At 43.1% G+C, this 72089-nt stretch overlaps 1 protein-coding gene and 1 long non-coding RNA gene across 3 annotated transcripts; one reads left to right on the top strand and one right to left on the bottom strand.

The window, feature by feature from the left end:
* Positions 1 to 31446: 31446 nt before the first annotated feature.
* LOC132646387 (uncharacterized) lies at positions 31447 to 46409 on the top strand. Of its 2 annotated transcripts, XR_009584621.1 has the most exons (4): positions 31447 to 31634; positions 42301 to 42497; positions 44478 to 44582; positions 45562 to 46409. It is a non-coding gene; the product is annotated as an uncharacterized LOC132646387 (long non-coding RNA). The 2 variants fall into 2 exon arrangements; XR_009584622.1 differs by lacking the exon at positions 42301 to 42497.
* Dpt (dermatopontin) lies at positions 40579 to 68652 on the bottom strand. Its single transcript, XM_021639416.2, has 4 exons — positions 68289 to 68652; positions 56715 to 56840; positions 45308 to 45415; positions 40579 to 41695 (listed from the first exon to the last, which is right to left on the bottom strand). Exons 1-4 carry the CDS (start codon positions 68591 to 68593, stop codon positions 41629 to 41631), a joined length of 606 nt encoding a protein of 201 aa, XP_021495091.1. The 5' UTR covers positions 68594 to 68652; the 3' UTR covers positions 40579 to 41628.
* Positions 68653 to 72089: the final 3437 nt, after the last annotated feature.

Genomic DNA, 72089 nt, shown 5'->3' with positions numbered 1-72089 from the left:
TGTGTTCTTAGCCAGCAATGCTCACTGCTGTGAGCTGACTCATGCTCTTGGCTAGAGGTGTGGATGCCAGCTCAGTGCCATAGAAACCCTGTTCTGTTCTCATAAAACTCAGGCCCTGAAAGCTGTGAACATTTATGCTGGTGGGTAGGAAACAGCTATAATGAGAGTTTCTAATATGCTCATCTTACAGCTCCTCTTGCTTTCACATCCAGTATCAGCCCTTTGGTATCCAATACATATTCCATCACTCTAAATCCTGCAAAGATAAGTACTTAAAATCTTAAAATACTGTTTGCATTTTATTTTTGATTTTATGTATATGGGTGTTTTTTGTTTTTGTTTTTGTTTTTTTTTGTTTTGTTTTGTTTTTGTTTTTTTTTTACCTGTGCGTCACATCTGTGTGGTGCCCTTGGAGGCCAGAAGAGAACATTGGATCCCCTGTGGACTAGAATTACAGACAGTTGTGGGCTACAGCATGAATCCTCTGGAAGAGCAGTGCTCTTAATTGCTGAACCTTCTCGCTAATCCAATAAAGATGCGTTAATGTTTGGTGTCTCCCCATAATCAGTGTGCAGTTATTTTTTAATTACACTTTATTCACTTTGTATCCCAGCTGTAGCCCCCTCTCTATCCCCTCCCAATTTCTCCCTCCCTCCATCTTCTCCTCTTATGCCCCTCCCCTGATAGGGGAGGTCCTCCTCCCCTTCTATCTGGCCCTAGCCTATCAGGTCTCATTAGGATTGGTTTCATTGTCTTCCTCTGTGGCCTGGTAAGGCTGCACCTCCTCAGAAGGAGGTGATCAGAGTGCCTGCCACTGAGTTCATGCCAGAGACAACCCCTGATCCCCTTACTAGGGAAGCCACTTAGAGTCTATGGGCTACATCTGAGAAGGGGTTTTAGGTCCTCTCCATGCAAGGTCCTTGGTTGGGGTATCAGTCTCTGCAGAGCCCAGTTTTTTTTTTTTTTACTCTGTTGGTCTCCTTTTGGAGCTCCTGTTCCCTCCAGGTCTTTCTATCTCCTCCTTCTTTCATAAAATTCCATGTACTCTGCCCAAAGTTTGCCTATGAGTCTCAGCTTCTGCTTTGATACCTCGATCAGTAGAGTCTTTCAGAGGCCCTTTGTGGTAGGCTCCTATTTTGTTTTCTCTCTTCTCCTGCTTCCCCTATTTATCACATTTGCCTTTCTGAATGAAGATTGAGCATCTTCCCTAGGGTCTTCCTTGTTGTTTCGTTTCTTTAGGACTATAGATTTTAGTATGTTTATCCAATATTGTATGCCTAATAACCACTTATGAGTGAGTATATACTATGTTTGTCTTTCTGCTTCTGGGTTACCTCACTCAAGATGATCTCTAGTTCCCACCATTTGCCTGCAAATTGCATGATTTCCTTGTTTTTAATTGCTGAGTAGTATTCCATTGTGTAAATGTACCATAATTTCTGTATCCATTCCTCCATTGAGGGACATCTGGGTTATTTCCAGATTCTGGCTATTACTAATAGAGCTACTACGAACATGGTCAAACAAATGTGCTTAGTGTTTAGTTGAGTAAAATTTCAGATCTATGCCTATGATATAGCTGGATGTTGAGGTAGCACTATTCCTAATTTTCTGAGAAAGCACCAGATTGATTTTCAAAGTGGTTGTACAAGCAATGGAGGAGGGTTCCCCTTTTCCACATCCTCTCCTACATGTGTTGTCACTTGAGTTTTTGATCTTAGCCATTCTGATGTGTGTAAGATGAAATCTCAGGGTCATTTTGATTTGTATTTCCCTGATGACTAAGAACGTTGAACATTTCTTTAAGTATTTCCCTGCCATTTGATATTCCTCTATTGAGAATTCTCTGTTTAGCTCTGTGCCCCATTTTTTAACTGGATTACTTTGTTTGTTGATGTTTAGCTTTTTCAGTTCTTTATGTATTCTGGATATTATCTGTCAGATATAAGGTTGATGAAGATCCTTTCCCAATCTGTAGGCTGTCATTTTGTTCTGTTGACAGTGTTCTTTGCTTTACAGAAGCTTTTTAGTTTCATGAGGTCCCATTTATTGATTGTTGATCTTAGAGCTTGTGCTGTTGGTGTTCTGTTCAGGAAGTTGTTTCCTATGCCAATGAGTTCAAGCCTCTTCCTCACTTTTCCTTCTAACAGGTTTAGTGTGTCTGGTTGTGTCGGGGTCTTTGATCCAGTTGGACCTTAGTTTTGTGCAGGGTGATAAATATGTATCTATTTGCATTTTTCTACATGTAGACATCCAGTTAGACCAGCACCATTTGTTGAAGATGCTGTCTTTTTTCCATTGTATGGTTTTGGCTTCTTTGTAAAATATCAAGTATCTGTAGGTGTGTGGGTTTATTTCTGGATCTTCTATTCGATTCCATTGATCCTCCAGACTGTTTTTCTGCCAGTACCTTGCAGTTTTTATTACTGTGGTTCTATAGTACAGCTTGAGAACAGGGATGTTGATACCTCCAGAAGATCTGTTATTATACAGGATTGTTTCAGCAATTCTGGTTTTTGTTGTTGTTTTTCCAAATGAAATTAAGACCTGTTCTTTCAAGTTCTGTAAAGTATTGTGTTGGTATTTTGATGGGAATGGCATTGAATCTGTAGATTGCTTTTGATAAGATTGCTTTTGATAAGATTAGGATTAAGTCACTTAATCCTAATGGGCTCAGTGCTTGTTTCCTATGATGTCTAAAACAAAACACTACAGGAGGGCAGTTCAAAACAAGGCAACAGAAGCCCGGAGGCTAGAATTCTGTGATCAACAACACCGTGATGAAATAAAGATGTCATCAGGCTGTAGCTCGCTCAGGAGCTCTGGGTGAATCTGTTGCTTGTCCCACTCAGCTTCTGGTGGTGGCTGGCCTTCCTTCCCTGCATTACCACTTCATCACTTAAATCATCATGATCAGCAATTTCAAATCTGTATCATTTTATGCCCTCTTCTCTCCTGCGCCTGTGTGTACCATCTTTCCCTGACCTTTTCTTTGAAGGCTACATATGATTGTATTTCGGGGTCTCCTCAGATAACTTGATAATATTACTATCTATCTCCAGATTCCTTCCTCACTTCCCCGTCTCTGTCTCTTCCTTTTCCTCCCCACTTCCACCTCCTTTCAATCTTCCTGTCTTCTTTGCATTTTGTGATATGCATAGAGTCCAGGGATTAGCCTCCAGCATCATTTGGAAACAATATGTTTCAACCTGGAACCAAATTTTTATTCTGGATTCTCACCCCTGCCTTCTCATAGTCCCACGTGTCACTCTTGTGGCATAAGTTTGTGGCAGACACAGCTAGCTGTTTGGACTCCTTTCTCCATAGCAGACATTGAAAGGAAGCAGTCACCTGGCTCCTGAGCAATAATTCCCAGGCTCCTTGCTCCTGGGTACAGTCGTGGGTCTGATGGAAGTTGGATGGAGGTATTTCCTGCCACCGGGGAACCTCCCCCACCTAAAGGAACTCCCATGTCTTATTCATACTCTAATAGTCCACTCTCTGGGTGGCAGTTCCCAGAAAAGCCTCAAAAACCATCTTGAAGTTGGCAGAGGCTTCGCCAGTACCAGCTCCTGACTGAGTGTCTTAAGTGGGCATGTGGCCAATTCTCCTGGTGATTGGGCTTCATGTGTTATGAAAATACATTTATGTTATTGTGTTGAACCACTAACACCCTGGAGCTTATCCATTATAAGCATTTGCCAATCATGTTCAACACCATTAATGCCAATTAATTCTCTTTACTGATGATACATGGATAAAATAGCTGCAGAAGGGACTGGAGAGAGGGCCCAGAGGGTAAAGTGCCTGCTGTCCAAGCATGAGGACCCAAGTTCAAATCCTTAGCACCTATGTAGATTCATGGGTATTTGTACCAGCGTGAGTGCACGGACACACACACACACACACACACACACAATGACTGACAAGACACAGTTTCTGATATTCTGTAATTTACTAGATCTGTTCCGTTTGGTAAAGCTTCTCATGAGGCTTTTTTGTTTGTTTGACTTCTAAACGCTTCATTTCCAGTATTTCAGACTGAGTTTTTTCATTTTCTATTCTCTGTTTCTCAGGGGACGTAGTGTGTGCCATGGCATGTGAGGAGGTGTCAAAGGACAATGGGGGAGTCAGGTCTCTCCCTCCACCATGTGAGGTTGAAGTCAGGTGGGGGTTGAAGTCAGGTCGTCTTGCTTGGCAGCCGGTGCCTTTCTCTGCTGAGTCACCTTGCAGCTCTCTTTACTGAATCTCATTTTCAAATCTTGTACTAAATTTCTTCTTTCATTCAGCTGTTTGTTCATCATCTTTTTGGAACCTTTCAGGAGTTTATAAGCTTCCTCTGATTTCTCTGAACACATTTTTTTTTTAACTTAAAAAAATGTGTGCATGTGTGAATGCATATTTGTGTGTGTGTGTGTGTGTGTGTGTGTGTGTGTGTAATCACACATGAGTGCCTGGGTACATGTCATATGCACACGCATGTACACCTGTGTGTACGCATTAGAAGGCCGAGGATCAACAGCAACTGTCTTCTTCTATTGTTCACTCTCCGCCATGTTTTTGAGACAGGGCCTCTTGTTGAGGTCAGAGCACATCAGTTTGCTAGGCTGGCCAGTGGGACCTGTGGTTCTGCCTGTCTCCACCAATAGCACTGGTTTACCGATGTCTACTGCCATGCCTGGCTTTGTACATAGGTGGTGGGCATATTAACTCAGGTCCTTTTACTGTACCTGCCATGATTGTGCTTTATGTAGGATTGCAAGTGATTCCCTCACACTGGCAACCATTCCCATGGGGGTCGTAATGTTTAGAAGAATCATGTTGCCTTGGATATCTATTTGTATGTGTGTGTTGGAATTTAGTCATCTGGACATTGATCAGCTTGTTTTCATTGTCTTTCACTAATTAATTTTTTAATTAACATCACTATGAACACTAGTATTACCATCACTATGAACACATAGGCCCATTCTGGAGAACACAGTCATTGTCAAAGCAAAGGTTCCTTCAACTCTAATCGATTTAGGAGGCAGAGGAACACTGACAGTTCTGTGCACACTAAGATATTAGTTACTGGTGGTGTGAGTGCAAAAGCGAACAGCAGAGGAGGGCTGCTGGTCAGTATTAGGGTGGCTGAAAAAGAGAGGAGAAAATAGAGAGTCGCAGGTGCTCTAGGGCCAAAGGGCAAGAGCTGAGGCAGCTCTGGCTGAAGCCGGAATGCAAAGAGAAATGCCAAAAGAAATGCAGTTAGATGACCCAAAACAACCCTGGTTCCCAATAGACCAAGACCAGACTGTTTTCTTTGGGAAAGCCCATCAAAAGAGAAATGAAAAAGATTAAAAGAGAAAGGGGAAAACAGAATGAGAACAGAACAGGGCCAGGCTGGCCTACTTAACTGTTACTGATTGTCAGGTAGGGAGGGATGAAGGTGAAGAGCCTGGGTGGAGAAAGGAGTCTGAATGTGGTTTCCACTTGGGTACTGGCTCTTCCCTCTATTCCTTTGCTGCCCCGTTGATGCCAGTCATGGCCCCGCGAAATCTGCAGCTTGCGGGAAGATGGCATTCATGCTGCTGGGTGAGCGTTCATTGGTTCTGCCTGAGAATGCTCCTCATGCTCTTGCACCGTTCTTCCCAGTGGTGGGCACGTGTTTAGAACATGTGCCCGTTCCTCTGCCGTCTGCGTCTCAGATCACTCTTCCATTTACTCAACGCTCTGACTCAGCCTCTTCCCTGATGTCTAAAGGGACTTTTGCAGGCCCGGTTCCAAAGCATAGCCCTCTGACATTTACTTTGAACTCTGAGAATGTGGCCCGGGGAAGGTCTAGAGCCACCAAATCGATGACACGCCTCTCCTTCGCCACTGTTGCTGCATGCCATGCCTGCCTCCCTTCCCCCTTTCCTTATCTGTCTGGTCCTGAGTACAGTGAGGGCTTCCTGAGGCTGTCTGTTGTGAGCTATGGTCCACAGTGTCTGCTGTCGCAGCCTCTCTTACTCCTCAAATAGGCTCTGGAATTTGTCTATTTTGTTCTGCAGAAACTTTTATTTCGCTCATATAATTTTGTTAATTATGTATCTGGCTGACTGAACTGTTTGTTTTTGTTGTTGTTGTTTTGCTTCTTCTCTGTAAGTATCAGCAGTTGGTTGGCTTACTGGATTGGTCATGAGGGTTCCTTCCCACCTCTCTTTTGCTCAGTTCTTTTACACCTGAAACCGACTCTTTACTGTGCTCTTGGAGTTGAGTCCATCTTTCCACTTCCTCTGAGTCTTGCTTTTGTAGTGCTGTCTTGGTGGTCATGAGCTACCTTAGTTTGTGCTTGCCTTGAAATGGCCTCGTTTCTTCACAATATAGCTTTGCTGGAAATCGCAGTCTTGGTTGGCTTTTGGTTTTCGGGGCTTGAAGTTTATCAGTTCTCACTTTCCTGGCTTTTCAGATGGTTGACAAGAGATCTAATGTTATTCTGATGCGCCTATCCTGTGAATGCTTATTGCATTTATTTATTTCTTTATATTTGAGTTTAAATTTACTTATATGACCCTTAAACATATGAGAGAATGCTCAGCCTCATTCAAAACAAAAGACAGATAGCATACCTACAATTGGAGATCACTTCTTATCTGTTAGAGGCAAAATGTGAAAGCTTGACAACATACTCATTGGTATGATTGGTGGGAAAGACACACTGTTGGTGAAAATAGCTTCATGGAGTGGCTTCATGAATAGCTGGCAATATTATGCATGCAAATACCCTTTGTTTCAGCATTCCTTCCTCTAAAGGACTTTTTTCAATAATAGATTGGCAAACACACACACACACAAACACACACACACACACACACACACAGTGCTACACAGGTTCCTTGGCAGCAATGCAATGAGTTCTACTCAATATTTTGATTATAGTTATTTGTAATAACTATAAAGAAAAGGCAGAAATGTCTTCAGTGGGAGCTTGGTTGAATCAGCTGTGGTACAAGCACATGATAATTCATGTGTCCATTAACATATAAGGAATGGTGCTAGAGAGATGGCTCAGGTGTTAAGGGCACTGACTCCTCTTCCAGAGGACCCAGATTTTATTCCCAGCACCCATAAAGCAGCTTGCTACTACTTGGTAACTCCAGTTCCAGGATATCCAATGCCTTCTTCTGGCTTCCATGAGCACCAAGCACACATATGGTGCATAGACATACATGAACACACACATATATATCTTATTTTTATGTATGCTTGTATATCAGAAAGGCCTTGGAAGACTCAGTACTATTATTACTTGGTTTGTTCTTTCAGTCAGCTAGAGCATGTGAGCAGAGCATATATTAGGGCAAAGCCACTCTCCACAGTATGAGAAAAACAAGAAGAGGCCAGGATCTCCCAATCCCCTCTGATAGCAAATCCCGTAAGACCAGAAGACCTCCGATAAGGCTGCACCTCTTAAAGGTTCCACATATCACTATGGAATAGACCCCAAGTCTTCAATGGGCTTTCGAGGCATTTACCCAAATGAGTGCCTGTATCCAAATAAGTTATTCCTGTAGAGGAAGAACCGTATTGCTCCATCACGAAATCTGGCATTCTTTATCTTCCTCTGGGTGTAGTCTTGCTTCTGCAGTGCTGTCTTGGCAGTCATGAGCTACCTTAGTTTGTGATTGCCTTTGTTTTTGGTTTGCATGCTTACTCATCAGTCTGTGACATCAAGGTGCTTGTATAGACGTCAAATAACTGTTCAAAACTTATCGATCCCAGAAACTTCAGGTTTGCATTTCTCCAATCTTTGTTCTGATTAAGTGGGTTTCTAGCACCATGAACAGTCATTGCCATATGTGAAAAGTCATGCCCACATGATTTACTTTTCTAAAGCTGATACCACAATATTGAAGACATTGGCCCTAGAGTAGGAACTTTACAAAAACACATCAGCCAAATAAACTTTCATTGTTTTTTTTTAAACAACAATCTTATCTTAGGTATTTTGTTATAGGAACAGAAAGTGGACTAAGACACTGATTCTTGGGAAAAATATATATTCATGAATTATGTTTTCTAATTTGTGGGTAGTTTTCTTGAACTAAGTTAAGGATTAATGTATAGTCTCCTTTGACAAATACATTTGAGAGAGCCTTGTTTCTGGTGAGTGATAATGGGTATTTTACAAGAATCAAGTAATCTGACCTTTGGAGGCATATAAGACCATCAACAGGTTGGATGGAGAGGGCTTGGAGGGTATTATTTTTATTTTTTATTTTTATTTTTGTATTTTTATCTTTATTGGTGTCTCAGCTGTGTTCATTTTTATCATCATGGAAAAGCCAAAATGTGGGTTTTATCCTCAGAAAAAAAGTGCTTTTGGCAATTCTGAGATTAAATACCCTAAGCACCATTTTAGAATGTAAGAGAAGGTACTATTTTCTAATGACTTGGAGATAGGATTCTTTGAAGCGATTGAGATAATGGTTTCCTTTAAAAGTCAAAAACCTGAAAAACAAAACAAAACAGTGAATCAAATCCCACTTTGTTCGATTGTCTGTCTCACTTAGTACGTCAAACAGCTTGCATGAGCAGGATGAAAGGTCATACTTGTGTCCTAAGAGGTACAGGATCTTGTTTATGGAAAAATCCCACCAGCTATTCCTACTTACACTAGGCAAAGAAAAGTGAAGTTAAAAAAGAAACAAACAGGTACAAGAATTACAAAAATCAATTTTCTTTTTTTTTTTTTTTGAAGAAACAATCTCAAGAGGATTCTTTATTTTTTTTTATTTATTTTTATTTATTTTTTTTTTTATTTTTTATTTTTTCAATGCAGTTTATTCAGGAACATTGAACAATCCTCGGACCCCGGGGAAAGCCAGCCCACAGCTTAAATAGCCTCTGGGTAGCCAACCCAGGCATGCCACGGGGGCAATGCAGATAGGTCCACATACATGGAAGCAAGCCAGATCCTCGGCCTTAGCCAAATGTGGAGTTGTTCGTGACAGAGAGCACTCACCATCGGGAAGGTGGAAGGCGGAAACCGGCTCCATCTTTAAGGCATAGCATTCTGCAGCTCTCTACAGTTCCCCCTTTTTGTTTTAGACGCATCAGGCAAGAGTAGAGGTCTGATCTCTGATATTAGAAATAAATTGGGACTTTGTACAGATGTTCATTTAGGTGTCATCCACCCAAAGAGCATCAGACCGTCCGATACCTTTTTCTCAGAGGCGGGACCTGGGGCATCAACCCGCATGCAATCAGACATGCTCTTCTCTGGGTCCAAAGCGGCTGACCCTGAGTGCAGTGCTTAGCCTCGCATCCTGAGCGTATCATTTTAGCTTTTTATGGTATCCAACCATGCTTGGGGAGAATGTCCTGCTTCAATGGCTGTAAAGGCCTGAATGATCATGGCTGCATCACACTGTTGTGAGACTCTAATCTTGCATATATACCACAGGCAAACCAAGGAGACCAACACCAGAAGGCCTGCTAACACTCCCATGCCCGCCCATTCCTTCAGATGATTCATGGCTGCAGCAATCCATGTTGATAATCCTCTGGCTAGTCCTGCGTCCACTCCGGTAGAATTTACTGTGACAATGGCCACTCTCAGCTGCTCCATCTTAGTATCGAATTCTCCAGTCCAATTACCTAAAATATAGCTCGACAATTGTTTAGACAGATTTGCAGCGCAGGAAAAATTCTCATGTTGTATGCTAGTGACACAAAGTCCAGCATACTTTCATTGACAGCCAGGTTGAGCGATTTGCCATAGGGTATCAATTTGCTCCTGCAAAACCCCATCCAGAAAGGCAAAGAGGATGGACATCAGAAGAAGAAGAAAACAGGAAACAACCTAGGAACCTACCACAGAGGGCCTCTGAAAGCCTCTGCCCTTCAGACTATCAAAGCAGATGCTGAGCCTGATGGGCAACTGTTGGGCAGAGTGAACGGAATTTTAGGTAAGAACTGGGAAATAGTAAGAGCTGGAGAGGACAGGGTCTCCACAAGGAGAGCAACAGAACAAGAAAATTTGAACATAGGGAACTTCCCAGAGACTCATACTCCAACCAAGGACTATTCATGGAGATAACCTAGAACCCCTGCACAGATGTAGCCCAGGGCAGTTCAGAGTCCAATTGGGTTACTTAGTAATGTGAAGAGGGACTGCCTCTGACATAATCTGACTGGCCTGCTCTTTGATCACCTCCCTCTGGGGGGGGGGGAGCAGCCTTACCAGGCCACAGTAGAGGACAATACAGCCACTTTTGATGTGAACTGACAAACTAAGATCAGAAAGGAGAGGAGAACCTCCCCTATTAGTGGACTTGGGGAGTGGCATGCAAGCAGAGGGAGGAGGGAGGGTGGGATTGGGATGGGAGGAGGGAGGGGCTTATGGGGGGATGCAGAATGAATAAAGTGTAATTGATGAAAAATTTAAGAAAAAAGGGAAAAAAGTAATTTAAGAACCTTAAATGACTTTCAAAATTGGAGGAAAACATGGAGTTAGTCAATTGGCATGGAGCACGTCTCGCCCCTGGGGGCAATGGTCTCCTGAACCTACTCAGACCTCGGACACCACCACTGCTAGTTCTAGAACTGACGCAGGATGTTCCAACGAGGGGTTAAGGCTTCTCATAATATTTCCTATAAGCCCACACCTGTTTGTCTATACCCCCCATTTTTATTCATTATTAGCCAGATAGAGCCAAGTAATTGTGGTAATGATACTTGCTTTTTTGCCCAATGCTGGAATGCTAGTAAAGTTAGGTATGCCCTGGTTACTCGCATGCCTCACTGGGTGCCTATGCCCATTGATGCCCCTCACGCTATGACTCTCTTCAGACAGAAAAGGGATCTTGGAACTACAGCCACCATTGTTACTACCATCTCATTGACGGCTGTTGGAGCTACCACCAGGGCATTAGCCATGAGTCATACTGGGCAGACTGCTCAGACCCTGAATAATCATTTAGCCAATGTAGCTCATGCCTTAGTTGTACATAAAGGAATTAATGCTCAACTAAAAGGAAGCTTGATGGTGTTCAATCACAAAAATCAATTTTCTATTTCAGATATGTCTTTTAATTTACTTTTAAGCTCCAATCTTAAGATGTCCCTGCAGATAGCTTACTTTTCTAGTCTTTGCCCATCTCCATAAGCTGTGATATCACAATTCTCTTTCTTCTCCCTTTTAGACATTTTTTACTGTAAGACTTTGTCTTTGGCTGTTAAAGACATTTTCTTAAAACAAAAGGCTTTCTTAGTCAGTCTGCAACTTCAGAATCTTAATTTCCCTCCTAGGAGCAATATAAATTAGGATTTATGGTCTTGAAAGTTGAAGAAATGGTTCAAATGTTTTGAGATATCAGATCAATTGTTTAGCCTTGTCATCTTCACAGGCCCTGTGAATGAAATGAATATGCTGAATTTACTTCCATGGTAAGGATTTGTCAAGGCCACGTTTCCATGTTTATAACAAATAACGAGTAACTGACATTCATCAGCTCTATTAAATATTGCTTATAAGACCTGATTCTTTTCACACACCGTTTTTCAGGGAAACATTTCTTGCTGATTAAGAGACAGTCTGGGTGCTTGGAAAATTGCCTTATAATTTAAGATTTTTCAAGATCCTTGGCCCTTCTGATCTTAAATTGGTAATGTAGTCATGAAGAAACAGTAGTGTTTAAAGTGTAAATCACTGGCAAAGCTAGAGTAATCCTTGACTCATCTTTCAAGGCCACAGCGTGGTAACAGAATAGAAGTTACAAGATGACAAGATGGGCTAGATGCCAGGCAGTGAGGTGAAGGACTCGGTGACATGATGGCAACTTTCCCAAGACTTTCGTCTCTGCAGTCCTCTGTCCTGAGTGATTGTTATTAATAACCCTAATTTCTGGAGCTTCTGAGTAATTCGCCTCAAAGAAGTTTATCAAAGGAAAGCCTGAAGCCGTGAGGTGATAGTTTGCTTGTGTAAGGGTTTTACATATACTTTTGATTTTGAACAAGACCACTTGAAAATTACACACTGAAGGTGATGTGTACCTTCATCACATTTCTGAATCATGAACTGTCACTTTCTTAAATATGAAAAATAACATTCCATGTGGTACCTTTATCCTCAATGTTTACAAATTTTCTCTTTACACGTGTAAGGAGCTGACTTTACCAAAAAGGCTGGCAACTTGATTAATTGTTGTTATATGTATAGTTCCCTTCAAATTGTCTTTTCTATTCCTTGTTCTCTCTCAGATAGAAGAGAAAGAGATTATGATGATGATGATGATGACAACAACAACGATAATGATAAAGTTCTATCAGAAGAAAAAGGCATGAAGAGCTTTCAGTACCCTTAACTGTCTTTCACGCACAATGAATTCTCCTTCACAATAGGCTGAATTTTTAATGTGACACAACCTCTTTATCAGAGAGTGTCAGCTGATGGTCACATCTGATGGCTAGAGGAGAAGTTAATTATACACAATATAGCAGGAGCTAACCTGATTGTTTAATAGGCTTCTGTAGGCAAACCCAAACAAGTAGCAACAAAACTAGATGAAAATAAAACACAGATTAGGTGTATTCCCAGCTCTTTCTTGGTTCTATGGATAAAATCATATGGAAAATAAAACTGTTTTGAAAAATTTTAATTAATTACCTATATTAACTAGATATGAGTATTGGGTTAGTTGGGTGGTGTATACACAAAGTTAAGATCAGGTAAGTAAGAATTACAGAAACCTGTATAATGACCCATTTATGACTCTACAGATGGTACAACTCCACAGATGCTATGTTGAAACAAGCATCAGTGATGAGTTTTCCAAAAAATTTGAAAAGGGTCATGTGTCATGACACATAACCTAAATCTCACACATAAAATATCCAATGTCATCTTCCTAGTCAGGAGATAGAAATGGTGAAAAACATTTCTATAGTGAAAAGCACGCCCAAAGTCCCCAGAGCTTAAACATCAGGCTTGGTTTTTACCTATGGCATGTTTCCTTTACAAATTTGATGGATACCTGTGTTTCGTATTGTTTATACTTTGGGAGCCAAAGCAAACCCCATATAGGACATGGTTATGTTGTTTTGGCAGACAAAAACTAAAGGGGACTTACATTCGTAGGTAACTGTTCCTGTCCAAGCCTGTATGTGGCCATTATGGTCTATGTTGAGTAGATAGGAAAATTAAAAATCAGATTTAGTAGGAAGACTTAAGTAAAACCTCCTAAATAAAATTATGTATTATGTACAAATGTCAACTCAATTCTTTAACCCTTCCTCATAGAACAATACAGAAAATGTCCTAAAACAATCAATAAATACAGTCCTTTTCTCATTCCTCCTAAGTACAACTCGAAAACTACAGGCATGTTCCCTCTGAGTTATGTGTTTGAATTTGAAGGAATGTTATAATATTCTAGGAAACAATGCCAATGATATATCATTCCAGCTTGGGGGCCAACTCACAGGACTGAAGGACCAAAAAAAGAGTCTATCCCTCACCCCGACATCTTTCAATTAATTATTGGCCATTCAAAGAAGCAGTACAAGGTGATGCTATAGCTAATAAATCTTTACAATGTAATATATTATTTTATGAACAAAATCATAAAATGTTCACTTACATGTTTGACTGTTGGTATGTTTCCTATCTGATGTGGTAGTTGTATTGATTTGGATGAGCTGATCATGGTCTCTATGGGCTCATGTGTTTAAATACTACCTAAATGATGGAACTGTTTGAGAAGGATTAGGTGTGACTTGTTATAGGAAGCATGTCACAAGGGGCAGCCTTTGAGGTTTCAAAAAACTTGTGACATTTTTGGTGTGACTCTCTCTTCCTCCTGTTTGCAGATCAAGATGTAAGCTCTGAGCTGTTTCTGCTGCCATGCCTCTGTTCCACCATCATGGACTTTAACCCTCTAAAACCATAAGCACAATTAAACAATTAAATAGTTTCCTTTCTTTGTTGCCTTCATAGTGGAGTTTTGTCACAGTAGAAAAGTGACAGACAGTAGTCAAATTATTTTTGTGAGCCAATAATTTTATATTATTATACAAAGTTTTAAACGAGAGAGCACTAATCAGTTCACTTTAATTAGTCTCCTCAATAATCTGGATTGGACTTTTACAATCAATGAAATGATTTAAAGGAAAAAAATGAAATTCATCATAGTAAAAACCATTTTGTCTGAGGACTAGAGATTAGCCCTCATTCAAAGGGTTTCAGGATCTTGGCTGTCTCTACAACCACGTAAGACAATCTCTTAAAACAAATTTCAATATCCCTTTGAAACCATTCTGTTTCCCTTTTTAAAGCTGACATGGAATATTGTTTTTAAAACCAGGGAGCAAAGTGCTGCTATAATAGACATCAAAAACTTTAAAAGTAGCATTGGAATTAGGTAATAGGTAGAAATCTAGAATGATTTTAGGGGAATGATAGAAAAAAAATGCTGAGCTTTCATAGTACTGCAAGGTGTTATTGAGTTGCTATGGCAGAGGAGAGTCATCATCAGCCTTACCCAGCTGTGAACCCTGTGATCTACAATAATGATTGGCTTGGCAAGATAGTCCCATGGGTACACTAGGGGCAAAAACTCATAGCATTCATGGTTGTCTGCACAATCTCTGCATAAGATTAAACCAGTCAGCATTCTAGCAGAGTGGGAAAGGGTTTGTGAGCCTCCAACCATAGCTAAGGAACCCCAGACAGTTGATTGTTTCTGGGGGAAGAAGGAGATGTTTTCTTTATGAGTGTGGTCTCATCCCTGGAAGGTTGATCACATTCCAGTGGATGTCTTCATACCTATGAATATATGATGAGCACAAACTAAACACCATGGGTTAATTTTTTAAAAAGAGAATAAGAATTTTTGGGTAGGAGGGTTGTAGGAGTGGGTCTGGATGGAATTAGAGCAAAGAGGAGCATGACTATGAACAGATTGTATGAAATTCTCCAAGAATTAACAAAAACATAACAGACAAAAAATATCTGCTATTGTCTTGAAGAGTTAGAAATATGAAAGGATCTTAGGTCAGGTCCCAGAAGGAAATGAGGAAAATCATATTGGAAAGCAGAGAAAGCAACATTTTTTATAAATTGGTAAAAGAAAATTGGCTAAAACATGTCTTGGTAGATGGAAGCTATAAATGATGAAGTTGGTCATTTAGCAGAGAAGATTTCCAAGCGAAGTGTGGAAGGTGCAGTCTGTTTTTTCTTTGCCAGGCATAGTAAACAAGAGAGGCAGGAGAGTAAAGAAGAAACTGTTAAGCAACAAGAAGCAGCTTGATGATGATTTAAGAGATTTTTGTATTATCCAGATTGCAAAGAATGCTGAACAGAGGAAATGTACTGCTGAGCAAATGTGTTCTGGGGAGAAGGCCAAGGGCACATGAGGACAATCTTTGAAGAGATTAGGCATTCATCTCATGGGTGCACAGCCCCATGTTAGAGAGAGCCAGAAATAGTGAAGGGCTGCCCTAGACAAGTATATATGGAAAACTATTGTCTACTTGAGTGATTCCCTTGGTCTACTCAGATGGCCCAAAATCTCTTGGGGGATTATTAGACCTCAGAAGCATTGGCATTTTGATCTGAAATTGGACAGAGAGAGAATGGAGAGAATAAAAACATGTTTTCAGAGTCTCTTAATTATATAGGCAGGAAACGAGATGATACACTACACAGCCGTACACATGGGCCAGCCTTCAGGAGCAGGAGTGACTCTCAGGGTGGGGCTGTGGACCCCAGGGCCAAAGAAGCTGCTGAGGACACAGGCACAGGAGCTGTGGGCTCAGAGCGAGGATCCAAGAGCACAGAGGAGCACCCACAGGCACTAAAAGCCAACGGGGAGGATCCAAGAGCACAGAGGAGCACCCACAGGCACTAAAAGCCAACGGGATTTTCTTTGCTTAGTTTTGAATGTTTATGAAACGAGAGACCCCCTTAATTCCTTCTATTTTTCTCCCCTCTGGGATAAAACCATGTATATTTTACCTGTGTGTTTTAGAAGCAGGCAACTTATTTTCTGGCTCACCGGTCCATCATGGGAAAACTGTTCCTCTCTTCAAGGAGGACCGTACCCAGAGTCTCGTCTATGTGTGATGTAGATGATCTCTGTGATTAGAGGGAGGACTTTTGAGATGTTGTTTAGATAAAGTTTTGTGTTTAGTCTTGTAGTGAATTAAAACGTTGGGGGATTGTGCTGGCTCATTTGACATCAACTTGACACAAGCTAGAGTCATCTGAAATGAGGGAGCCTCAGTTGAGAAAATGCTTCCATAAGATTCACCTGAATGACATTTTCTTAATTAGTGATTGATGTGGGAGGGCCCAGAACATTGTGACTGAGGCCATTTCTAGGCTGGTGGTCCTGGGTTCTATGAAGAAGTAGGCTGAGCAAGCCATGATTGACAAGCAGGTAGGCAGAACTTCTTCAAGCCTTCTGCATCAGGTCCTGACTCCAGATCCTGCCCTGTTTGAGTTCCTGTCTTGACTTCTTTCAGTGATGGACTTTGATATGGAAATGTAAACCAAACAAGCCTTTTCCTCCCCAGTTTACTTTTGATCATGGGGTTTCACCATGATAGGATAGGGAGAACACATTTTTCCCAGGGGTATCAATTAGGGGGTAGGAACACAAAGTATAGTGTCTACTCAGAACAGAAGTTTCTCCGCTAAACATGGTTCTGTTGACACTTCTGGTCTCCAGGATTATGAACAAATAAATGTCTGTTGTTTCAAACACCAGACTTAAGACAATTTGATGGGGTGTTATAACTTCATAGTGCACATTTGTAGTAGTTTATATTCAACTTTGTACTTAATATAAACAATAGTGATCATGCGGCTGATCGTTATGAACAAAAACTGTTCTAGGTGCTAGGGAGATATTGACAAACAAAATATATACCAGGGCAGCAAAATACTTACTATTTTGCATATGCTCTCTCTCTGATAAGGGTAAATCAAAGAAGTGGGGGCTCTGAGCAGAGTCACAACCCTCTGGGTGACTCAGGCAAGACCTCTTAGGGTATCAGGAGTTGTCTGGGAAAGGAGGGAAAAAGAGAAGAGCATGTACACACCAGAGAACCAGGAGAATACAGAGGCTGTTAAAGGCTCCATAAGGCTGGAATTCAGTATAATGGATAGAAACATTAGACAGAGAGGAGGGAAATGGGGGTGGGCACAGTGATTTTTAGCTAGTCATGGACAGAGTGACACACAGAGAGTGATATTTAGCTAGACAAGGACAGAGTGACAGAGAGACACAATGACAATCAGAGTCCAGACATCAAAACTGACAGAGCCCTTCCTGCAACAGGGAGACATAGAAGAAATTTAACATTTAATATTTTGAGTTGGAGATAAAGAGAAAACATCCCGGATGAGATGTGTGAGGAGGGTCTTTTGGAGTTAAGTGGATGGAGTTTAGGTAAGATAGAATTCCTTGCATTCAAGCAGAGCTAGTATGATGTTTTTAAGCCAAAGTGGAGGAAACAAAGACAGTTATTTTAGGAAGCTCCACTCTGGAGAGGAAGAGATGCAGTAGAGAAGTCACTAGAGCAGTGGCTCTCAACCTTCCTAATGCTGCGACTCTTTAATACAGTTCCTCGTTCTGTGGTGACCCCAGCCATAAAACTGTTTTGTTGCTACTTCTTAACTGTAATTTTGCTACTGTTATGAGTCATAATGTAAGTATCTGGCATGCAAGTCTCGATCCTAAGTTAAGAACTGCAGCACTAGAGTGTCATTTAAGAATGGGTTAATTGTAGGAGAGTTTGAAACAACACATTCAGGTTGTAACCATAGAGACGAAGAAGGAGATGACAATAGGAACTATTGTCATCATAATAGGCAATGACTAATTAGCAGATGGTGTCCATGAAGAAGCTGAAGGAGATGGATTCAGAGCAATTCTGGCCTTGGCCAGTTAACACGTCTGTCATATGTGACAGGAACAAGGAGGGGAAAATGGGCTAAAATATCAGTAACTGGGGAGGTTGGGTGACAGGAAGAGTTAGGGAAGGAAGCATATTGGATTCATTATTTGTCGCTATGTAAGACATTCCCTTAAAGTTAGCAGCTCAAAATGATGAATTCAAATGCTTCTGTTTCCATGGCACTTCATGCAGTTCTCCAATCTCAGCACTCATCTGAAGGAGACTCTATAATCCAAAGTCCTTCACCTGGCGGTGGCCTGGACTCAGTTTCTCAATATGTGCATAATCAGCCTGGAGTCCTCACACGGGCAGCTGGCTTCATCCAGAGTAGGGGAGTCAAGAGGGAGCGTGAAAGAGGGAACCCAACATGAGAAGGACAGCAGTTACATAACAGAATAGTATCTACTACTGCTGCCATGTTATATATATATATGTATATATTTGTAATGAGAAGTAAGTATAATCCATGCACAAGGGGAAAGAATTATCTCCCTGTCTTGAAAGAAGGAGCACCAAAAGTGTCCTGACCATACTTTTAAACATACTGCATCTTTACCATTTGCTAAAGTTTTGGAGGGCATGCCAAAATGTTGAAATGTTGGACAACCATAAAATAGTTTTCTCTGATCTATAACACTGGTATCCATTTCTAAACACGCCTCTAATGGAATCTGCAAGTACATATGGGATCAAGTTGTCTAAATTTACGTTTGCCCCATCTGCTAAGTATGCAACTAGAGGAGCATAGTGGGTAAAATATCAATAGAATCGTTTATGCTTTCTATGATCCCATTAGAAGTATGTAATTCGGGGCTAGAGAGATGGTCAGTGAGTAAAAGAGCTTGTGCTAAGACTGAACACCTGAGTTTGATTCCCAGCACATGGTGGGAGAAGAGAACTGTTTTCCACAGCTGATCCTCTCAATTCCCCATGGAGAGACTCTGTTTCAAGAAAACAAATAAATGAATAATGAGTAACACACACACACACACACACACACACACACATTAAAATATTTGCTGGGCGTGGCAGTACACGCCTTTAATCCCAGCACTGGCAGGTGGATCTCTGTGAGTTCAAGCCTAGCCTGGTCTACAAAGTGAGTCCAGGATAGCCAAGGCTACAGAAAGAAACTCTGTATCAAAAACAAAGCAAAACAAATAAAATATTCATAGATTTTGATGATCCAGAATTAGAAATCAAAGTACAGCTCTGAAGGCAGATAATTTGTTCCTTGACTGAACACATATCCTGATAAAGTTCAGAAGCTATGCTTATTGGTCAGCTTAGACAGGATCAACACTGCAGAAGGTCAGTGTATCTATTATCAGAATTTACCCTTTAATTCTCTGGTAAGTTTTTAGCTGTTCCCTCTTGTCTTGAATTCAGGGGGAAATTGGGGCAGTGATGATGATGCACACTCACCTATTTGCCCAAATAGATGGGCATCAACTCATTGGCCATTGTTTTGAAATGCACGTTGGATTTCTTTCACTAGTCAAGAAAACTTTGGTTGGATTCAAGTATTTGCAAGACTTGTGAAACTGCATCTCCTGGTCCATGCTTCCACCATGGTTGGTTTTCACCTTGTATATATGCTTTTATCACACTGTGCAGTGTACTCTGTTGCTTATTTCCACAACTCAGCTCTATGTGTCCTTCTGTCTATCAATAAAATAGCACAGTCATTTGGCCTTCAGTTTTACGGTTGTCCAGTTAGTGATGTTGCCAATGTCATTACTATTCTTATTTTTATTGTCTGCACACCTAGGAAACATGATTATTATAATCAGAATATTAAAAATATTAAACTAGCATTACCTCAATAAAACACTAATGTTTGTAATGATGTGTGTTTACAGCTTATGGTTTGGAGAAACACACAGTGGATGATCTATGATTGTGAACTGTAGTTAATGGTTGTTAATATCTGTTAGGTATCAGTATGCTTGAAGGTCATTGAAAATGGAGTCCTTCCTCATAATCAGTAACTTATAAAATCAGGAAAGAAAACTGAGGGACTTTGATTACAATTCAAAAGAATGGAGTCCAGGTCCTACATCTATTCTAGCCCTGGGTGAACATACAGCATTTTAAACTGCCATCACAACCATAAGATTACTATCTAGCAAGAGGATTCCTGACAAAGAACAAAGACATACTACAATGTCCTTCCATAAGACATATTCCAAATGGGGTGTGGATTACCTGGATAGAAAAATGTTTCCTCTCCCAAAGCTTCCTGTCCTAGAAATGTTAAGAAACAGTGTAAAGGTTACCTAAAAATATTGGTTTGGCAGAGTGGCCTCTCTGGCTATTTTCTATCCTCACCCTGTGGGAGTGTTTTTCTCCACAGTGGAGTCTTTGGTCATTGCTGTCTCTCTCTCTTACCCTAGAGGGTTCCTTATACCATTCCTGTAATGAGCTCGGCCTACTCTGTTTTTCTCTGTGTGTCTTGTTCTGTGTCATTTGACAGAGATGATAGAGACCAGGGAACTGAGAGAAATCTGCTACAGGAGCACAGGGACAATGGGACAGTGGGACCTCAGGACCATTACAGGGGGAGAGTGACCCATGAAACTCTCAGCTGACAGTGAAAGGAGCTTTGTTTTTTGTCATTTGTTTAAACCGCTGTGAGGGTGTTGTGTGCGTTCACTCACTTTGCATACCTATTGCTTTAAGGACTTTCTGGATCTCGGGGAAATAATTCTGGAGAAGTGACTCTTTCAGTATGCAAACTGAAATAACCCCAAATAAATCGAGATGATTGGTCTTCTAACATTAAAAGGAGGTCTTTGTGCTTCAGGAGGATTGATTCCATGTTCTTGGCTGATGAGTGTGCATTGAGAGACAGCCCTGTGTTCCTGGTTACCAACTTTGCATAACTATCCTTACTCATGAAGAATCCGCCATGGAATGCTGGGTAGTTTGTAGTTTGGGTTCTATTGCTGTGATGAGACACCATGACCATGGCAATGCTTATGAAAGAAAACATTTCACTGGGGCTGGCTTACAGTTTAGAGGGTTAGTTCCCTTACTCTCCTGGTGGAAAGCATGGTAGCATGCAGGCAAAGATGGTGCTGGATAGGCAGCTGAGAGTTCTACATCCAGATTGGCAAGCAGCAGGAAGAGAGGGCCATGTTGGGCCTGGCTTGAGTTTCTAAAACCTCAAAGACTCCTCTAGTGACACACTTCCTCCAACAAGGCCATGACTACTTCAACAACGCTACGCCTCCTAATTGTGACCGTCCTTCTGAGCCTATGGGAGCTCTTTTCATTCAAACCACACTGAGATATACCTTTCTCCCTGTACTCTGTCTCTCCTCTCTCCTCTCTCATTCCCTTCCCCCTTATTGGGATATATGTAAATAAAAGAAGAAAGAAAGAAGGAAGGAAGAAAGGAAGGAAGGAAAAGTGTTTTCTGGTCTCCAGCTTTACAGCAGAGAGGAGGAATGTGAGTGCCATATGGTATAGGCAAACATTCCTGTTGTCACCGTCACTTTGAATGTAACAGAAACATATGTGGGTCATTACCTCCCTGGACACCTGTGCAAAACGGTGATGACATTGTGAGCCACAGGACTCTGTAAAATATACCAGTCCAGGCCAACAAGAAAGACCGGCTGCTTTCCCAAATCCAGCTGCCTCTCTCCGAAGGTAAGAGGCCCTGGCGAGACCTCTAAGAAACATCTTTATTGGCAAGGTTGAATTTGTTAAGGATTATTTTTCTCCAAAGACCTCCCTATGAGTACTCATCTATGCTTGAACTCCCCTTCGCATTGCTGCTGTAGGTTGCAAATCCTCTCCCTCCACTGGGACCTGAGTCAGAGTGCAGCAACAGCTTGAGCATGGGTCATGGTTTGCCTAGACTGTGATTGCATGCATCTCACCAGCTTGTTCAGGCTTTTCCCTGCTCTACTCCTGCTTGTTTTACCCACGGTGATTAGTCACCCTTCTCTACCGTTGGGCCTCCTCTCTTGTCACAGGTGCACAATCTGCAGGTGACATTAGAGCCTAGCGTCTTTCCACCCAGTTGAGTGAGAGGTTAAGTTTTTCCTAATCGGCTCATTTTCCTTTGGCCACCTCCACCTCATAGGCCTTGCCTTCCAAAACAGAAACAAGAAACCTAAATTGAAGACTTTCAAGGATGAAAATTTTCTTTAGGATCAAAAATTTTCTTTTAGTTCTACCAGTCCTGCCTCGGAGGGAAAAGACTGCCTCAATGGTCATCAGTCTGTAGGCCTTCGTTGCTCATTTATAATTGTATCCATCAGCCAACAAAGGGTTCTGCAATGTTTCAAGTACTTATGCAAACAGAAAACAAACTTCAACAACATGCTTATATTTTCTTGATTTACACTTCAGTCTGCCAGTAGCGGTGCACAGCAGTATTTGCAGGACTAAGAAAGGGCCTGGGATAAGTAGAGAGAAAGGGCTGTATAGCAGGCTCACAATCACAACATCCTTGACTATGCAGGCTGCCTAGCTAATGCAGTCTGCACTCAATGCTCCAGAAGAGGAAGAGGATGATGTGGGGAAACTTGGGGAGACTTTCAGTTTGGTGTAAAAACAGAGGCGGCAATATCTCAAGCTGCCAGCTGGAACCCTGGGCAATAGTTTTGTTGGTTTGTTTGGTTTTTTTTTTTTAAGTTTAGGCTTGTTGAAGCAACATTTCATCCAGCTGCCTTTGATAGTGACAAGATCTTAGGAAGCTAACACACTGGGATTCCAGCCCTTGGCATCCCGGAATGGTGGAGAAAAACCCATCAGTTTACTGCCAGGAGTGTTCTCAGAACCAGACAAGGATCCTTCCCTCTTCCTCTTCACTTTTTTGTTTGTTTAGCAGGTGTTTGCAAACCGCATTCGACAGAGCAATGTTCCATGCTCCGTTACAAGAACGCTTGGTGCTAATGTGCTCCGCCACTAAAACAGGATGATGAAAGTTACATGCCAACTCGCAGAGAAAACACAATTGCAAAATGAACTGTTAAGTGATTTCAGGGAAGCTTCCATAAACGTTTGCAGACTCAATATCCATGCAAACAATTCTCTCATAAAAATAAAACATCAAGAAATATTAATTAAGGTGATTGAAAATATGCCTTTTAGACTGCTAAAACAACCACTTACGTGGGCAATTTAACTCATTGCTGTCTGGCTCCAGCTTTATCATTCATGAAATGTGTACGTAAAAGTAGTTAGTACAGAAGAGTTTTACTAAATATAGAATCTATGTAAATATTATCATAGTAATTTGCACATGTTTCACACTTGTAAAAAAGTCCATCAGCTTGGAGTGGTGGTTCATGCTTTTGGTCCCAACACTTGGGAGGCAGAGGCAGGCAAAACTCTGTGAGGTCTACAAAGTGAGTCTAGGACAGCCAAGGCTACACAGAGAAACCCTGTCCCCCCCAAAAAAAAATCACAAAAAGCAAAACAAAACAAAAAGTCCATCATTCTAAACAATATGGATACTTCAGGAGCGTAAGGCAAAAGAAAGAAATGAGGGAGCCAAATAAGAAAGAGTCAAATCATGTTTGCAGGCAAAACAAGCCTGTACTTAAGGTTCTAAAGATCATTAAGGAAACTCTTAGTTCTGATAAGTGCCTTTAGTAAAGTATCAGGGATACAAAAATCAGCATACAAAAGTCAGTAGTGGGCCGACAAGACAGCTTAGCCGGTAAAGGTGCTTGTCACCAAATGTAACGTGGGCTTGATCCCTGTCCCATAGAGAGGAAGACAAGAATTAGCTCCTGTAAGTGTTCCTCTGACCTCCACACATACCCTGGCATGGCTCCATAAAAAGACAAACAAGCAAACCATTAAATAAAATGATAATTTCAAAAGCCTGTAGCTTTTTTATACCATTTCAGCTACACCATTAGCAGAAGTACTAAGAAAGAAATCATGGGGAAAGTACCACTCACAATAGCCATAAAGTAGAATAAGCAAGGAAACAGAGCCCCCCCCCAAAGAAATCTTACAGAGTTGGTGAAGGATCTGTACAATGAAGGACCTCTGCATGGAAAGATTTTCTATGCCCAGGGCACAGCAGAATTAACACTACGAAATGACTATACCCCAGCAAAGTTCAACAACATTCTTCAGAGTTAGGAAAACAATCCTAAACTTCACAGAGAAGCACAAAAGACTCCAAACAAACAAGCCATCTGGAGAAAAACAACCACCCAACCAACAAATAAAAGTTCAGTATTGGAGGTATCACAATATCTGATTTCAAATTATACTGCTGACATTTATTTTTAAAAAAAAAAAGCATCATGGTGCTGGTAGAAAAACAGACATACAGAGTCATCTAGCTATCTGATTTCCAACAAAAGGGCTAAAAAAAATATGCACTGGGGAGAAGGGGAAGTATATTCTTCCAGGAATGGAGCTGAGAAACTAGATAGCCACATGTAGAAAAGGAAATTCGATCCCTGTCTCTTACCACATAAAAATGTTTCAAAAACTTGATGCTAGCCCAAAGCTTTGAATTGAGAGACAGTTGCACATTCAATCAGTGTGAGGCAATCTGAGAAATGAAGGTAACTATGACTGTTTCTCCATCCTCCACTGAGCTGCTGGCGCTCAAGTGACTAAGTCAAGACACGCTATCATGCCATAGGCTGACATGCTGTTAGTATTAACTCCACGTTCTTACTTGACACTTTAGAATGCCCCAGTAAAGCCCAAGCTCCTTCCTCTTTGATTGCTGAGGAATTTGTATGCAAGTGTTGACTTGCACCCGGATTATGAACCCTGTACTTGGGCCGGGAGCTTCAAGAGTGAACTACACATAAGGAAGAAAAAAAAATACATGCAGTGGTTCTAACTTTAAAGACATCACAATCTAGCCACAGAGAAGATATCTCTGTGCAAATTAGTCAAGTTTGGGGAAAATTCAGAACAATGTAAATGTTTGGGGGGCCAGTCAGGTGAAACTAGTGTCTGGACTCATAAAGGTGGAGAGTGTAAGGTGCTGTGGACTGGCACAGCAAGAGAGCAAGGCTCTGTGAGAAGGGACACAGGTTGTCAGGAGGGACACGCTGGCCTTAACAGATACTGAATCAAGAACACCTCATCCCTATTGGGCCACTACTGAGTTGAGGCTGGAAATAAAGAATAAAACTTAAAGGAAGCAAATGTAACGTTTAAAATTTAAGTCAGTGAAAAACTCCGTTCCTTTCTAGAAAAAGGCGGAAATGTTGACAACTGTAAAAGGAAACACTTTATATTTGACTACAAGATTAATTAAGGAAATTCCAAGTGTTTTGATTGGATTGGTTAGAAGGACACCTGGAAAGACACTAACTCAATGAGGCACTCACACATGCAACACTCTCACACAAACTAGGAAGAAGAATTGGATAAATTAACCAATTTGTTCCTGCAAGTCAAAATTTTCAATTACAATAAATTCCTATAGTTCAAGCTCAATTATTTAAATTTTTTTCAAGTTTATTTCTGTGAATATCATTGCAGCTCTCTTTGAAAAGAATTTCTTCTTTTACAGATTGCAATATTTTCCTGAAAGACTGGCTTCATTTGTTCTTAAGGTCTTTAGAAACCACCATGGAAACAGTTACTGCAATTGCTGAAATTTCACATATGCTGTGGTCATTGTCCTCTGTGTTCAACCTGAAGTATGCACCAGGTCCTGGCTACTTGTCAATCACAGGCTGCCATTCTCCTGACAGCTTGCTACCTGTTTTACAGTTCAGTCTGGTTTTTCCCATTCACTCAGACTCAAGACTACATGTAGTAACAGTCAGTCCTTTGGTCTCTGACATGCTCAGATGAACTACAATGATCCCAGTGGCGATTTCACGTCATTTCTTGGTGCCCATACTCCAAACATGTCTGAGTATTGGAACAAACTGGAAGCAAAGTGAGAGAGTGTGGGAAGAGTCCATTGTGAGACTTTGGACTCATATTTGGACACCTTCCATTTCTTTGTACTGCATGTATTAAAGCAGATTCCCGCTAACTAATAACATTTTGACTTTAGTTGTTCATATGTTTTAGAACAAATATCCAGGGACAAATTCTTCGTTGACTACATCTGAGAAACAAATTGCTTAATTTATTCAGTTTCCTCTTTTGCCTTCTTTGACTAATGGAATTCATATGACTTGTAATCCTGATTAGGGGAAAACTGTTTGCATTTGAAAATTTGCTGTTTTTAATAAGGGATATTTGTGTTGGGTTAGAGATTTGTGACTATATCACAAGCCAAGACTTAAAAGTCAGATCGAGGTGGAAAGCAGAGGGCAGATAAAGGTGAGCTATGTGGTAATCACAGCCAAGCAGTGACCAAAGGGCAAATAAAAAGGTGACATCCTTGGGCTGCATTCAGGGCATCTTAGGAGGCCTCTCTTGCTGTGATACTTTTAAACTATTCTTATGAACTATTCCTTGATAAACTAAGCTACAATCAACCCCTGTCTTCTAAGGACATTATTGGAGTACAGGACCTGGATGAATGATAAAGTTTTGCTTTATAACTTCAAGTGGCCTTTGAAAATTTCCTCATAATATTCAGGTTAATAGCCTAAGATGCCATTAGCACTACAAGGAAATGGAGAACTCTATGGATATTTAATGTGCATTATGCTCAAATTATTACAAAAGAGCCCCACTACACTCAGTGATTCATGTAATTGAAAAAATATATTTCATATGCTTATGGACATATAAAGGAAGCTAAAAGAGACTCATGAATATTTTTGAGTCATGTAAACAAATTTAATTAGAACATCTGATGGGCAAAATGAAGTTTTAATGAGGACACAATGTTTACAATCAGGAATCTAGCATTTTAAATATGATAACACTAAGGATGAGGTAATGTAAGCTAAGCTAAGTAAGACCCTGGCCCTCACTCTCAGAAGCCCAACTAATGTGCTTAAATCCTCTGACTAAATAACTCAGTTGCATCATTTGTGTCTTTATTGTTCCAATGTGTGGCTTGATGGAACAAGTCAGCCACGGCTGAACTGTTGGTGCCAGTGGAGACTAGAGAGAGGGTTCTCTTTTCATATCAGAAGAGGCGTTATAGGTTTTCTAGTCAATGTGTTAAACCAAGATAGTGTGTAAATCGTGATGGAGGGGATTTGGAAGGATTATTAGTTTTGGGCAAAATGGCATTGCTTTTTCAAAGGCACTGGAAATGTTAGGTTTTAGTTTCAGAAGGCTTGAGTTCGGAGACTTGGTCCTGTGTCATACAGCTTTGTAAACTCGAGCACCATAATGTCTAGTTATCTGATTTATTTGTAAAGTAAGTTGACAGCAGACACCACACAAATGTGTGGAAGAATTCTATAACTGCTGTGTCTGGTTCATTGGTAACAGTCATGTACAGGGCGTGTTGTAGAGGGAATAAATTGGCTTTGGAGAGGAAGGTAAGTTTGCACTGGATTCTCAATTCTAGTACATATTTGGTAAATGAATAAAGTCACAAGTTAGCAAAACATGTTTTTAACACAATTCAGTAAAAACCATCTATTGCCAGCTCTCTGAATCCTTTCCTGAGTCCCACTGAACCTTCCTCTCATCAGATGAATATGATCAGCTTCTGAATTTTGTGTTTAACTATCATATCTTATTGCCCTTGATTGCCTTTTTGGTCTGCTTAGATAAGACTTTGAGCTGTTTGAGTCTCAAAAATCTCATTCCATTATTTGCCTACTACAGACAATGTTGTGGTGTCCTCCTGAGACATTTTTAAACAATACATATTGATCAGTTTGGCTGAAACTTTGCCTTTAACAGGAAGCACTGCACGGCAGCTGATGTGGTAGAGTACAATGAGTTGCTGTGTGCTATACTTGATAAATACAGTGATGTCAAGGTTGTGGATCATTAGCTCTGGAAATGTACACCGAAAAGCTGCCTTGTGAAATTAGTTGCATTATGAAGTCCCTGCAGTTTTTACTATTATCTTTTATGAGTACTCAATAGTGTTGGAATGTTGCCTTCAGCTGAGAACTTGTGATAAGAAAAGGGCCAGTGAAATAGCAAGTAAAGGTGCTTGATGGCAGGCCCAATGGGTTTGGTTTGATCCTTAGAACCTGTATAGAGAAGAAAACCAACTCCCACAAGTTGTCCTCTGGTTTTTATCACACACTATGGTACATGCACAAACATATACACACACTCACAAACACACACTATACATATAGAATAAATAAATACACAAATAAAATGCTAGGTGCTTTTATGTTCTGGAACACTCTGAGCCAAAACTCTGCTGAAAGGCATGATTTTTATTTCAAAGTTTGTTTTCCTTTGCAACACTTTGAAATATTCTTTCTCACACCTATCCAGTATTCCACTGTTAGATACTATCGCTCCAATGGGTGGTATTAAGGAGCATGTCTGGTGATTAGATTTGAAAGACGTAAGCAAGGACGGAGATAGAAGATCAGAGAGAAAGCTGTCGTCAGAGTCTGCGGCAAAGAATTGACGGGTTCTATTTGTTATTTTCCACACTGTTATAGACTTTCATTACTCATTCTTTAAACATCTGTTAGTTAATGAATAACCAGTATTTTCCGTGTCCTGGGTACAAAGCGACAAACAAAGAGAACATTTAAATCCTCTCCAAACAGGAAAGTGAAGAGGTGTGACAAGTGTTACATGATAATATAACCAGGTGTTTGGCAGCACAGGTGAGGGACTATTAATTCACCATGAGAACCAGGATGTAGCCCTGAGATTCCTGCAGAAAGGGTGTGAGTGGAGAGGCACCCAGGCATGCAGAACAGCACAGGGATAGATTTCATGGAGATTAGAAGGAGCCTGAGATGCAATAAAAGACAATGAAAAGCTCCAATACATGGATTCCTCAGCAGGTGAAGATGGTCACTACTGACACCACAATAGCCGAACATTCACAGATGCATGAAGAATGCGCTCAAGAGGACCCAAAGGCAAAATGGGGTTCAGCTACAGTGAGGAGGTTAAGCATGAGGCTGCTGAAAATTAAAGGCAATAAAAATAACTTATAGGTCTAGAATCTGTTGAATACAAGCCATCGATGTGATTTGTGGTGCGGGTAGCCTGTGCGTTCAAGATAAGATTGAGAACACATCGTGGAATGAGAAGGGATGGAGATTTGATTGCCAGAACAACACATTTCTGCCAATAGACTAAGAGTCCTGGGTATTCATCAGCTGAGAGGCCAGTGGAGCATACTGAGTGTGCACATTCCCTAGGCAGAAAGCCTCACGGAGCACACACCTCAAAGATGAGGAAGGCCACGAGTCAGTGCAGAGGGCCCAGGAGGCAAGCAAAGGCAATCCATTGTCTTGCTTGCCACAGTCATTCTGCTTGTCTGGGTTACACTGCGTTTCTTATCAGAAATCATCTTAGAAGGCAAACAATCAGAGAACTGCCACCGAAGAAGTCGACTCGCTTTGGTGTCTGTCCGTGTGAATGTGAAAAAGCAGAATAGCATCACTATGATTTGCAGACCACCGCCCAGCTGGCTGTGTAAACCTCTGGGGACATTCTCCAGATGACCTCACCACAACAGCTCTCTCTCTCTCTCTCTCTCTCTCTCTCTCTCTCTCTCTCTCTTTCAGGGAAAACATTTTTACAGTTAAAATAAACATGTCAATCATTTCTTTCTATTGTGTGTTTGGCTACAGAACTGCAAAGCAGTTTGAAACAATACCTTCCTTTATTCCCAGAGGAAACCCACAATTCTAAATGGTACATCAGAAACAGCTGTGCTTTGAGAACTGTAGGCTTGAGTTCAAGTCCACTCCCACTGGGGTGTGAGCTTGGGTGGGTAACCTCCTGCTTCAAGTAACCGTGAGAGCATTTTAAAAATGGCATTATGCCTACCTACCTGACTGCAGATGCCATATTCAATGGAAGAGCAGCTAGGTCATGGGGCACAAGGACCTACTATGCATGCGCTTTATTTTCCCTGCCCCGCACTACACCACCTGATAGGGATTGACAGGTTATATTGTCATGTTCAGATCCTAAAACCATTTGTGCATGAATGAATGAAAGTGTGTGTGTGTGTGTGTATGTATGTATGTATGTATGTATGTATGTATGTATGTAGTTTTGAAACAGGATCTAGGTACATAGCCTCAGAGGGTTCAAACTTGTAATCCTCTTTTCTCAGCCTCCTGAGTGTGGGTTTACAGATGTGTGTCCCCACCCCTGGCTGTGTGGAGTGCTTTCATGATAGATCTGGTCCCTGTATTTTGAGTAAGTTTCCCTCACCTTCCTTCTACCTGGAGTCTAGAGGGCTGGAGGCGGAAGGCAGGAGGCTCCCCTCGGGAGCTTGGAGAGTACCCTCCCTCCCCTAGCTCCCTCAAGCAACCCAGTTACTGGCATGGATCTTCTTCCTTTACTGGCTGTGTTATGTTGGCATTTGTAGAGACCGTCACACCTCTGAAACAGCACAAGGTGAAAGGTGTTTCATCCCTGGGCGCTTGATGGCCTGTAGCCTTCTGTCATTCGGTAACCTTTCTGGGTTTCAGTCCTTGACTCCTTGTTTAGGATTTTTAAAAGAAATTCTCTGCAAGGAAAGTGTGCTAAGTGCTTTTTGGCCTCTTTCAGTTTGTTTGTTTGTTTGTTTTATTACAGTTTATTCACTTTGTACTGCTTCCCTCGTCCCCTTCCAATTCTACCCTCCCTCCCTCTTCTCTTCCCTTAACCCTCCCCCAGTCCACTGATAGGGGAGGTCCTCCTCCCCTTCCATCTGACCCTAGCCTATCAGGTCTCATTAGGACTGGCTGCATTGTCTTCCTCTGTGGTCTGGTAAGGCTGTACCTCACAGGGGAGGTAATCAAAGAGCCAGCCACTGAGTTCATGGCAGAGACAGCCTCTGTTCCCCTTACTAGGGAACCCACTTGGACACTGAGCTGCCATGGGCTACATCTGTGCAGGGGTTCTAGGTTATCTCCATGCATGGTCCTTGGTTGGAGAATCAGTCTCAGAAAAGACCCCTGTGCCCAGATTTTTTGTTTCTGTTGATATCCTTGTGGAGCTCCTGTCCCCTCCAGGTCTTTCTATCTCATCCTTCTTTCATAAGATCCTCTGCACTCTGCCCAAAGTTTGACTACGAGTCTCAGCATCTATCTGGAGACCCTGCTGGGTAGAGTCTTTCAGAAGCCCTCTGTGGTTGGCTCCTGTCTTGTTCCCAGTTTTCTCCCTTTTCTGATATCTATCCCATGTTTGCCTTTCTGAATGATGATTGATCATCTTACCCAGGGTCCTCCTTCTTGATTAGCCTCTTTAGGTATACAGATTTTAGTATTTTTATCCTATGTTATATGTCTAATATCCACTTATAAGTGAGTATATACCATATGTGTCTTTCTGCTTCTGGGATACCTTACTCAGGATGATCGTTTGTAGCTCCCGCCTCTTTCAATTTGGACCAGGAGCCATGGAAGTAATTAATGAGTGACATATTGCTGCTACTCATTATGCAAAGGGACATCCACGGTCACTTATCAGTTTAGAGCAAACAATGATGTCAGTGTGGGAAAAGCAGAATCCACGGTTCCATTTGTCTATCTCTTCTAATTTTTTGACACCCACTCCCTTCTGCCTGCAGGGTCCTGTGAATGTTTTCAAGGCTTTCCCCTGAGAACCTGCCTGCCCCTGGTGAATTCTCCAGCACAGGATATACTGTGTTACCCTGTGAGAGATTTCCAGTTCCTTCCTTCTGGAAGCCTGTAAGTAGAACCATCTGTGGGACACATTCTCATGTGGCAGGGAAAAGGCTGGTGTGATGAAGGACATGCTTTGCTTCCAAGAGCATCTTTCCACAGGCTATTGGCTAAGGAGCTCACCTGTGAGTCTGACAACCAAAGAGGTCCACAGACACAGAAATTAATGGATTGATTCATGTGGCTCTTGTTCAGGGATGGACTCTCCTGCCATGAAGCACACCTCACATGTGACATGAAGTTAATGCTTAGTTGTGAGACGACTTGTGATCCCTCAGAGAACCCAGACACCTAGCCATGCGCTTCACTTTCAAGAACTTTACTCTTCAGATGTGTGAAATAATGACAACATTTCCTCTGAGTTAGCAGGGTTGAATAAATCCATGTGTAGGGAGTACCTAACAGCACTGGGCATCCGGAATGCAGGTAGCAACATTACCTGTTGATGGCTTTGGTGGAAACTGTGGGCGGAATTCACTTTCTTCTTTCTCTGTGTGAGAAGTTTGTCTCTACCAGCCAGGTGTACTGACACACTCTTGTAACTCTAGGCATCAGGAAGATCAAACAGAGGAATCACAATTTCAAGGGCAGTTCCGGTGATGAATGAGAGCCTGTCTTGGCAAAACACAACAAAGTGAAACACAATAGTAATTACAACAAGAAAACAGACAAAGAAAAAAGAGCCCTTTCTCTCCACACAACGGGCCAGGACTGGCCAGGACCAGTGAACCACCAATCTCTGCAAGAATCTCCTCAGGTGCCACAGTCTCTTCTTCCAGTCTTCTGATGCACTTTGTCCATACTTGTCAGCCCCAGCCCCGTTGTCCTTCTGTCTGCAGTCTGTCTGAAGATTACTCAATAAGGTTTAATCTCGTCTTCATGACTTTTAATTCATTAAAAAAAAAATAGCACTCAATTACCTAGGATGGTGACATATGCTTTCCAAATATGTGACAAGCTGACTGTCATGTTTTCCAACTCACCTGTCACTAGTGACTAGCCTTTAAAGGGGTACAATAAATGATAATAATTACTTAATGATGCTAGAAAAGAGTAAGAGGTTGGCATTGAACCCCCAGCACCACAGCACCCCTGTAGTGACCCGCCTCTTAACCAAACCCCATGATGGCCGGACTGCTTAGACACCAGTTTGCAACCGTCATAGGTCTTCTCAGTAAGAACTGGAAACCATCCAGATGAATGCTCCAATTATCACTCACAGTGGTAACTCGGCTCCTTCCGGGTGTGCAGCAGAGGAAAGAGGTCAAACGCTTAGCGGGGCTCTGTGGCACGATTTAAAGTTAACAGCATTTTAGTTGGTTTTCAGTCTGGGGACCTATTTTATTTTGAAAAATGATGTGGGCTCCATGAGCGATATTCTGTGCTTTTGAGACACAGGGGGATGGTCCACGTAAAGGGAAGATGGAGACAGTAGAAAAGCCAGGGAGGGACTTCGGATTTGGATGGGTGTGGAAAGTGGTATAAGGAAACCGAGGCTATCTATGCTCGGGAATTGAACTTGGGGGAAGCAGAGAAAAGATTTCCAATTACCGCCTTCAACGTTAGTTTCTTCACTGGTCACATGACATGCTGAGCATGCGTGCTGCTCTCTCCGGGGGATGGTGAGAAACACTGGAGAGAGCAGGTAATTCTGCATATTAAATTACAGCGCGCTGGGCGGCTGGTTAGATGAGAGGCTCTGGGTTTTCAGATCTCGTTCTTTCCATGGAGTTAGCATATGGCCATCTGGCAGCTGGAACACTGGCCCAGGGCTGAACAATGCGGCAGCCAGTGACAGCTTTTGTTCCAAAAGATTTAGAATTTCTTTCATTTTGATAGTAAACATGATGCTAAGTGTTTTACTGTATTGTCTTCAAGACAATACAGTAATGCTACAGTCCAAGGACTATCATAGTTTACACTTTCACTTTTTAGTGTATGATGAGCATGCATGGATGTATGCATATTTGGTGAGTGTAGGCTCACATGTGTGTGGAGGCCTTAAGCGGATGTCTTCCTCGACTGCTCTCCACTTCACTGAGGCAGCTCTCTTGTGGAACCTGGATCTTGACAATGCCAGCTACTGTAGCTTGCGAGCCTGCTCCAGGAATCAGTCCCCTATTTCTGCCACCCAAGTGCTGGGATTAAGGGTGGCAGCCACACCTACCCAGCGTTTACCTAGGTTCTAGAAACCTGAGCTCTTGTCCACCTACTTGCTGGACAAGCACCTCACCCACTGAGTCATGCACACCTGCATTTTGCAGAACTTCCATTCAGCGTTTGCAGCTGATAATCCGTTCATATGTATAACTTCCTGAGCTGAGAATGCAGATGTGGATTATGGCGAGGACAGAAGGAGGCCACAAAATTATGAGTGTGAATAGTCAGCAAGTGCAATGGCATCTTCTAAGTACATTTTAAAACTAGCAGAGTTTTGGTTGGTTTTTCAGTTTTTAAGCTGAAAGTCTTGGCCTCATGTGAATAGATTATTATCCCTTACAATAACTTGAACTCAAACAGCGTTGGAGCTTAAAGGCAGGGACTGATGGAGAGGCCATGAAGGGATGCTGCTTATTGGCTTGCTCCCCACGGCTTGCTCAGCCTGCTTTAATATGGAACCCAGGACCACCAGCCCAGGGGCTGTCCCCACCCACCATGGGCTGTGTCCTACGCCATCAATCACTAATTAAGAAAATGCCCTCCAGGCTTGCTTACAGCTGAATTTGGAGTCATTTTCTCAGCTGAGGCTCCCTCAGCTTGGGTCAAGTTGACATAAAAGCTAGTCAGTACACACAGGTTCTGCAAATAGCTCTACCTGCCCCTTCTTGAGGCTGGGGATTCCAGAAAGACACTCAGGTTCAAGTCCCTAACAGTGTAGTTCTAATAAACCAAACTAAGCTGGACTAATTCAAAAGGAGAGACTTGATAAGGAAGGTGAATGCAGTGGATCTAATCTGTCTGCCTCCATGATGAGGATGAATGCTTCATGTGGGCTTCACTCAACAGCACTTTGTCTGGTGAACAGGAGCAGAGACCGTAGGCTTGCAGCTAGATAGGCCACGGTGGACAGAAAAAAAATTCTTCAACAAGAAAGTATGCAGAAGACAGACATGCCTAGAATTTGAAGTCCTTCTTACTTTCTTATATTTCTCTTTATTTTTATTTTATTTATTAATTTTTATTCTTTTGTCAGAGCGCATTCTTCTGGAGGTATTTAGAAAATGGTGACTCTAGGTATTTGTTTTCACTTTTACTAGCGTTTACTAATTGCACAAATAATGAGTTACATTGTGACTGACATTCCACGCATGTCTATAGCTTTGGGCACTCGAGTCCCCCATCAGCTATCCTGCTCTCTATCCCGCTGCTCCCCTCTATCTCCGAGTCCACCTGCCTTTATTATTCTCTATTGTTTTCCTCCTTGTTCTTTAGTTACTTGCTGTTACACTTTCACATACATGTAAGTATGTAAATACAATCCGCCGTGCTGAGTTAGTGTTGCTCCTATGGATGTTTTTAGGGCTGACCACTTAGGGCTGGATACCTAATTAGGGGGCTTACAGGTGAGGAAGACTGATCCTCCAACTCTCATCAGTCACAGACATCTTTTTAAAAATTGCCTTCAAGGTATTTGACTTTAGAACACAATATGAGAGATTCATTATGCCTTTTTTATGCATATATCTCATACTTTAGGTTTGTTGAGGCATGTTCATACATATGTACATGTAGGTATGCATACATACACACATACACATGACATACTTTATTCTAATTTCTCCCTGCCCCCACTCCTCCCTGTTTTATTCTGTCAAGTTTATATCTCAGTCAAAGAAGCAGAACCTAAGGATAAAAGTGTGTGTGTGTATTCGTGTGTGTGTGTGTGTGTGTGTTTGTGTGTCCCCATTTCCTTAGATATAATGGACCAAGTATTTATGGAAACATAATAGATCTCAATAACATGCACAAACAGTGGCCTGCCTTATGGTGTTGCTAGGAGCTACTAGTTCTTGCTTAGAGCAGTATGGCTGTACCCCAAGCCTCCAAGATCCCTTCAGTGAGCCCATTTCTTGGGAAATTCTCTCTAAGCTCATAGATCACTTTATATCCATCATCATGCTGCTTCCATCATCTGAAATGCTGCTTCCTCATCTTCAACCCTCACTACCCTCCATTGAAATGCCATTTATTCCCTTGACTTATGAAAGGGTACTATAATGTTTTACTTGTTTTTTCTGATTCTTCGGAGGTGGCTATGTCATCCACTATACCACAGTGCTGCTTGTTCATTCTTTTACTTTATCATCATCTACCTTTTGGAGTCTAAACTGCAGGAACTGTGCCTTAATCAGTGGCTGGTTTATAACAAGAAGGAAATTTATTGTTTCAGTAACTGAACAAGTGGATAAGTGAGAGACAAGCTTCAGTCCCACCTGCTTTTCCTTTCATTGGAAGAGTTGATTTGGTTTTTATGAAGACCCTGCTTTCTAAGAAATTATGCTTCTATGTATATGCACACTGTCTCCCCCTCTTACTGCATTTACTGGGTTCTTACATGTCAATCATCATGTGACCGCACTTATTTTTTTGTAACCCATAATGTAGGTATTGTAATCTATATGGCTAAAGAAATAGAATCAATTAGAGACTGATGCACCATCCAAGGACCATGCATGGAGAGGACCTAGACCCCCTGCTCATATGTGGCCGATTGGCAGCTCAGTCTCCATGTGGGTTCCTGAATAAGGGGAGCAGGGGCTGCCTCTGTCATTAACTCAGTGGCCTGATATTTGATCACTTGCCTCTGGCTATGTGGCCTGGGCAGGCCAAGGAGGAAGAGGATCCAGGCAATCCTGATGAGACTTGATAAGCTTTGGGCAGATGGCAGAGGAGAACTCCCCCTTTCAGTGGACTAGGGGAAGGGGATGGGGGAAGAGGGAGGAAAGGTGGGACTGGGGACAGTTGAGGGAAGGGTCTTCAGTCGGGATATACAATGAATAAATTGTGAAAAAAAATTATAATTTAAATTTAAAAAAGAAAGAAGAAAGAAAGAAATAGAATCAAGTATAACCTAGAACCCCTGCTCAGATGTAGCCAGTGGCAGCTCAGTATACAAGTGGGTTCCCTAGTAAGGGGAACAGGGACTATCTCTGAACTTAGTGGCTAGGTCTTAGACTGCCTCCCCCTGATGGGGGAGCAGCCTTGCCAGGCCACAGAGGAAAACAATGCAGCCAGTCCTGATGAGACCTGATAAGCTAAGGTCAGATGGAAGGGGAAGAGGACCTTCCCTATCCGTGGACTTCGAGAGAGGCATAGGAGGAGATGAGGGAGGGAGGGTAGGGTTGGAAGGGGATGAGGGGGGGGATAGAGCTGGGATACAAAGTGAATAAACTGTAATAATATTAAAAAATAAAAAATTAATTAAAAAAGAGGAAGTCTTCCTTTGCTTCCTTCTGATCCTAGTCTATCAGGTCTCATCAGGAGCAGCTGTATTGTCTTCCTCTGTGGCCTGGTAAGGCTGCTCTCCCCTTAGGGGGAGGTGATCAAAGAGCAGGCCAATCAGTTCATTCAGTTCATGTCAGAGACAGTCCCTGTTCCCATTACTATGGAACCCACTTGGACACTGAACTGTCATGGGCTACGTCTGTGCAGGGGTTCTAGGTCATCTCCATGAATGGTTCCTGGTTGGAGTATCAGTCTCAGAAAAGACCCCGGGCCCAGATTTTTTGGTTCTGTTGTTCTCCTTGTGGAGCTCCTGTCTTATCCAGGTCTTACTATTTCCCACTTCTTTCGGAGGGTGGGACTGGAAAAGGAGGATGGAGGTGTTCACGGGGGTGGGGATACAAAGTGAATAAAGTGTAATTAGTAAAAATTTTAAAAAAAATTGTCAAAAACAAAACAGAAAAACAAAAAGAATGGTAGGTAACTTGGCCAATACTGTGATGCTGGGAAGTGACAGATTTGGGGTGGTGTCCAAAGCCCACAGTGTTTCTGATCCCTCATCAAGGCCAGATCTGACTGAGCTTCCTCAGCATCGTCTTCCTGCCTCACTGGCCTGCTTTGCCTATCATTTCCTTAGTACATGTAGGCCCTGACAAATGGGAATCTCATGTCTCTTCTTCTGCTCACTTTGTTTTAAGAGGCAGCATCTTATGAGGTTCCTGGCAAAGGAATTCTTTCTCTATTGGACACAGGAAGCCATGGCTTTGGGGATTTGTCTAAGATTATATAGCTCTATTTTGCCAGACCCTGGGGTAGGATCTATGGCTTTAACTACAGTGCTAGGCTATTTAGCCAGAAAAAAAAAAAAAAAAAAAAAGCCTCAGGAATTCCCTTGTCAACTGTTTGGGAAAGAGTACAGGGAATTCTGGGATTGCAAGAAATGTAACAGGCACCTGGATCAGTGGTTCTCAACCTGCGGGTAATGACATCCTGGGAGCTGAACAACCCTTTCACAGGGGTCACCTAAGACCATTGGAAAACACCATATTTACATCATGATCCATTACAGTTATAAAGTAGCAATGACATGAGGAACTGTATTAAAGGGTTGCAGTATTAGGACGGTTGAGAACCACTGACCTAGATAAATGTCCTCTTTTTTTTTTTTTACTTTTTTATTTTTATTTTATTTTTTTATATTAATTACACTTTATTCACTTTGTATCCCCCCATAAGCCCCTGCCTCCTCCCCTCCCGACCCCACCCTCCCACCCCCTTTTTCACGAATGCCCCTCCCCAAGTCCACTGATAGGGGAGGTCCTCCTCTCTTTCCTTCTGATCTTAGTCTATCAGATCTCATCAGGAGTGGCTGCATTGTCATCTTCTGTGGCCTGGTAAGGCTGCTCCTCCTTCAGGGGGAGGTGATCAAAGAGCAGGCCAATCAGATTATGTCAGAGGCAGTCTCTCTTCCCATTACTATGTAACCCACTTGGACACTGAGCTGCCATGGGCTATATCTGTGCAGGAGTTCTAGGTTATCTCCATGCCTGGTACTTGGTTAGAGTATGAGTCTCTGGGAAGACCCCTGTGTTCAAATTTCTGGTTCTGTTGCTCTCCTTGTAGAGTTCCTGTCCTCTCCAGATCTTACTATTTCCGACTTCTTACATAAGATTCCTTGCACACTGCCCAACAGTTGGCCATAAGTCTCAGCATCTGCTTTGATAATCTGCAGCGCTTCCTCAAGATCCAGCCATACCACTCCTAGGCATATATCCAAAAGAGGCTCAAGTACACAATAGGGACATTTGTTCAACCATGTTTGTAGCAGCTTTATTTGTAATAGCCAGAAGCTGGAAACAGCCCAAATGCCCCTCAACTGAAGAATGGATGCAGAAATTGTGGTACATCTACACAATGGAATATTACTCAGCAATGAAAAATAAGGAAATCATGAAATTTACAGGTAAATGGTGGGACCTGGAAAGGATCATCCTGAGTGAGCTGTCCCAGAAGCAGAAAGACACACATGGTATATACTCACTCATATAGACATATAATATAGGATAAACCTACTAGGTGAGCTGTCCCAGAAGCAGAAAGACACACATGGTATATACTCACTCATATAGACATATAATATAGGATAAACCTACTAAAATCTGTACATCTAAAGAAACTAATCAAGAGAGAGGACCCAGACTAAAATGCTCAATCCTCATCCCAAAAGGCAAAGAGGAAGGACATCAGAAGAAAAAGAAAACAGGAAACAAGCTAGAAACCTGCCACGGAGGGCCTCGGAAATGTCCTCATTTTAGACAGTTGGCCTAAAAAAGGCAAATTTCATGTTTAAGACAGTAGAGAAGGTTAGTAGACAGGAGAGAACAATGAGACCAAAGACTCCTTGTCAAACCTGGGACTTGTTCCTCACTCCGGGACTCAGTTCTTGCTGATTAACAGATAATATAAAATGTAAATTATCCATATCCCAACCAAGCTGACAATGTCCTTCCTGTCATGGTCTTGGCTTGCATACAAAGGCTACTTTTTCTTTCTGTAAAAGTTCCTTTTATTCCATTTGGCACAGTCCCCTCTTACTGGACAGCCTTCTGTTCTTTCCCTGACTTGTGTTTTTCAGTCTCCTGGCAGCTCCTCTCAGCCACAGGCCCCTCCATCCCACATTCCATCCTCCCACCAGCTCTCCGTTGCCAACATGAATGTGGAAACTGAGTCAGACCATCAGCACTGTTTGTCCCCCTTCCCGCTGGGCTCCACACGTACCCAAACTAAGGCCATTTCCTGGTTGTCATCCTGCACCAGTGCTGCGATTGCTAAAATATTAATGACACCCTCTGTGAAAAATAACACCAGAAAGCTTCTCATTATAAATTAAAACTGCAGAGAGGCAGTAGCAATGAAGTAGAGGAGCTCAGCAAAACCACGTTATTAAAAAGCTCTTAAGAGTTAAGACAAAGGCGTACGTCTTTAGTTCTGTCTTGCCCATCACAAAGCTGAGATCTCACGGTGGGAAATACAGCCACTCTTGGCTGCAACTCTCTTTTTCACCACCTACCTGGGGTGTATAGCAAACTGTATAGCCCCTGGGGTCTTGCCCATCAAGATTCTTTCCTGGACCTACCCAGGAAGAAGCTGAGGGAAGGGTTGGCAGAGTTAAGAGAATAAGCAAGTGGTACAGATAAAGGGAATATGAGCTTCCTCTGGCTACAGTTTCATGTGATATATTGGGGTATGGACAACTGGAAGAAGAAGAGGGTAAAGTAGCTAGATCCAAAGCCAAAGAAACACAGTGCCATCTTCTGCCTGATCCTTGGGCATGATGAGCACTTGTCAATTTGTGTTTTAATTATCTGATTCCTCCAATCACATCACATCATTGACATCATTGTAATTTTTTAAGCCTTCTCACAAATCACAATGAGAAGCTGTGTTTTCAGAATGAGTTAATGAGTGATCAACAGGGGGAGGGTAGAGAACAAACTGACCTTTGATATTTGTGCACAGTGAATATTGATACTTTTATTTTTTTTTTTAACTAGTGTGAAGAAGAAGGTACAAATGGCTAGGCATAGAGACATAGAGACAGGAGGAAGAAAGACAGTGTCATCTCTATAGAATACACTTCCAGGCTCCATGGCAAAGGGTGGAGGATCTTTCAGGACCAGTCCAGATAGGCACAGGCAGCATCCTTTGGCTTGTGGGATGGATGTCTTCTCAAGAACATTGGGAATGTCCCAAGCTGCTGATGACCCAAGGTCCCTTCTCCAGCGACCACACTTCTCTCCCCAAGTTCCCAATCTGAGTCCTTTTTGTTCATCTTTCTCTTATTGTTTCTATCTTAAGACTGATTCTCACAGGTTCTTCTGGCCCTCAAATTAATTTTCATTATTGGGTATGCTGGCATACATCTTTGAATCAAGGAAGATCTTTCACCCTAGTCTTCCAGCTCTGTCCTCAAACCTTTCCACCTTCCCCTTTCACCTCCAACTGCCCCCTCTTCTGGAACATATAGATCTTTACTTGGACTTCTGAGTATGTGTGGCTCCCATGAAAGGAGAGAGGGGTCCATGTTCCCTCAAGACAGGGAGTGACCCCAGTTTCAGGTGAGGTCTCTGTGTGTTGTCACTCAGACTTATCTCTAGAGAATCTTTATCTCACTCCCTCAAGCTCTTCCTTTCTCTCTCTCCAAGCCCACTAAGCTGAATTTGAAGCTTAAGATATAGTGAGAGCAGCAGGAAGGCCATGGCGGGTGCTCTGGGTAATAGGCCCTAAGCATGAGGGCATTGTATATGTGATACGCAGGGAATCCATCTGCAGGACCTGGAGATGGTTGTGGTCAAACACGCTGACAGTGAGAAACATGGCTTAATTGCGGGTTTGTTTATATATGTACGCATGGTGAGAAAGGGCCAGAGCTCCCATCCCCAGGAAGAGAGCAAATGAAAGAACTGCGGATGTTTTAATCAATGTTAGCATGTATGATAAGACACCCTCAGGACACCTGACCCCTTGCCCTTCACCCAGACTTCCGTACTTGGCAGCTCTAAACATTTGCAAATTCGCAGTCATAATCGGTCATCCGGCACATTATGAACTTCCATTGGCGATCCCTGTGGGAGAAGAGCCAGAAAACCAATGTCAGTGAGATCAGAAAGAGTGACTGCTGGGGAAAAGCAGCGAAGGGCTTTGGCGGGGTTTCGGAGCTGAGGGCATTCTTGCCTTGTTCCTTAAAGGGTTTTCCGTAAAGTCTCCTGAGAAGCAATGGATGCACGAGGCTAGACCGCTCCTTGCTGTTTAGAGGATACATGGAGGCTTACGTTCACTGTCAGTCTTTCACGGCTGAACACCCAAGGTGCCTCCAGGACTAACACGTCCAGCATTTATTAGCATCCCCTTCATTTCACTGTGAAGAATCTCCCTTCTAAAAGGCCATTCATTTTCCTGCCAATACCGCCTCTCTGCTGGATACGCTCTATGTGCCAGATCCAGGAGATGCGCTGTGGGTTTCCCCTTTGAAACCACAGATAAGGTGAGTGGGGACAACTGAAGACACCTTAGAGCATGGAAGAAAATGCCTGGGCTATCAGAAATGTAGTGGCCTATTTAAGCGATGGGATAGATCTGAGAGGGCATAGAATTGCTCAGTTTGGGAAAACACAGTGTGGATATGTGCTGTTTGCTAGGCTCAGGATCCTGTTCTTTTCTCGAAATGCAGGGAGTTGCCTGCTCTGCACACCACTCCTGTGCTCTGATGCTATTTAACGATGACAGTGACCTTGACACTGCAAAGCTCCTGGTGCTTCCAGTGCTTCCAGCCCTGCACTGAATGCCCTCTCGGCAATCACTGTGACTCACTGTTATATGAAGAAAGAGACACAGTGGAATAAGACTTGCTTTAAAGGATTGCAAGAGGTAGGTGGTGATGGCAGAAAGTGTGCTCCACTCAGATTTGGTCTTCCTCTTGTGCTATGCTTCTTTCCTTGCCAGATGTCCCTGATGCCACCAGAAGACACAGCTGTCAGGCTCTTTGCATTAATTCCAGTAAAATGTGGGACTACTTTACCCGTATTCAACCAAGCAATATCTTCCAAAGTACTGTTCTTCCTCCTTCTCCCCTTTTACTCTTCCGGGCTTCTTTCACTGTGCCCTGAACACCATGGCTGACGGTGCCTGCTCCCAGCTCCTGCTTGCAAAGTAAGCTATTCTGAGTAGGTACGGGGGAATGGCCATGGCGAGCAAATAGCCCAAGGCCAGCTTCCAAATTCTAGCCTGTCTACTCTACTCAGTTTGTCTATGCAGAGCACTCTCCAGCACATGTCTTTGAGGGCCTAGGGGAATGAGCTGTGCATCAATATTTGTTCGTGGAAAACCATCCACAGAGGATATGGCTTGCTTCAGATGATTAGCAAGCTGGTGCTGTGCGGTTTCCAAGAGAATTTAATTATCACTGCTAAGCAGTGCGTGTCAGTGTACGAAGAAGGGAAGATCCTGTGGCCTAGTATTCCTGTTGTTCATTTGAGAGGCAGTTAGTGGATACTGAGAAAAATTTAGGCTCGATCCTAAAAGAATCAAGGGGTCTAACCAGGTTCTGTTTTCCCTCCCAGGCACTAGCTTTTAACTAGGGTCTAAGAGATTCTGTGGTATATTTGGCAATTTGGCATATTCTGCTGTCACACTGAAGGGGTAGGCGTAATACCTAAAAATCACAGGACAGACAGGATGAGAAACTATTACAAAACAACACGGGCATGCTAATTTTTGGTTTTTGTGTGTATGTGGGGGGGGGAGGGTATTCATTTTAAAACAATCCAAAGACACTGTATCTCAGTCTTCAGGATTCTATAAAATTGATGTAATGGATCATTTCCAAGCCAGCCAGAATTGGGTGTTTTAATTGCGTGTGTGTGTGTGTGTGTGTGTGTGTGTGTATGTGTGTGTGTGTGTATAGCACCATTTTGGGTGATATTCACTCCTTCTTTACTGTTTTCATTTTCTGTTACTTTTTTTTTAACAAAAAAAACTCAAAACCAATTTCCCATCTAACCTGGGCATCTTTAGGAACACTGGGTACTGGTGTTATGTTCTGAATTTGACAGATACTTTGCTGCTCAATGACATTAGATTTCCACGCTCTTTGAGTTCCTGGGTTTTTTTTTTTTTTTTCTCTTTCTTCTTAAATATATTTGCCATGTGGTACACCATTGTCTCTTCACATTAGGGCAAGTTTATCCAAAGTACTACTTTCTTTCCAAACTGTACCTTTTAGAAAGTGGGTAACTAAGCAAGTTACAAGAACATAATAAAAACTGAGGTGTTCTCCTGGGAAGAAACCAGAATCTTTGTCTATGGAGTCTGGAACATCTGATGTGCTTTTCCAGAACTAATTTTATGTCTTTAGAAACTGTGTTCCACATTAAATAAGTTAACTGCAGCTAAGCGAGGTGCAACTTCATTCGGGAGCATCTACACAAAAGATAAACGGCCCTCAGTTTGCTCGTAGTCAGTTCACTAATGAGGTTTTACTTTCAGTTTTATTTGTTTTGCAAAACACGTGTGGATAATCTTTCCAGAATTCATTTTTGTGTGACATCATTATCACTGGATTAAAAGTAGACAAATTAGCTTTTAGCTTCCGAATTTCTCCATACTTTTTCACGTATTAATAGACAGATAACCACAAGGTCTATATGATGATGGTGTCTACGGGAATTTTTGAGCCTGGTTTTCTCATGGTTTCAGTGTATTTGGGAGAGAAGCACAAAGGAACAATGGGAGAAGTTGGGGCAGGTGCAAATTAGTGCTGTTTTTCTTCTGAAGTTACTCGAATCTTCTCTTCATTCAAGAAAGATTCTGAGTTCATCCTGGAATGACTGACTCTCTTCTTGTTTCTAGGTGTGATTGGTTAGATCCTGCGGTCTGCGTGTTAATGTCTGTCACAGAATCTGTGTGCTGGAAACTGAAGTCCAATATAGTCACAGTACTAAGCAGTACTGAGAGGTAAGGGTTGTGGGTGCTGATTACATCAAAAAGATGCTGCCCTGTTGAATGGTATCACTGCCTTTGTAACTAGCTCAGTGCAGCTATGTAGGGTCACAGTGAGAGGGTCTATCTGAAGCAAAGAACAATCCCGACTGCTGCTCCCTTGGCCTTGAATTTCCCAGTCTCGGAGACTGTGACCAATAGATTTCTGATTTTCATAAGTTGTCCTCTCTCAAGTGTTGTATTATAGCAGACTGAAAGTACCAAGAGAAAGGATTTTGTGTCATCTTCCTTTTGAGTCCCCTCTTCTTTTCTCTCTTCCTACAATTCTAAGAGGGGAACACACAGAGGCACAGGGCTAGAGGAAGTCCAATTTGAAAGCAAATATTCTTTCAACCATCCCAAGCTCTCCTTGTTACATCAAGTAGTTTCTGAGGTTGAGCACAGGAACTGCTTAGAACATCAAGGAATGCCCATGCCAAGTTCAGGACTCTGCTGTGGCTTAAGTTGGTTGTCTGTCCTTCTTGGCAAGGTCACCCTGCCTTGTGAGGGAAGCTCCCAAGAACTCTATCTTCTCATTGGCTCCTGATGCCTAACCAGACCCACAGCTGATCCTTGACTAAGCTGGAAACTAGATTATGGAGGTTACCAGGTAAAAGTACCCACAGTCAGGGTCTCAGCAAGGAGTGAACCCACACTGCGTCCAACCCTTGGGCCCCTGGAAAGAGGTGACCTTTCCTCACCTTTCCACTGCAGAGAAAGTGGTTGTTGCTCCTCGGATGTAGTAATCATAGTTATAGGAAATCATGTCCATATCTTCCCCGTAGTGGCCTGGGTACTCTGTTGTCAGCCTACGAGAAGAGAACAAGGGGTCGGAGCAGACAGGAGGTTAATGTAGAGGAGAGGGCAATCTTGGGAAAGCTGAACTGGATTAGATGGCTTCTTCCAAGCCAAAATGTTAGATATCTTCTTCCATTTCTCATCTTTCTTTTCCCAGCCATTGAACTGTACACTGAGCGCATGCGGCTACAGCAACCATAACTGCAACATACGTATAAGACTCCCTCTCCCATCTTTGAAGATACACTGAATTATTTCCATTCTATTCAAGTCAACCAGGACACTGTTTCAAACTGGATCATGACTCATCATAAGGTCATAAAAATCAATTGAACTGATTATGACCAGCTCTCTAATGGTTTACATTGATCGTCAACTTGAAAGGGTCTAGAGTCATCTTGGAGACAAATCGCTGGACTTGTCTGTAAGGGAATTTTCTAGATTGGACCAACTGAGGCAGGAAGAGCCACCATGAATGTAGATGGCGCAATCCCATGGCTTGGGGTCTTGCACTAAATTCAACAGTGGAAGCAAGTGAAGCATCCATAGCGATCGCTCTTCACCTTCTGAGTGGGGACAATCTGGAGCTGCCTCCCTCTCCACATGCCATGACTTCCATGCCACAATGGACCCTAATATTGTGAGCAAAAAAGTAAACCTTTTCTTCCTTAAGTGGCTGCTGTCATATGTTTTGTCATAGCAATGAGAAAAAAAATAACAAATACAGCAGCTTGAAAAAGAACACAACAGAACAGAAAGCGTCAGGCCAAGTGGGGCTTTGCTTGCAATAGAGTTTGTGCATGAAAACTTTATTCTGATGTGTGTATGCATTTACTATGTACACATATTGTGTGATAGTTTAATACACATTTCTTATCATGACTGGTAAACGTGTTTAAAATAGCTAGTTAAAATGTGAAGTCCACAAAGGTACAGTTCTATCTGTCCACTCTTGCTTCTCTGGTAGCTGCTAACTGGCATATATTGCCTGAATAAATAAATGGCTTTGGGAGACTAATTTAATTGGTTTCCTGATCTATTAAAAACGAAAGCTGTCACGTACATTTTCACTGCAAGTGAAAGTATGCACCTGTGATGTGATTACACAAGGCAGGTGTGGACTCATTAACCAATGTTCTCCTCCACCACTGAATCATCACCTCCACGCCCTTTTCTTATTCTTCCTTCTTTATTCTCAAAGATCGAATCGATTATGGGACAAATTTTAGAACCCCCTGGTTCTCATAAAGATTTGCCACTGGTATTCTTCAGTTCCAAAATAGGTCTTTTTGGGACAAAAAAGACTCCAATGCAGGACTTTTCAAGACAGGTCTCATGTAGCCTAAGCGGGCCTTGAACTCACTATGTAGCTAGGATAGCTTTTAACTCCCAACTTACACCTTCACCTCTCAAGGGCCAAGATTACACACTTGCACTTCTGAATTCCATCTGTATCCCCAAGGCTGCTCAGGAAATAGCTAGGTGGAGAGTGCAGTGATCCCATTTGATTTGGGTGTAACAGGACCTTGTGTAGTGAAGGTAGGGGGATCTTCCTTTCTGCAGTCTAACAGCTTTTCTCTTAAGAGTGTAAGAATTTTCACAAAATCCTGATTTATGAATTAGAAGGGCTGGTGGGAGAGTCTACAAGGAGTGCCTAGGCACAGTAGGACCAAGGTTGGCCCAAGATGGGTGGGACTTAGTCAGAAATCTAAATCGTCTGTTTGGGCTTTTCCTAGTCATTCCTTTGCATTGCTCTCTCTCTTTCTCTTTCAGTTTATTTACTTTACATCCCAAGGGTGCCCCCTCCCTCCTCTCTTCTCAGCCCCCCTTTCCCCTTGCCATCTTCCCCTCCCCCCCAAAAAAAGAGGAGTCCTCTCTCCCCTGTATCAACCCTCCCCAGCACATCAAGTCACATTAGGTGCTCACTTTCTTTTATGATCTGTCTCTTTTGAGGAAGGCAATAGGCCATTTTAGACACCAGGCCAGATCCTGCATGGCTGCATGCATTTTTACTTGGTATGTTCATGAAGGGAACATTTAAAATCACTTTTGTGCTTGTAAAAAGACCCTGAAACAGTACTTCCTTTGTCTAACAAAAAAGTCCAGCTTCATGCTTCAAAAAGGACCTAATTGGGCCTCACTTGGATCCCACTAGCTTGTGACCTGAGGATTCAGTGACAGCCAGCTGTATGACAGTTTACCCCAACGGTTAATAACATGCATAATGTAAGTAGGATTTTGAAAGTGTTTTCCTCATAAAACATATTCTAGAACTTTAAAACGAGACATAATACATAATACATAATACTTAGTTATTGACATGTTTGTTTCTGCTCTAGCAATATCTCTGGCACTATTGCCTTCGGCTATGCCTAGTTGCCCAAACTGGTTGGCTATTGTTTCTATTAATCCTTTGTTCTGTCCACTTGGAGAGCTAAAAAAAAAAAAATTGAGATAAACTGGGAAAGAAAACATTGCACTTACAGTAAACATCAGTAAGTCTTAGGTTCCAGAGGAGCAAACAGTTCTCTAATGCTTTCTCTGCTAAGAGGCCTCTGCTAAGGGCACAGGCTTTTTCTAGCACTCTCTCTCTATGGTAGCAGAGTCAGCTGTCTGGTAAGTTTCTAGAATTTTCCAGAGACAGTGAGGTGTCTGCCGTTGGTATATTTCCATCTTGATCCAGATTAGTTTCAGCTTTGATTTTTTTTATTGTGTTTTGGTTGGTTTTTATGAGGAAGCCAGGAGACCACATTTAGACTTTTGTCCAGAACCTTAGATTAAGGGGAATGGTGAAGGAGGCTGGAAACTAAAAATATGGAAACAGAAATGAACTCAGTCATTGGTGGAAGGTGAACCCTCCAAACAGTACCCACAGCAAGAACTTCTGTTTCAAACCAGCCTAGGATTCCATATTTTTAGTCCAATAAATATATGTCCATTTATTTGTTTATGCTATCACACACACACACACACACACACACACACACACACACAATGTCCTAATGAACAAAAGCTCTGGCAATAGTTGTTCAGGGACATAAAAGGATTTAAATTGACAGAGTTCGAACTGAGACAACATTTATATACTGTTCAGCCAATCAAAAGAGGCCAAAGGAAATTGGATGATAATGTTTGTTGGACGTGGTGTTGGCTTTCTTGAGGATAAAGGGGGGGGATTCATTGCGGTGTTAGTTTTCTTGTGAATTGCTATGCAGCCTCAGACAGCTTTTTGGCAATGTCCCTCACTACAGATCATTGGCACACATTTCTAGCCCAGTTAAAATAATCAAGCAAGTCTCCGGCTTAGCAAGGCAAAGGGAAGCCCAATAAAGTAAAGAAACACATCATTTTAAAGCACTTCTGAGGGATACAGGGGCATATTTGCTTGCTTTCCATTAAAAAACACATGGTCTATGTATATGCATGTGTGTGTGCAAGTGTGCCCACAAGCATGTGTGTATGCTTATTTTCCCTACCCCTTTCAGTAAGTATCTTTGGGAGTACAGTTTCTCACTTCTTGTCCCAGAGCTTAGAGAACTGTGTGAGTTAAGATTTGTACAATTTCTTGGGTCAAATAGGGATGACTAAGATGGAAATAAATAAATAAATGGTATCTTAATTATGAACAGCCAGAAATTAGTCTGAACTGAAGGAAGACTGACATAGGACTTCCTCACCTGTGTTACTGGAATCTTGGGAATTGTCAACAGGTACAACTGGACTCAATGAAAGTTTGCTGACTGCATCATAGGATGACTGGTATAGAGATCTTTTCGAAGCATCACTGGCACATGGCACAATGCACATCATTTATGAGCTGGTGTTCACGGGGCATAGAGGAGATAACTCAAAACGGTCAGGATTGGCTTATTATGTTTAAATCAAGGAAGACAATAGAGTTCTGACAGGTAAATCGCTGGGAACCTTCTCAAATATCCCAGTCTGTTCGTGATCAAGCTGCATGTGTAATGCTTGCCCTGACACACAGTGAGGAATGAGGACACTTCAGGGGAGAAGACTTTGTTAGTCTGCCAACATTCTTAATGCATGCGATAACCAGAGCTTGTTTGAGTTACATTTTTGCAAAGACAGAATGAAAAAACCCAAATGGACTCATATGTAAAATAAACAAACGAACAAACAAACAAAGACGTGGCGAAGAAGCAGGTATTTTGACTCCTCCTCAGAGAGCTGGGCATTGGCCAAATGGGACCTCATGCCGGCCGTGTCCTCTGCAGTCACATAAGTGCCCTTCTCTGTTTAGACAGATTGAATTCTGGAAACCCGGGTTGTGAAAAGGAGCGTAAGAGGTAAGTGTCTATCCTCTGTGGCATTTAGGGGTTTCTATTTCAAACGGTTCAGATATGCATCACCACCCAGGGGAAGCATAGCTCCCAGGATGTCTGTGACTTAAATTTAGAAGAGGAAAGTCCCTGAACTTTTTTCAAATTGCTGTTTTGGAAGGCGGCCTCCAGCTCCTGCTTCAGGCCCAGGGCTGGTCGGCTGCGGTCACATTTATTTTGATGGCTGTTGACAGTCATCAGCGACATTATCTCCTGGCTATCCTAACCTGCACAACAGCAAGGACAGCTTCACCTACAACTTCTCCCTCCCTCTAAAGAGAGCAAACAGCCCCCCCTTCACTTTGCCGTTAGATGTCTACTGTGTCTCTGCCTAATGCTTCATCGGTAGTGCTCTTCTTTTCTTCCTGGGCTGAGAGGTAAGCAGCTGAGCACGATGCAAACAACATGGGGTCTGGAGGTAGCTGGACCTGTCTGAATCAACTCAGTCCTTTGAAGAATATTGTGACTTCCGCAACTCAGGTTCTCCGTGAGCACAGGGAAGATATCACTAAATGAAGCGACAGGATTGCCGCTGTTAGGAACTTATGCTAAATCTGCAGCTTGTACTTGCTTTATATCCTTCCCTACTTAGCAACTTGTTGGTTAAATGAAGGAAGAAATGATTGGCGGCTTCTGGAGCCCTGTAGATGGAAGGGGACTTGATCTGTAATTGAGAGGGGTTTGCTTTGTTCTCAGTAGCTCACAGCGTGGGCGAGCTGATACTTAGGTGATCAGACACGTCTCTGAAATGTCTGGCTTTGAAGTCTGAACACAAGGGAGGCATCTCCTATACGCAGGCAGCAAACAGACATCAACATGATAAATAGGGGTCAGTAACTGTGACAGCCGCTCCAGATGATGAAAGGGACAATTGATTTTGCTCAAGCTCAAAGGAACTGTGGCCAGAAAGAGCACACTCGGTGCGAGGCAGTGGTTGTTAGCCAAGCACGGGGACATCCAAACCCGGTGTGCACTCTTTGAAATGGCAGCATCCAGATTAGTTTTCCCAAGACATTGGGGGGGGCGAGGGGGGAACCGCCATCTCTCCAGTAATAGCTCCTGGCTTGCTCAGGGCAATCAGTATGGAAATGTCCTCTTTTCATCAGGCCTCTGGGAAATGTGCTACAGGAGAGCATCCAACCAGGGTGGGGTAACAGACTCCCCGATGGAAGGCCTATGAGCTCATTCCTCAGGCACAGCATCAGAGGAATGGTCTTGCCAACAAACGTCATTTTGTGTTAAAATTTGGACAACAGGCCATGAGCTAAAGATTTCCTTTGACTGGATCATTCACGGTGGAAGAGAGGAGACAAATGTCCCCCTTAACTGACTTTTGTTGTTGGGAACTGTAAATGTCCAGGAATTAAGCAAAGTTACTCTCTGCCTTATAAACTGGACACAGAAAGAGGGGGTGCGGTGGTGGAGAATGCTAAGGAAAGTCGGGTTGAAAGGCAAGGCAAAGGTCATTTAAACGGATGACTTCGTCCAAATAGACCCTTCAACAAACCGACTGAGCAGTCACAGATCAAGAGAAAAATCATTTAGCCAAAAAAAAAAAAAAAAAAAGTTGCTCAACTCAAAGGCCTCCATCCCCAGGATGCATAGTCTCCACCCAGCTGGCAGACTGACTGGGATGTGACCTGGAGCAGCTGGAGCTGCTTGAGGACGGGGGATGAGAGCAGAAGGTCTCTGAAGGCTTGTGGCTCCTTTGGTGACATGTGTTTGTTGTTTGCAAAGCACTGGGCTGTAAGTTTGGATCCTTCTCGCTAAATAAATATGTATTACGTATTCCTCCAGTCTGATGGGGACCGATTAGTAACAGCATGTCTGCATGGAGCAGGAATTCACTTTCTTGCCAGGTTTCAGTGATGCTGTGATATCCAGAGAGACACTGCTCAGGCTGAAATCAGAACAGCACCTTGGTTCCCACCAAACAAATAAATCCCACATGCATCTGGGAGTTGGCGATGATTTGTTGTTGTTGTTTTTCCCTCGCCCAGAATGATAATATTTCCGAGTCTTTAAGTGCCTGAAAATGCAGAGATGCCGAACCTTCATCTGACAAGCTTCAGGTATAAGCCGCAGAGAGCTTTTCAAAGCAGAAGCGGGGCCTGGCTGTGGTGGAGCCAGCACACTCGGGATGCAAGGGCACAAGACGTTTGCTGAACATTTGAGAAACCCTGATGTAAGTTCCAGACCAGCCAGGGATGCTTAGAGCTTGTGTCAGACAATCACACAGGACTAAAGAGACCTGTTGAGAGCATCTACTGTTCTTGCAGAGGACCAAAGTTCAATTCTAAGCACCCACATTGGGTGGTTTACAGCCTCCAATAACTCAAGATCTAAAAGATCTAATGGTCTCCTCTGGATTCCATGGGTGTCTGGACACCCATGTGCAGAAGCACATGTGTGTGAGAGCATGCATGCATGCACAAACACACACACACACACACACACACAGGCACAAACACACACACACACACAGACACACACACACACAAAAGGAGGAAGAAAGGTCCATCCTTTCATGTGTCTAGTTAAACGACTTAATTCAAGTCAGCTAAATCGATGTGAGAGAAGGTATCAAATGCAAGGATTACCAGCATTTCAGTGTGGGGAAGGGAGAACATAGTGGTTGACTCGGGGCTGTTAAAAGGATCAAGCAGAATAACAAAGAGTTTTTTTTTTTTTTTTTTAAATCAACTGTTAAAATGTCACGCTATCAAAATCAGTTTCATTGTGATTACTGCTCTTAGGGCCTTGCAACATGTAGTTATCCGTTTGACAGCTTTTATATTAAGTGCTAGGCACTATGCTGAAATGCCGAGGAATTGAAAATGTACAGCCTTGGGGCTTCACTCACTTTAGAGAGGTATACTATACCACCATGACTCAGGCAGCTTGAAGATCCCACTGAAGCGTCTAGACACCCTTGGAACAGCGAGTCACAGGCTGTGCCCTATGGCGTTTACTGCACACTTATTCTGCCACCTTTCTGACATCTCCTTGGGAAAAAATGTCATCACCATAGGCCCCTGTATGAACTCTCAGCTCTGATGCTGTGCTGTCTGAGCTAGAGCCAATCACGTTGAAACGCCCCTATATGGAATCTGCTTCAAAGTTGGGTTGTGATGTCATTCTCCATCCCCTGTGGTTCTGACCAACGGTGATATATCTGGACTTGAGGTGGGGTGAGGGAGAATAAGGGGTCGAAGGTTAGGAATGCAAGTTGGAAGATCACTGAAGACCAAGGCTTGGGGGTAAATGTTAGGAAACCTGAATGTTTCTGTCAATTCAAGAAAAAAAATGCCCATCTCATTTTGACCATTGTTAAATTAACCAAGGCTCTCTGTTCCTATGCATACCCTTCCATAGTCACTGAATTTTTAGCATTGTAAGTGAGGAGCTGTACATAAGGGGAATATGGGAAGTCATTTCTTCCCAAAGAGAGAGAGGACATGTAATATTTGTGGAGAAGCAAGGCAGATGACTACTGGAGTCTGGGGAATTTGTTACTCAAAGATTTATCTTTATTGGGCCTTGGCGCCCAAATAAACAGGGCAAGCTTCAAGCATCAATGCTCTAGTGTAGATACACAATACAGAAATGCTTAAAAGATAGGGATTACAGGAGATTTAGATGCTTTCCACTTTGTCCCAGCCTCACTCTCAATCTGTTGTCCATCAGATTTTCTAAAACCAGTGAACCGCAGGCATTTATCTGCCTGATGGCTGAAAGCCTTGGGCTCTAAGCCCATTCCCTGTTGTTGTGTTTGTTCAGGACCCCAAGCAGCAGGCAGGACTGTCTGGCCGCAGACACTGCAGGCTCTCTCAATCCTCCTGACAGAGACACCAGGCTCTCACTGTGGTGGAAAATGTGGCTGTCCAAGAATATTCTTTCTCTCCCTGGAGAAGCATGACTCAGTGGCCCCCCTGGCTCACCCCTGTTCCTCTGCATATCCAACTCCTTTCACGTGTTCAGCTTTCTGCAAGGCAACACTGGGGCCTACTGGGTGTTTCTGATAGCATCTGCTCCTGAAAGGCTCATTAGATGATTTCTCCTGCATTTGGGAAAGGGTGGGGGAGAACTCTGCTTTAAGACAAACCAGCTCCATGTGATCCTCGCCAATGGCGATGCCGGGACCCTGTTAATGCGTTTAACCCCCACTTATAAGACCAGGGAGTAGGCTGAAATCTTCATCACTAGGTGAACAAATGGGAGTGCCTGCTGTGTGCCTGATGTCATTAAAAGGCTTTGGGACCTGGGGAGAGGGCTCAGTCAGTAAAGGGCTTATTGCACAAGCATGAGGGCCTCAGCTTGACCTTCAGCATCTATGTCAAAATCCAAACACGGTGGCTCACACCAGTGATCCCAGCACCGGGGAATACGAGATAGGAGGCGCCTGAGACCCGCCGGTCAGCCAGGCTAACCTAACAACACCAATATCCAAGTCCCAGAGAGAGACTCTCTCAGAAGACAAGGTGGATGTCTCCTAAGGGGCTATGTCCCAGGCAGACTTTTAGCATGTGCACACACATCTGAACACATGTTCATCTACACGCAGACAAACAAACACACAGAGAGAAAAGTAGGGGAAAGTTCTTTTAAAAGGGCTTGGCATTCATAGGTGCAAAGATTACCATGAGCCCAGAGCTTATAAGGCAGAGGTGGGAGGGTGGGAATGAAGTATAAAAAATCTATTATTAAATTAAAAAACAACAATAACCTTTTTTTTTTTTCTGAAAAAAAAAAAAAAAAAACACCTTTCCCTACACACTCTCTAGAATCAATTAACTGCAAACCCAGTTGACGGATATTAAGAAATTGGTTATGACTAAGAATGTGGCACAGTTTTGGAACACTTGCCTGGAATGCTGGATGCCGTGTACTGTAACAAAGCAAGAAACTTCTACCCAGGGTTTGTTCTCTCTCTTTCTCTCTCCTCTCCTCCTCATTTTCCTCCTCCTCCTTTTTCTTTTCCCTCTCTCTTTCTCACATATGCACAGGTGCATGTGCGCATGCACACACACACACACACACACACACACACACACACACACCACTAAGATCCAAGCACTGTGCTAGACTTTGGGTATATACAAAGATCAATGGGTTTTCCTATACCAAGTACTCAAAGTCTAGGTAGAGAAAAGCATCCACATATAGACAGAATGTAATAGTGTGTTGCTCTGGAGCCACCTGTGAGGGGTCAGTTCTCCATGTGAGCCTCCACTGCCTGAGGATGCCTACCCTCTCGACTACACACTGCAAACCTGCTTCTGGACCACGCACTGACCCCTTCTAGGACGTATTCCCTTGGAGCTTCTTAAGGTGGTAGACACATCACTAGGCTGATGACTACTTTTGCCTGCTCATTTTGAGAAACTATTCACCTTTTAACTGGCTTGGAATGCCTCGCAACAAGAGGGAAGAGCCGTTCTTTTAGCAGGCAGGGAGGGGAGACTGGCCCATCTCCACTCTCCCTCTCTGCTGTAGAACCTGAATCCTCTTTGAAAACTGGATCTAGATTGTCCTTGCGCTAACACACCGCTGAAGAGATTATAGTGTGAGGGCTCAACACTGTCTTAATATCTTCAGTGTTTTCAATTTCAACCTACATTTCAAGGAGGTCTGAAAAACATGCCCATGAGTGTCTTTAGGGAGTTTGAAGATCCCCCACTCATTCTTCACATAATTTTGCGTAAGCAGGGTAAGTACTGTTCCTCCCAGATTGCAAACAACCATTTTTATCAGTTTTCTTTTTATAATGGAGACACAGTAAATAAACACTGCCATCATTTTCAGTGGTGCATTGAGGTTTTCAGAGAAGTAAAAGTGACTTTCCAGGGCCAGGGCAGTTACAGTGGGAGGAAAGGAAAGAGGAAAGAGGCCGCAGGGAAAGATAGCCTGGAGGCTTCAACTCAAGGTACCCCTGGCCTTTACCAGCATCCCTTGGGCCCAACATAGCATGTAGATCCAGGATCTGCTCGGGCTGAATCAGCAGCCCCTGGCATACCTGCTCGCCTGCTGGGGTGGGGTAGGAAGGAGTTTTGGTGAAGCTAGAGGAGGTTTCATCTCCATCATGCAGCTTCAGACATCAGCTGACTTTGAGCTGTGGATTTACTGTCATTACTGTAAGCAGAAAAGTCTAAGCTTTTGGAACTGTCACTCTCTAAGGACATTGTGTACCTCTGGAGCATCTGTAGAATAGCACTCCACAGATTTGCAGAGAACAAAGAACCCATAAGGCTGTTTGTCCTCTTGAGCCCCAGACTATGGAGAGACAAGTCACTTAAGTGAGACAAGCTTCAAACATTGGTTTTGGATAACTGTCCAAGGCTAAAGTGCCTGGGTTGTTTGCAGACCAAAGAGTTTGGGATATGTTGTGCAGTTAACATTGGGTGTGAATTATCAGGGTAAATAAATGTGTGTGGCTTCAGCCCAGGGAGAGACAAAGAAATAGGACATCAGAGGCTGTGTCTGCCAGGCGGCACAGAAAACCACAGCGTCTTTCTGTTGCTCCTGCTATTGTTGTTCTGCTTCCTGTTTCTAACTCTGCATCAGAATGTGGCTCAGGAGAGACTTGCTCACTCCTGGAGGTGCTGCAGGAATGTGGGTCCCAAACAGATTCCAATGTGAGGTCAAGTCATCACAGCAGAGGGGAAAAGGCATGAAGACAGGACGCAGTAGGCTTCAGCTGCTGGGTGGTGATGGTCAGTCACTGCCTTCTTGCACTGTTTCCTTTTTCTATGGCAAAGTGGGGGTATGGAAGCATTGGGTTGGAAAACCTAAAGGGCCCTTTTGTGTATGAATAGTCTCCCTCAGCCACTAATTCTCCTCTATACTCCAGCTGCTGCTTATAAAGCTGGCCTGTGACATCTTGGGCTTATTTGAAGGACCAAATCCCTGTAAGCTCCCATGCACCCCCAGGAGCTATGAGAAATGAAGACTTAGCTCTCAGACTCACCAGCAGGAGTATGGACATCTCTTGCTGTAGCGACAGCAGTAAAATTGCCATTCCCGGTCCAGCACTGACTCGAAGTAGCGGCTCTGGAACCCAGCCACCAGTCCGTTGTTGGAGCAAGTCTGGTACCTGAAGAGAAGAGAGCATCAGGGCACTGGTAGATACAAACTCCTTCCTCAGACCTTCCTGCCACTCGGGCATAGGCCCACACCCCTACAAGTCATTCAAGTCGGTGCAAGGAATAGATATATTGTAGAAATGACACTCACACTATAAAAGTTCAAATGACTCAACAACTTTCAATGAAAGTAAATTTGGGAGACCTTGCTCCTAATGACTCTCCATAAATACATGGTTAGAAGAAAAGATGTTTATGAATTTTTACAGTCGAGGATGGTGTAAATTATTTTACTTGAACTTAAGCTAGAAAGCTGGACAAAGAACTATGACGAACTGTTGAACTTCAAATAAACATTTCACTATCCCCCTACACAGCACACAAAATATAGAGATGCAGGGCTGTTCGGAGGAATCTGCTGAGAAGTCTAGGCTCATAGTCGGTGTTCTCTGCATAACCGGGAACCTTTGTGCCACCCTCTAGGTGGGTCTCTGAGCTCCACTCCTAGAACCTACAGATGAACCAGGGACATGGCAAAACTCCCCATAGAAAATCCACAGACCAATTGAACTCAAATTCCCAGGGACCCTTTCCTGTCCTATCAGTCTGGATTCTTTCAGTATGGTGAGTCCTTAGTTGAGAAGGAAGAGTCACTTTCATTCTACCAACGTTGCTAGTCTTGGCCCCTTTCACCTCTCAGACATCTCCCTAAACGAAGAACCTCTCTCTGTTTCATCTACAGTATTTCTTCTTTCCCCTAATCACACACTGCCCGAAGGTTTGGTACTTTCTGCTGGCTTGATGACTGTTTTCTTCACGTAGACCGTGATCTTCCCTAAGTTTCCCCAGGCTGCTTTCAGTTGTTATAGTTGAACAGCAGGAGGATGTAGGAGCTTGGTTAGCTTGTGGTTCTGAGAGTGGGGAAGTCTTAGAGTGTTGTGCTGGCATCTGGTGAGGCCCTATTCACACTGTGGAGACAGACATGACCAAGACTGCATCATGACATGGTGAAGGGCATCACAGGTCAAGACAGAGCGGCAGCCCTGTTTGGGTCTTTCTTTCCCTGCTTACAGGGCAACTAATTTCATCCTGAGGGCCCTTAGCTGTTTCCTATTGTTTTTCAGAGGACACATGTCCAATTGTCATCCACACACTTATTCAAGGATTAAGTTCATAACATATGAACTTTAGAGAACATATTCCAACCACAGTACAAGCCCCTTTAAATCAGAGCTTCAGCTACTTCTGTATCCTTCGGTCTCCTGGGCACCTGGGTCATCAGCCTGCCTCCTCTCATGTGAAACAGCAGTCAGTGACTGATGGTGCATAGTCTGAAGGCTGCTAGATTAAGCATATTTTCCAAAGAAAGCTAAGTTCCCAGAAAACATGAAAGGGGGGTTCCCTGTGCTATCTACTGGGGGAGACCTTGCTAAACTGTCACCCTGCATCAAAGTGACATTTTCTTTTTTTCCCCCATTGATGGAAATTAACTCATACATCTTTCCTTTTCACTCATTTATCATTTATGTGTATATCCATTCATATGTACATTAAATACACATTTTTATCCACTCATCCATCAACAGCTCATACTTTACAACTCAATCCCAATTCTCAACCACTGCACCCTAAGATGAGAAAGGAATTAATAGGTGGGCTGGGTGCTACCTCGATCATGTTCTCAAGAGCAGTAAGAAGTTTAGTGTGGAAAACTTGGTTCTGGAAGATCAGAAATGAAATCCAATATATAAATCGAGACTGATGGCTTTTGATTATTTAGGGTTTTTTTGTTTTGTTTTTTTTAACCTCGAGAGTATTGCCTCTTTGGGCTTACACCATTTGACATGGACTACTGCTGTCATAACATGAGGTAAATTTTCTTGTGTGACTCCTGGGTGGGTCTCTTTATCTCAACTCCATATGAGTGTGGGTGTGAAGAAACCAGTATAAGCTCTAAGAATCATAGGCAAACCCTAAGGTTTTTCTCAGGAAGAAGGCAGGTCCCACTGGTGCTCTGTGTAATTTCCTGTTTTGCCATCACGAAGCAACCACCTTCCAAATCAGAACTTTTTACTGCCCATCTTTGTTTTTATCCCCCTAGTCCTCTTCCACCCTTGTGTTGCGTGTACTCAGATCCCTACAAGGAAAAGAGTTCCCACGGTGGTAAGTTCCCTGAAGTAAAATGAATGTCAGAAGGCCTGCTGACCCATCTCGTGGAGGCCCAGTTCTGAAGGCACTCCAAGTTCCACAACTTCTCCTCTGGCTCTGTGCTGGACAGCCAGCCTCATGGCTCTTGTGAGAAGAGTGCTCTCGCTTTTCACATGCCACCTCAGAGAATGCTTCCCTGTGAAGGGTACTAACACCCCGTGTCTTCCCAGCCCCAGATCATCGGGAGACAGGCAACCAAATATTTTTGCTCCTCCCAGCTTCAGCGATATGGCCTTCATATTTTAATAGTGTGAGCCTGTTGGAGTTGGGTGGTGTGGACCTGTTCCTTCCAGAACTGGACATTGGTAAGGGTATGTATTCACACTGGGGAGACAGACATGACCAAGGGATTGCCATCACAGGCTATGATGCTCTGGAGTGGTGCCCCACTGTCCGCTGAGTCATCTAGAGCGGTTATCATGCCATCTGATGACCTAGGTTTTCTCCTTGGAGCGTAACAATAGCATATACTTGTATTCCCCTGAAGAATAAGGCAGTGCACAGAAAATTCTGAGGACACCGGTGTTTTAATGCTTTATAAATCACTTACTATTGTGATATTTTAGTGTCGGCTACACAGCAAGTAGGAGTCTGCTTTGTGAGGGTCGCCTCCCTTGGTGAAGCATCACACACACGCTCTGAGCCGCTGTGCCGCTAGGATGAAGCTCACTGAGATTGGATGCCTCAGCCACTCTGTTAGAGGCTCTATTATCTCTTATCACCCCAACTAGATAGTACAGTCTTTGTGGGAAACGCTCATTTAATCTTTATTTTGTCTTCCTCATAGTGCCTGAGGCTCGTCCAGTAAATGCTTGATAGAATGTAATGAGCAAATGGCTGACCAGCTCTCTCCTGGTATCAGAGGCAGACTTACCTTTTAAGGGCCTATCATGTGGGTCTTTGAGAGGCTCTGGAAGTCCTCCTAAGTAGTTCCTATGGAAACTGAAGCAATGGTTCATTTGCCCGTTTTCTACCTTCTGCCTCAGGAGCAGCCCCGTCGGAGGAGGAAGGTGCACAATGGATACCACTTCATGCAGTTCTCTCGTGCGCTGTTCGCACTCTCAGCCACCTCTTCAACAGCTTTGGCTACAACAAAGCTCGTGTGAACGTTGGACTTAGCCTCAACATGGCTGGCCCAGGCACAAGGCAGGTGAGAAGAGGGGAAGGCCACTGAAGAGGCAGAGGGAGGGAGCTGGAAGGCTCTGTAATGTTCGACATACTCCAACTCAACCAGAGAATGAAAACAATGCTACGACACCACGGCAAGGCCCTGGTGCACTTCAGCACAGGCTTTGAGTTGTCTGATAAGCTGTGGCATGATCCTGAGGCCTTAGCAGACTCCAAGGAAACATTTCCTTGGCACAGCATGGTGCCCTGCTTCAGAGATCCCTCCCGTTCTTTTTCACTATCTCTTTGAGATTCAGTTTCAGCTTCAAAAACGAGAGCAGTATCAGTCATTCTACCTGAGACTGGGGGATTTCTGGGAGAGAAGCCATGAGGCTATTGCTCTTCCCATGACAACAATATTTGCAGATGTGTTCTGAAGAAAGTGACCTTTCCGGAAATGATTTATCTCCAGCCCATCACAGTAGTGGCAAAGACAGAAAATTTCCCCTATGTCTGAAATGGCAAAACAGAAAGAACAGGGCATGGGAAAAAGATTTCATCCTTAGGAACCTGCAGGCAAGAAGTCTCGTCCCCACCTTGCCCTGACCATGCTCTATGAGCCCTCATTTACAGCGCTGTGAGGACTCAGTGAAATGATACCTGAACAAGAACGGCCAAGCTAGTAACTAACCAGGACTTGTTTTATACCAAAACGTTCTTGCAGGCTTCCCTTCAAGATAGCACAAAACAAGCAGGCAAGCAAGCAAGCAAACAAACAGCAGTGACGTTGTCCATCTACTCCCGTCAGTACCTTGGCTGGACTTTCCCTTGTGTGTGAGCTTCGTCGAGTCTGGGATGAGCAGACAGGAAGAACAAATCGAGGTGGGAGGTGGGCGGTGTGGGATGGGGGTTGGGGAGGGGAGTTCAGGTGGGGTTTTCTTTCCTTTCTTTTGCTTTTTAAGTGTTCTGTGAAGTTTTACTTCTCCTCTGACCTCTGCTAGCCCCGGGTTCAAATGTGTAGAAAGTCCAGCTTCTCGGCGAAATAAAACAAAACCTCTTTAAGTTGGATGATCTATCTGTGCTGGTCTTGGACCACTTCACAAACACACGTGTAGTGTTTCGAGCTGTGGCCTGTCTCTAGCCCCGTGCTTCAGGGAGAGTAAGAGAAGTTTCGCCCGTATTCTACACCAGAGGCTGCCCTGTCTGTGTCCCTGCCCTGTGGGAACCATGTGACCACAGCCTTCTCAACTCTCCCAAACTTCGTTCCATTCCCCAGAGTGAGTAACTGTAACATAGAAGCAAGCTTTAGCTTTTAATTCTGTTTTTTTCCTGGAATAATTCCTTGGTTATCATTAGCCACTGAAAACACAAATCCACAGAACGTTAGAGTCTCCATTACATCTTTCAACAAGTGTTTATTAAAGCCTGCTCGGTGCTCAGCCTGGTCTTCTTCTTGGGGTACTGGTATTGACAAGCAGATACTCTGATGGTGGAGACATTTTTAGAGAGAAGCAGAGTGGAGCAGGACCATGACAGAAGAGCAGAGAAGTGGGAGACTGGGTAGGGACAGCAAGGTAGCGCCCTGGTAAAGTAATGATGAGGTAGGGATATAAACCTAGATGGAGGAGAAGGCTGTTTAATCTAATAAAAAAACTTTTAATTTCTGCATTTTTTTAAACCTATAATCTTTGGTGCATCCAGGAGGAATGGTTAATGCTGAGCTCCTCCAACAAGACAATGCAAAAGCCTCTGGGAGTAGATTACCAGAGGGGAACAGGAGTTTCCGGCCTCTAAGTTTTACACTTCTAATTCAGATTGATGTCTTCCTTCCTTGTGATGTATTGATGCAACCATCACGCATTTCATTTCAAACAGTCTTCACCCAGCTGCCAGCAGTGTGTCAGTGCAAGCTTTTGAAGATAAATACCATACCACTTTTCTTCCTGCTATAACAATGGGGGCATAGATGGTCTTTTAAAATAACGTCCGGCTATATGCAGTCTGCTGTCTTCCTGCTGTTCCTGGGTAGGAGTTCTGCCACCTGACTCCAGGCTTTAGGCCTGCTAGACTATCTGTCTGCTAGGGAGTCCTGTTAGGCAGAAAGACCTACTGTAAAAAGCAGTCAGCAGAGACTACTCAAAGGGCCTCTGAGGGGACCCAGCTTCTTTTGTGAGGAATCTTTAAATCCTGAAAGTTTCAGACTATGCAAGCACAGTAAAGCAGGCTTAATGGTGGGGGCTCATGATTATCGGTTATTAAAATACTTTTTAACCTATTGGCCTAATGCCCCCCTAATACCTATTAAATTGTGACAAATAGCCAAGATGCTTAATAGCGTACATTTAATATTTACAGATCTAACTGAATCATATGCTCCAGAAGGCCACATGTCCTGTCACTCCAGTTTTGTGATTTACCAGCTGAGTGTGAGCCTCTGTGTTCACTGAGTGTTCCTAATAGTAATCAGGAATGACCCTTCAGAAGGAGTCACATGGGCCAGGCGTTGCACTAACACGGAACCTGTGTTAGTTATTTTAATCATCAAAGCAGTTCTGTGAAGTGGGCTAAAATAGCTAGCATTACCTTCCTTGCTTTATAGGTGCAATGCGATTTTGGAGACGTTAGATGTAACACACACACACACATACGTTTTAAAATTTCTGTTTGGTTGGTTGTTTTTGTTTTTCAAGACAGGGCTCTCCTGTGGAACAGCCCTGGTTGTCCTTAAACTCACTCTGTTGACCAGGCTGTCCTCAGACTCACAGAGATCTGCCTGCCCCTCCCTCCCGAGCACTGGGACTGAAGATGAGTGCCTCAATGCCTGACATCATTTAACCTTTTTATGATAACTTACAGGACACGTTTCTGTTGATGCAGAAACGGAGGACCTGAGAGGGGAAGGACTGCACGCACGCACGCACGCACGCACGCCCTTGCACACCTACTCACACGCGCATCCTAAGGTTTTTGGCTCCCTGGAAGACGTTTATTGACTGAGAAGCTGACATCATCAAGTACCCAGACGGAGGCAAATCTCACGCCGAGAAAAGTGAATTTTGCCATCCAACCCTCTTAAGAAAAAGAAAGAAGAAGTATCAAGTTCCCCCAGACAATTGATTCCCAGCACTTAGAGTGACCTAGATCGGAAGCTGGCAAGAATCCTAGATCTGCTACAACCCTGTGCTCCACCCTCCACCTTGTTGTCTTCAGAAGTTATTCTTATATGGAATTGATTGTTATTTTTAGCTCAGCGCTCAATGTAGTTTTATCTAAGAAAAAAATAACATGGAAATTTCAGACCCATCTGTGGCGCTGGGATGCAGGGCTTGACTGCTTCTCAGTCCCTGGCCAACAGCCGGCATCTCTTAATGCCTAGAACTGTGGTCCCTCATTAGGAAAACAAGGATACTAAATAACTTCCTCGCAGTACTTTTGTGGAGATCAAACACCATTAGCCTGTGAGTAACGCAAGGGCATAGATTTGTGTTATTAATCTTCACATTCTCACAGTCTAGCAAAGTCTTTAATAACAGCCACTGAATGGGCAAATGAACATATAAATGGCAAAAGCTATAAGCACCAAAGTGCCGCATGAATTAGGGCATGGGTCATCCAACTTTTACTTACTCTGATGATTTGTTGACTTTCCAGGTGCTTGACTCTCGTGGCTTTCATTCCTAACTTAGGTTGGAAGAAGACTGGGCTACATTCTCTGCAAGCCTCCTCCCAGGCTTGGAAATCTTGGATACTGTTACATTGTGTTTGTCTTTGAATTTGCCATCATACATTTAACCGGCCCGAATTCTCATTTTTCAACTTTTCACTTTGAAATCATTGTAGATTAAAAAATGACTCATGTCTGCCCTCACCCAGCTTGTTAGCAGAACCCTAAATTCTAGAAATTATTGTGATTTTACCAGTTTTCCTATTAATGTCCTTTTATCGGTGTAGGATCAAGCCAAGATATTATTCAACATTTAGTCCTTATGCCTTTTGAAACAAAGAGTTTACTATGAAATATTTTAGTTTACGGAAATGTTAAAATCATAGGAGAATGTAAATCTAATAATGAGTTCGTCTTGTGGTTACGATGTGAGTCAGCCATGCTCTGTACATGTTTCAGAGATTCTTAGGGAAGCTTAAAAGGCCACCAAGCATGTTGTGGATACAGTAAGCCAAAATGAAATGTTGGACTCTGTCTTGTAAATATGGAAATAACAGAAATCAAAGACATAAGCAAAACGGTTTTCCCTGTGGGAACATCTTCCTTGACAGTAACAGAGATACTGGTTGGGCTTTGGACTGCCTCAAGCACAATTAGACTGATTTGGCTTTTCTGTATGTATGTATTGTGGGCTGGTTGTGTGCTAGCATTATTCTAGGAACTGGCCATGCAGTGGTGAACGAGACAAAGTTCACAAAGCTTATATGAAATGAGAGATACAAATAATAAGGAATCACAGATCTAGCAGTAAGTCTATTCAGAAAACAGCAAGTTGAGGGTAGAGAGGAGGAAAGACATGGATTTAAAAGAAGTGAGCACTGTGCCCTTTGAAATACTAAGAACTACAAATTGGGACACTGGTCTGCACCGCCCAGCACATAGCAGATCGTGGAAAACAAAGCTCCTGGGCAGCATGTCTAGTTTTAGACTTACATTGATGACGACATAGCTCTGTGGAATAGTTGTCCTTTCTTCTCCTTCCAGTTATGTGAGTTGTCATTAATCAATTATAAAAATTCAGCTCTAATAAAAATAGATGATTTAAAATGTCTTTGCAGATTCTCTGAAGTACAAGGAGTAGAAATGGTACAAATATATAGAACATTCTACCTCCAAATACAGACGTCACAAAAACCCGGTTAGCCCAATACACATTTCGTCAAATTCCGCATTTACTAAATCCTTATTGACTGCCCCCAAACAAGACCTTAACGTGCCAAATGTTTGTCTTAGGTGTGGATTTATTTTAGAATTCTCTTCTTCTTCTCTTATAAGCATCATGCTTTTTCTCCTCTCTTCTCTCATTTATTCTTTCTCTCCCATCCCCCACAACTTCAGGGTGGAATTAAAGAAAACTATAGAGATAAGAGACAGTACAGCTGGGAGGCATGAAGAGTCCTAGCTCAGAGAACCTTCCACCATAAGGCAGTTCAGACTCACTACAACTTGAAATTTCATCTAGCTCCTCACAAGACTTGTGTGTCCCACAGTATTCGCTAATCACAGTGAGAGGAATCCCCTGAGAACACCGAAGTCCTGCCTCCGGGGAGGCACACAGACTCATGAGGGACCAGTTAAGGCCTCCTGGAGGTATCAGTGGTGGAAACAGGCACCCAGCTTTAGGATGCTTTATTCAAAACCATGGTTTTCAGCACAGACACAATGAGTAATAGCACTCATTAGCAAGTTTTCTTCAGCAGATCCTATGTATGGTCAATCTTATGTTTGTCCCTCCCACCTCCTAAAACAAACCTGAAAGCTAATTTACTTACACAAGACAGCCGAATTTCAGAAAACTCATCGAGAACTCTTCCCCAGAGCAGATGAAAAGCCTGCAGCCAGTCTGGGGAGATGTAATTCCTCCCCAGCCTGTGAACAATTTCTTTCCTTCCAGATTTTTCACTGAGACTGGAGTCTAAACACAAAATCATAATTGCCTAGGAGAAAAATGCCTGGGGAGTAATTGGTACCAGCTCTGGGGCAGCTGGGTCCTGTGGTAAAAAAGATGTTTGCATGTCCATGACTTTCTAGCCTGGGATTGGGAGAGATGCGGAGAAGGAGACAATGGAGGGTGGAAGGAGCGCAGCAAAGATATTAGATTCTGTACATCAAAAATGCAGAGGAAGGTGAGGGGAGAGGAGAAAGATATCTCACCAGTCAATTTCACACTAATCTCCCTTGGGCCAACTCCCCCCAACAATCACTTTTCCTTCCTTCCTTCCTTCCTTCCTTCCTTCCTTCCTTCCTTCCTTCCTTCCTTCCTTCCTTTTTTCCTTTTTTCCTTCCTTCCTTCCTTCCTTCCTCTCTCTGTCTCTCTCTTTCTTTCTTTCTTTCTTTCTTTCTTTCTTTCTTTCTTTCTTTCTTTCTTTCTTTCTTTCTTTCTTTCTTTCTTTCTTTCTTTCTTCCCCTCTTCACATACTTTGAGAGTTCATGGCAACCAGAGGAGGCAAACAGGCATGTTTGAAACTCAACAGCCTTTGGCTTCTTTCCTTAGCTGGGTGAACACAAGTTTTATTTCAAGAGAATGCAAGCAACTCTGAAGGGAGCAGCTGCTTTGTGGAGCCTGTAGAGAGTGCAAAGTCTGAGGGTTCATCCTCCGAAGAAGGCAGCAGAGAGACAGCTGAAGCCTGGCCTAAGGTCACACCACATTTTGTCATTAGCATCAGAACCAAAAATGCAGCTTCTGACCCAGCCCAAGGCTCTTCCCATAGGAGATGAGCAATCTTCACTGAGTGCTGTTCGACCTGGTTCTAACAAGCGGGTTAGAAGGAGGGTCCCCTGGAGTTGGGGGGTGGACTGGGCAGACAGTTGCAACTAGGTCATTTCCACCCCCGAAGCCAGGCAATTAGCCTGTCTGCTGGGACACAGTGGGGTCTGTCCTGGAGACAAGCTTGCTCTCTGAGTCATCGATGTGTCTGAAGGGGGTCTGGGTCATTGAACCCAGAGACAGAGAGGGGGGAGGATGAAGGCCTCTGCAGTTCCTCAGTCTGCACCTGCTCGTGTGATTTGCTGTCTCCACAGGCGGGCAGGCCCTCTCCTCAGGAGTGCTAATCAAACTGACACCCACCTGGCCTGGGCTTCCGCTGAGTTTAGATACCATCTTCTCCCAGGATGGCAAACTAGACTGAGTTCTGGGACCCTGGCTCTGCTGACAAGAGTGGGCTCACTCTATGTGGTTTTGAGGTGTTGTTTGTTTGTTTGTTTTTTAAGCTGAGACTTTATGGATCCAGTGCTTGTCTTCCTAGCTGAGGAAAACCAGCTTATCTCCAGACCACAGTTTGCCTACCTGCAGCATGATTTATAGACTTGTTTTACACCTTAAATGAGATAATTGTGTAGAGTGCTTGGGGTGATGTGCGCTCAGGGCAGTTCTCCCAGAATAAGGCCTGCTCTTCTCTTATTCATGCCCCCTTCTGTTCAGCTGCTTCACTCCTCTCTGCCATTTTCTCCTGGATGGCTGGGAGTGGCACCACTGACTGACATTTTAAGTTAACAGCTTTCAGCCTCTCACTCCATCACCTCCCAGCAGGAGCCCCCCCCACAGCTGTCTTGCCCAGCAGATAGCATACCTGGCAGCCTTCTGGCTGGAATGCCTCCTCCCGCAGACTGCTTCTCCTAGGGTCAGCCTTTATCCTTGCCCCGAGCCCTGAAACCAGGGCTCCATTCAGAGAGCTGTGAATGACTGGCCTAGCCATCCCTGGCTCTTGAGATGGGCTTCTGACCAAATACCAGGGCAGGACAGAACCTCTAAAAACCTTTGGTAAACTATAACCTGGCAACAGAGGCTACTTTAAATTCAAGAGAGAGGAGAGGAAGAAAAAGGGATATGAAGAGGGAGAAGGAGAAGGAGAATGAGATTGAAAACACACAGAGAAAGTAGTAAAAATTGACAGAGCTTATTTCACCAGAACAGCAGAGAGCTACTTAATTTCACTCTGTTTGCTTCTGTTTCCTAGCCTTTCCTACCCAGTCGCATACTCTAAATCAACATTTCTCAGGCTATTGGTGCCAAGGACCTAACTGTTTATTTTCTTCCAACTGTCCCAGAGTTGTAATTTTGGAAAACAGTGAATCATTACAAAACGGAAATGGTATTCCGATGCTCACTTACTGTAAGTTCCTCAAGAATTTTCAACTTTTGTAGTTTGCTAAACGTTCTGCAGACACACATCCAGCCTGCAGTCCGCACACAGCCCAGCAATGGCCCTTGAAGGGATAGAACCAGAGAGGTCTATTTTCCGTGGACATATTCTGTCCTTGCTTTTCACCTTATGAGGTCATCTGTAGCACAGCAGCCCTGCACTCCAGGGCACTCGGTAGCAAGTTTAGGATGTGCCCAGTGCTATTCCTCGAGGACCAAACTTCCCCCTAGAGTACATGCCCGGATGCCCCCATCCCACGCGCCCTGGCTGCCCCTTACCATTCCATGCCAGCCCTGTTGATCTCCTCCCACCAGCATTCCGTGGGCTCCCCAAGGCTTTGGGGGGTGGGCATGCAGGCATAGTTCCACTGTCTGTCAGAGCCTTCCTTCTTGCTAAAGATGCTCCGCACAGCTACAATCACTTGCCCGTGAGGGCACTGGTAGCTGAAGCCTTGGCGGTTTAGGTTCACCCAGCCATCGTCACCGTAGTCCTGGTAGTGCTGGTACGGGTACCCGTAGTCACCATACTGGCCCCAGGCTGTGGTCACCAGTGGCAGAAACACCAACAGAAGAGTGAGGTCCATACTGCCCTGCCCCTGGCAGAAAATGTCACCCTGAGTTTGCTGGGCTGGCTTTTATATGGCTGCGGCTGACATATGGCTCCCAGATGTGGGAGAACTGGATCCAGCTGCAGTGTGTCATTGCTCAAGCAAAAGCGTTTCCACGCTGAGAAATTGGCTTTGCTTGAGTCCAGCTTGTTTTAAGGTGGAATTCTAGGAATATGCAAGGAACATGGAAATCAAGGAAACTCCCCAGAGAATCACTTCACAGAGAGGGTCCTGTTCCAGTTGCTCCTCTCTGCTCAGAAACTCCAAGAAAGACCCCTCAGCTGCCCACCGACCTCTCATCTCCTGGCATCCCAACCCTCTTTCTCACTCCCCTCCGCACTAGCAAGCCCTGTATCTGATATACAGCTTAGCCTTCTAGAATCATATGTATATCCAGGTGGTGATTTCGAAATACAAACAATGGTAAGTTAAAAGGACACAATTTTTAGATTCTGGCAAACCTAGGTGCCTGGGTTTCTTTCAAGTTCTTAGCTGAACATCTCTTAATTTCGGGTAGAAACAGATGTATCACTTTTCAGGTCTATTGACAGAATTCCCAGCTTGCATGTAGAAGTCCTATGGGTCCAAGCAGAGAGCAGCTGAGTGTCATCTCTGGGCTTAAGCATCTGCCTGAGCTGTTGAAATTGATCCCTTCAGCTCTAGCTTAAGTAAATAGGCTCAAATGACGATAACTTTTTATCTGTTGGTACTTTCTACTTTACATTAACTTTTCTTTTTGTCGGGATAGACTGTATAAGATAAAAGCCAGCTTTTCAACTGTGCGCCACACGGTTCTGTAGCCAGCACCAAAATCAAGCCGTAGGCTAGACTGGACAGCCCAGAGCATCTCTTCATATCCCTCCACATCCACGTCTTTCCCAACACTTACTTCTGGTACCCAACAATCTGTTTTCCACCCCTACAGTCTTGCCTATTCCAGATGGTAGATAAAGGGAGTCATGCTATGCGTGTCATTCTCTCTGCTGGCCCTGCCCTGGGGACTCATCTGCGCTGTGTCAGTAGCTCACCTCTTTTAGCCGGAGAGAAAGGTTCCACAGTATGGGTGTCCCATGCAAATGTGCCATGTGTGAAACACCTCCAGTTTGTACAAAAAAAATATGTATAAGTACTTATGACTAGAGTTGCTGTAAATGCACGGAGGGTTTTGGGTGAAGTTTTTTCTTCATTTCACTATGGTAAATACTTTAGACTGGGATTTCCAGGTCATTGGGTAAGAATGTGCCTAACGTTAAAAGAAGCTGCCTGGTATACCATTGAACCACCCTGCCCAAAAATTACTTTCCCTTTTAAATTTTGGTCATCATAATAAGTCATTATAATAGTGACAGTTTGGTGTGGATTTTTTTTTTTTATATCTTGGCTAATGATTTTGAAAATTTTTATTCCTTTGTTTATTGGTATGGTACAAATTTTTTCATGTCTTAGCTATTCTAGTATTTTTAATCATTTGGGCATTGCTTTATAACTTTTTTATTTGCAATTATTTTATTGACAATAGATTTTTTTAAATACAATATATTATGATTATGGTTTCCCCCCCTCCAAATCCACCCAGACAACTTCCCCACCCATTCAAATCTATACCGTTTCTTTCTCTTTGTCATAGGGTACAAATAGAAATCTAACACAAAACCCAACAACAATAAAATAAAATTAGATAAAATAAAACAACAAACCAGACTAGGTCAAAGCAAACAAATAAACAGGCAAATAAAAGAAAAGGAGCCAGAGGAAAAGTTCAAGAGACACATACAGATGCAGAGACACACACATTTGCACACACAGAGACCTCACTTGGCATGTTCTCAGGTACATAGCATTTCCTGCCGCTCATCATAGCTTTCCCTGAAGACTGACGATATCTGAAAACCCGATAAATCTCGTTCAAATACACTTTGGTCCTAGATCCATTATATTGTAGCCTTGCTGGCGTCTACACTAAAAAATGAGTTTTCCAAATGGTTTGCATTTACACTATTTTTAGCTTGATTTTTGAGAATTTCATACATGAGTACGGATTGCATCATTTCTACACCAGTTCCTTCCTCCCCAACTCCTTCTGTGCCGTTCAACTCCCTCTCAAACTCATGACCTCCTGTTCCATTATTATTACAGTTTACTGAGTCCATTTAGTTTTGCTCCTTTATGTTTAGAACCAGCAGCCAGCTCATCACCTGGCAGTTTGTTAAGAACGCAAACTCTCTACGCTCCCTCAATTCCACGGCCCAGACACTCTATGGATGGAACACAGAAAAGGGCATTTTAAGAAACACTGCCCTGCCCCCGGAAGGCCTGATGCATGCTGAAGTCGGAGACCTCATACTGTACCCAAATTCACCCTGTTGGAAGAATACAGCAGCGCAGAAGCCTCTCTGATGCTGCTCAGTCATCATGACTGGCGCCCAGGCTCACAACTATTGAGCTTCTCCTCAAAGCTGAGGAAAACCAAAACATTTTCCCTTCGAGCATTGTAGTTTATTGTCCTGAAGACTATTCCAACGTGGAGAAAGTTTCTGCTTTTCTCACTTCTGTGCAATGACAGGGCATTAATCATTCTTCACTGACAATAGCTTTATCAGCTCAGAGCCAGGAGCCGGCGGGGACTGCAGACAGGCCTTGCTTCATTGAATTCGTATATTTGATCTCCGCACTTTCCCTGTGTTTAGCCATTCTCTTATGTCTTGTTTCTGCCCTAAAATTTATTACTCCTTGTTTACAAAGTCTAAAAGCATCTTGCTTTGGACATTTTTCCAGACTTCACTGTCTTGTGGAAATTTCCCATAGACACATTAAGTTAGTAAATCTTGTATGTCTCTTCTCTTGTGAATATGCCTTAAGATAATTTATAAACAGAACTAAAGATCTAGGGTAGGAACTAAGGTGAAGAGAGAGGTGAGGTTTCCTTCCTTCATATTCCTAATGACTTGGGATGCTTTGAAGAGATGTATCCAAGGGACATTCAAGAGACTACACAAGTCTTATCTTTGGCTCCTCTTTCTCCTTTTTCTTTATTTCTTATTTATTAATAGATTTATGGAGATCTAATTTGGATACCACCAGTAAAGGTATATTACTCAATGGTTGTTAGTATATAGTCAAAAAATTTTATAACCACCTTGAGAGCCAGTTTGAGGCCATTTTAATCACCCATCAAGAAATCCTAGACCCATTGGTAGCCACTGTTTATCTTCAACTCTTCAGCCCAAGGCAACAAATAATCTCCTTCTATTTCTATGAATTTTTCTATTCTGGACATTTCAGTAGAATCATTCATGTGATGGTTCATGACTGAATTCTTTCACCTGGTATGTTTTGAGGATTCATCCAAGTTATGGCATTTACTTCCTCCTTATTCTACTCGGTGGATATCTGAGTTTTATTTATCCCTTCATGATGGCGGCAGGCATCTTGTTGTCTCCACTTCTTGACTCTTACACTGGGCTAATGGTAA

Source organism: Meriones unguiculatus, chromosome 11, assembly GCF_030254825.1.
Source record: "Meriones unguiculatus strain TT.TT164.6M chromosome 11, Bangor_MerUng_6.1, whole genome shotgun sequence".
Classification (NCBI taxonomy): domain Eukaryota; kingdom Metazoa; phylum Chordata; class Mammalia; order Rodentia; family Muridae; genus Meriones; species Meriones unguiculatus.
The sequence above is the reverse complement of the archived record's forward strand: the minus strand, read 5'-3'. Positions and strand labels throughout refer to the sequence as shown.

Coding starts and splice junctions, on each gene's coding strand:
- Dpt (XM_021639416.2), bottom strand. CDS start 68,593: ATGGACCTCACTCTTCTGTTGGTGTTTCTGCCACTGGTGACCACAGCC. Junction 45,416..56,714: donor AGATGTCCATACTCCTGCTG/GTGAGTCTGAGA, acceptor CTCTTCTCGTAG/GCTGACAACAGAGTACCCAG. Junction 41,696..45,307: donor ACTTTCTCTGCAGTGGAAAG/GTGAGGAAAGGT, acceptor CTTCTCCCACAG/GGATCGCCAATGGAAGTTCA.